General features: G+C 32.9%; 1 protein-coding gene and 1 pseudogene across 1 annotated transcript; both read left to right on the top strand.

Moving 5' to 3' along the window:
* The first annotated feature begins 36,489 nt into the window (after nucleotides 1-36,489).
* LOC149579664 (uncharacterized protein At1g66480-like) lies at nucleotides 36,490-36,953 on the top strand (annotated as a pseudogene).
* A 24,231-nt stretch (nucleotides 36,954-61,184) lies between these two features.
* LOC149579663 (putative 2' cyclic ADP-D-ribose synthase BdTIR) lies at nucleotides 61,185-62,336 on the top strand. The gene is made up of 4 exons (XM_089802379.1): nucleotides 61,185-61,705; nucleotides 61,795-61,865; nucleotides 62,097-62,190; nucleotides 62,324-62,336. Exons 1-4 carry the CDS (start codon nucleotides 61,185-61,187, stop codon nucleotides 62,334-62,336), a joined length of 699 nt encoding a protein of 232 aa, XP_089658505.1.
* Nucleotides 62,337-72,089: the final 9,753 nt, after the last annotated feature.

The raw sequence follows: 72,089 nt of genomic DNA, 5'->3' as shown, positions 1-72,089 counted from the left end.
TTAGCTGACCATTTATTAATGTTTCAATTTAGTACATATAGGATGCCGAGACGATCGTTACAAAGGAATTTAAATCAATTCATCTCTTTAGAAATGGAAAATGTAAAGGAGCCAATTTGTCCATTGCAATCATTACATCAAAAAAATCTCCTTCTTTCCCTTTTCTAGCTTTGCCTTATAGACCTTGGTGGCAACAATGATTGGAATCAATTCCTCATGCCTATGAACATGTACATTAGTATACCTTAAGATCCATTTAGAATGCTACCTAGCTAAACCTTTAACAACATTTAACCGATCTTGTATCTCCTCCATGGCCATGTGTGTACACCAACCAAGTTTTTGGAGCTCAGAAACTCTATTCTGGTGACTAGAAGATATTCCTGTCAAACTATCTATGTAATTGGAGAAGTTTTCTTGTATGAAAACTACTCCAATGATTCCCTTTCCTTATCAAATAGTCTAGGAATCTATATGTAGGCCTCTTAGAAGTTTATGGTCTTTGTCTTGATGATTTTTCACTTAGCTTCTATTTCCTTGAGTCCCTCCTCTACCACCATGATCATCTTAGACTTGAATTGCATGCTCTAAACCACTCAACTAAAGGCTCATCTCCTTTAGGCAAGATCTTTGCTTCCACAACCTCCTTAACTTTCATATGGATAATCATTTTTTAGTAAAGAGACAAAATCTTCACTCTTAACTTTCTCAGCTTCTAGGATAGCTCTATTTGCCAAAATGTTATCCTTCTCTATTTCAAGCCTTAGTATTGCATTACCAATATGTTCTATAATGACAAGTCTCTCTAACTTGATTTTCCTGATTCACTCTCTACTGATTTGCCTAAAATTGTTATCTTCTTCGAGCTAAGAGATGAGTGCTTGGACATTGGTAGTAGTAGGATCACTATTGATTGACATTCCAGAGGTGCTTGCCAATGGGATAACTAGCTACTTGCTGAAACTATTAAGTTTGTGGATTTCTACCTTCATTCTAACTTTTGATAACTATCATCCTTATCATTCTTATCCTTCTTATCATTCTGATGAATGCGCTCTCCTCTCTTTCAAATCTTCTATCTCTGTCAATCCATTCAATGTCTTCTTCCATTGGTCTCCCAACTAGACCTTCTGTAACTAGACTGGCATCACCTACTCTTCTCACCGAAAGTGCGTGGTTTCCTTTAATCTCACAAATATGGGTCTATATGGAACTATTTCTCCCATTATCAGAAACCTTTCCTTCCTCAAGAGTACTTGATATCAAATGTAATAGCTTTCAAGGCCATATCCCATATCAGCTTGGAAGGCTCTTCTGCTTGAGAAGCCTTTACTTGCCTACTAACAATATAAGTGGAAGTATTCCACCAGAATTGAGTCTTCTTCCAAATTTAGAAGTCATGGCATTCGAACAAAACCAATTGACTGGCATTATCCCACCTCTTTTAGAAAACATGTTTTCTTTGATAATCCTTGGTTTGTTCGATAATATACTCCAAGGTGGTATTCCTGCTGAGTTGGGTATGCTTGCTCAGCTATGGTGGCTCAGTCTTGGCATGAACAACTTAAGAATAGGGTTGATCCCCCTTTTCCTTTTGAATTTCACTCATCTCCGTGCATTGGAGCTCAATATGTGTAACTTAAAGGGTCCAATTCCATTAAAGTTTGGAAGGTTGTTAGAGTTGCAACGATTTCTTTTGTGGCAAAATGAATTGAGTGGAGAAATACCCTGCTCATTGGGGAATTGGACTCAGCTAGAATTGCTGGAGCTAGAGATTAATCGAGTGGCACAATGCCACTGGAAATTGGTAGTTTGCAGAAGCTGAGACTATTAAATTTGTGGGGAAATCAATTAGTAAGTGGAAGCAATGGTCTATCCATTATAATAGCGTTAACTAATTGCTCCATATTGGAACAACTTCAGTTATCATATAACCATTTCATTGGTGTCTTGCCTACTTCAGTTGGCCGCCTTTAAATTTTGCTCTCATTTTTAGATTTGGAAGTAAATGAAATTGTGGGAATCATACCAGAAGAAATCGGTAACCTCACAAACTTGGTGACATTCAGTTTGGAAGTAAACCAATTGAATGGGAGCATTCCATCTACACTCTGTAAACTTCCAAATCTGGAAAGATTATCTCTGGCTACAAATAATTTGCAGGGAAGAATTCCAGAAAGTTTTGGCCTATCAAAAATACTTGGAATTTTGGCACTCGGTAAGAATATGCTTTCAGGCCAAGTTCCAAATAGTCTTGGGGAGCTTCCACAATTGAGAAGACTTTATCTTGGTCACAATCAACTATCAGATAGAATACCTTCCAGTTCGGGGAGATGCCAGGCATTGGAGGTGGTGGACTTTGCCCACAACAAACTAACGGGAAATCTACCTCCTGAAGTTGCAGGCCTTCAAAATCTCCAAATTTATTTCAACATTTCCAACAATTTCTTACAAGATTCTATTTTTGAAATGAGCAAATTGGTTATGGTTCTAGCTATAGATGTTTCTCAAAACAATTTCTCAGGTGTCATTCCCTCAAGACTAGCAAACTGTAAGGACTTGGAATATTTAAATCTTTCTGGGAATGCATTTGACGGACCGGTCCCTGCATCACTAGCAGACCTACAAAATTTGCAGTACATGGATCTTTCATGCAATAATTTGTCATGTATGATACTGATAACTTTCACAAAGATGAAAATGCTCCAGCATCCCAATCTTTCTTCAAATGGTTTAACTAGAGAGGTCCCAAAGGGAGGAGCTTTTACAACACTTGATGCCTCAGAAATTATGGGAAATATTGGCCTATGTGGTAGATGGATAAACTTGCCACCATGCTCTCACTCTAGTCACAAAAAACCATCAATCTCCAAAAAGGTGATTATTCCTACTGTAGTAGGCATTGGAATTTTAATTATGTCTATTCTATTGGTAGCATTCTCCTATATATCATACAAACATTTTATTACCCCTGCTCTCAAAGTATGGCCTCCAAAATTTTCATATGAAGAACTTTTAGATGCAACTGCTGGAATTAGTGATGAAAATTTTCTAGGAATTGGTAGTTTTGGGTCAATTTATATAGGGATTCTAAAGAGTGGTACAAACATTGCTGTTAGAGTTCTCAATTTGCAAGATGGACATTCTCACCAAAGTTTTGACAAAGAATGTAATGCATTAAAGAGAGTTCGACACTGCAATGTAATTAAAATCATTTCAGCATGCTCCAATCTTGATTTTAAAGCCTTAATTATTCCATTCATGTCAAATGGAAGTTTAGAGAGATGACTATATAATTCAGAAGGTGTTAGATGTACATTAAAGTTGAGTGATCAATTAAGGATAGCAATAGAGATAGCAAAGGGATTGGCATATCTGCATCACTATTGCTTTGTTCAAGTGATTCACTGTGACCTCAAGCCTAGCAATGTTCTATTAGGAGATGACATGACTGCATACATAGTAGATTTTGGCATTTCCAATATTTTTTTTGGAAATTCAATAGAATCTTTGAGTTATACATCTGCAGTTAAAGGATCTATTTGCTATATTGCTCTAGGTATACATTTCTCATTACGGTATGTGTAGGATCATGGTGTGTCAAAAAGTGTCAATGTGAAAAAAATAGAGTTTGAACACATCGAAAATCGCTTCGAAATCCCCTCTAACTTTTTTCCACCTATCCAACTACCAAGCCTGGAAGGAAAAGCCGAGCCTTATTGGATATCCGATAATCATATGACATTATTATTATAATATTATAATAATATAAAAACATTATATTATAATAGTCTAATATATTATTTAATATTATATAATATAATATGTATATATAATATAATATAATAATATTATTATATTATAATAATATAATTTAATATAATATAATATTTTATATTATAATATATATTAATATAATATAATATATATAAAATATAATATAAAAATATATAAAATATAATATAATATAATATATCAAAGCTATATGTTATATGTTATATATGTTATATCTTATATATAAAATATAAGATATGTGGGTGATTAGATATTCGATATCTATAACATTACATATTAAAAAAAGACTAGACCTGTGGGCCCTTATTTCTCACATTTTGGGCGTCAGTATTAGCACGCGACCGGATATCAGATATAGGATCATATATCAAATATTAAGGTATGTTTATTTTATTTTTTAGACTAATTTTTAATCTAAATTCGATAGATTTTAGCATGATTTTGTTTGTTTTAGTTGAATCTAGGGTTTTTTTGAAAAAAAAAAAGAAGGTTAAAATAAAGGTTTTTTAAAAATATATATTACATTTTGCATCTCAATAGGAATGGCTGATCAGAATGATGACACTAAGGTAGGGAATAATATTCCTCGTAACCCCCCACCAAATGATCCAGTACCCCCACAAAACTATCCACCAAATGATCCTCTACCCCCTCAAAACCCTCCTCGAATCGAGGATTTGATAAATGAAAATCTCACCAAGTTGAGAGGTTTGCATAAAACATATAAAAATATACCCGCAGTGGCTCCTATGTTATCCATGTTAAACACCATAGTGGATAACATTGAAACCCTTACAAACCAACAAAATGTCGCTCTTCATTAATGTGATCAAATGCACGAGATGCTTGATGATGGTTTGGATTATAATGAGGTTGCGGCCCTCAACATAAGCAAAGATAATTTGGTCAGCCTTTTTCCGAACCCAAAAATGGGTTTACCAGTTGACCCAAAAAAGTCCAAACTATCAATTAAATGGTGCACAAATTACACCATACGTCCAAACTTTTGGGATCGTTGGTGGATAGTCTTTGATATCCCTCCACATGGCAATTTAGACATACCATTCTATTTCCTTAGAAAATTATATGCTAAAATTGTGTTGAAACTTAAGGTGAACTATTGGAGCATGAAGCCCAAGATGGGCTTAGGACTAGGAGCTCCTCAGGATAGACCCTCTTCCCAGTAGAAGAAAGATGGCACTTTTGTCCCCCCCACTGATATCTCCCCTCCTCCTCGAGTGCAGCATCCAGATATTATGATAGAGGCTAGCTCTTAGACTATCAGACCCATTCATAGGCTGAGTAGCCTAATGATATCTCAGGCTAGGTCAATCTTGCCTCCTCATTTTGATGATGTTGGTGCCAGTTCATCATCAGCTAGCTCATCACACGTTTGTGTGCCTCACACTTTCATTACGTGCAAGAACATTTGCCTGGGTCCCATAGGTGATCTTCCTGAGTATCATTTTGTATTAGACGAGGATACACTAGACACACATATAGAGGCTACAGACCCTGATGCGAGAGAGGAGGGGAATGCAGAGGCATGGACTCCTTCGGTGTTAGTACGTGTATATTTTTTTTGTTATGACATATGTGATTTAAAGTTAATTTTTATAATAGAGTAATTTTAAATTTTAAGCCATATTGACTTTTATATGTATGTGATCTTCATTCATGTTTAGTTGATGACCAAAGAGGAGCTTAGATAGATTGATGATGCCATGCTCTCGGCCATTTCATTTGGCCTTGAGACATCTACGGTACATTATGTTGTGTTCGCATTTTTTTTTTCTATTTGATATTGTAGCATATATGATTGCTAATCTTTTTTTTATCTTGCAGGTAGCACCTGTCCCGGAGGGACAAAGTGCGGAGGGTGAGCCAGCACACATTGACAAAGGAAAGGTAATTAGGCACTTTCTATTTGATTAAATATCGATGCATTCTTGTAAAATTTTTGTGGTAATCCCATTTAATTACATTCTTTATTGTATATAGGGCGTCGCTACTAGTGATGAGCATGTACAGATTTCGCATTGTAGACCATTAGGGATTTCTATTTACACTGAGAGCCCCATTGTATGTATAAGTATCATTTATTTTTTATTATCCTTATCTTCATAAATAAATTCAAAACTGATTTCCGTGATATTAACAACTACTATTTTGTATCTCATAGGAGACTCCTAGTGCACATGAGGTCCGACAGGAGAGTTATGTAGATTTGATGATGCAACTACTCACTCCTAAGGAGGAACCTAAAATAGTAAGTTATAGTTTGAATTAATGATTAAATATGTTATAAATTTAGCATGCTATGAATTGTAATGTTATAGTTTAAATTGTAGATTCATCTGACAAAGTATTTGAACATATACAGCCCACAATTAGAGAGGTACTAGCATTGCCGAGGGCATACGAGAGGACTCTTGACTGGCACAAGAGGTCAACGAGAGAGGTATTTATTGTGAAATTTTGATAGTATTAATCTCCATTACAAAAAATATCATTATGCATTTGAGTAATTCAATGTTAGATAAGTAGAATCATATAAATTTAGTAGTCTAACTTTGGGTTTTCCTCTTTTGTTTATGTAGGAGGCATCTGATCCACCTAGTGCAGTGAAGAGGCTACATTTTGATCATCCACTAGCACCCTAGGATAGTATAGCTTTCATAGGATGCATCATGAGACATTTTGAGATGGCATATACCACATTGTATACAGAAACATAGATATTATACACATTTTCATGGCATGATCAGCCACATTTTGTATATGGATCTATGTATTTTGATATATATTTGAGTACTTTGTCTATGGATACATGATCTTTGATATATATATTTGTGTAAAAAAAATTGTACGGACACATGCATTTTGATATATATTTTTGTCATTTATGTGCACAATGATATACATATTAATTTAGTATCTAGTATTGTTCAATTTATCGTGGATCATGTGTATTGTTCATGTTTATGGAATAACATTAATTTTGATTATGTTTGTTATATTTGATTCAAATGCAATAATTTTTTAATAACATTTTAACAACCTTTATTATCAAATTTGGATGCAATGTATAATTTGAAGTGCTATCATGACATAAACACACTTGTTAATCTCCTACACAAGGTTCAGATAACCCCAAATTTGATTTTAAACTCCACCTTCAACCTTGAAACTAACTGTTGGCTTCAAATCTAATCTCAACACAGTTAAGGACTCCACTCCTCAACCATGGATTTTATCCCCAACCACCAAGTCATTCATAGATTCATAATCTTTGATAACTAGCACTTCACTTTGTTACTATCCTCATACTGTACAACTTTTCAATTTCAACATAACTTCAAAATATCTGAACTTAAGAGACTTGATTGGATAGTTCATTGATAGCCCTCATGAGCTTTGATTTATTTTAGGCCTCACCATCACCATCCTGTACCATTCAATGGTTCATTGATAGCCCTCACGAGCTCTGAGTTATGACCCTCAAAATATTGACCTCAAAATGCACTTAGAGCACCTTGGAAACTCCTCGATATGGGGTGGTTGCAGATGATGGATGGTCTCCGTGGCTTGAACAAGCATGTCACTAAGGTTCACCCGCCCACCCAGAGCTAATGGCACTAACAATTCAATGCCAAGATCAACGGTTTCAAAGTTACGTTGTGGTGCACCTATGAACTAAGGCACACTGTGAGTTTTGGCATCGAGCAAGATCACTATGCCGAATCCAAATAGAATGTGATCTCTCAAAAATGAGATAGATTATTTTAGGTCTTAGCATCACCGTCTTGTATCATTTGATAGTTCATTGATAGCCCTCATGAGGTCCAAGTTATGACCCTCGAAAGATCAACCTTGAAATGCACTTAGAGCACCTTGGAGACTCCTCGGTATGGGGTAGTCACAAATGATGGATGGTCTCCATGGTCAGAACAAGGTTGTGACTAGGGTTCACCCTCCCATCCGGAGCTAATGGCACTAACAATTCGATGCCAAGATCAACGGTTTCAAAGTTACGATGTGGTGCACCTATGAACTGAGGCACACTACGAGTTTTGGCATCGAGTGAGATCGCTATGCCGAATCCAAATGGAATGTGATCTCTCAAAAATGAGATAGGTTATTTTAGGCCTTAGTATCACTATCTTGTAGCATTTGACATTTCATCAATAGCCCTCAGGAGCTTTGAGTTATGACTCTCAAAAGATTGACCTCGAAATGCACTTAGAGCACCTTGGGGACTCCTTAGTATGGGGTGGCTACAAATGATGGATGGTCTCCATGTACAAAACAAGGGTGTGACTAGGGTTCACTTGCCCATCCAGAGCTAAAGGTACTAATGATTCGATGCCAAGATCAGTGGTTTCAAAGTTACTCTATGGTGCACCTATGAACTAAGGCACACTGCGAGTTTTGGCATCGAGCGAGATCCCTGTGCCGAATACAAATGGAATGTGATCTCTCAAAAATGAGATAGTTTATTTTAGACCTCAGTATCGCCATCTAGTAGCATTTGACAATTCATCAATAGCCCTCACGAGCTTCGAGTTATAACCCTCGAAAGGTCAACCTTGAAATGCACTTAGAGCACCTTGGAGACTCCTCCGTATGGGGTGGCCGCAAATGATGGATGGTCTCCATGGTCATAAAAAGGGTGTGACTAGGGTTCACCTGCCCATCCAAAGCTAATGGCATTGACAATTCGATGCCAAGATCAACAGTTTCAAAGTTACACTCTGGTGCACCTATGAACTAAGGCACACTGCGAGTTGTGGCATCGAGCAAGATCAATGTGCCGAATCCAAACAGAATGTGATTTCTCAAAAATGAGATAGGTTATTTTAGGCATCAATATCAATGTCCTGTAGCATTTGATAGTTCATCGATAGCCCTCATGAGCTTCGAGTTATGACCCTCGAAAGATTGGCCTCCAAATGCACTTAGAGCACCTTGGAGACTCCTCGGTATGAGGTGGCCACAAATGATGGATGGTCTCTATGGCCAAAACAAGGGTGTGACTAGGGTTAACTCGCCCATCTAGAGTTAATCGCACTGACGATTCGATGCCAAGATCAGCAGTTTCTAAGTTACATTGTGGTGCACCTATGAATTGAGGCACACTGCGAGTTTTGGCATCGAGCGAGATCACTATACCGAATCCAAATAGAATGTGATCTCTCAAAAATGAGATACATTATTTTAGGCCTTAGTATCACTATCCTGTAGTATTTGACAGTTCATCGATAGCCCTCACAAGCTTCGAGTTATGACCCTCGAAAGATTGACCTCGAAATGCACTTAAAGCATCTTGGAGACTCTTCGGTATGGGGTGGTCGCAAATGATGGATGGTCTCCATGGTTGGAACAAGGGTGTGACTAAGGTTCACCTGCCCATCTAGAGCTAATGCCATTGAAGATTCGATGCCACGATCAGTGGTTTCAAAGTTATGTTGTGGTGCACCTATGAATTGAGGCACACTGCGAGTTTTGGCATCAAGCGAGATAGAATGAAAGGAAAAACCATACTGGTCATTAATCCTAAATATATGAAGAATTATAAGGATCGAAGTAACTACAAAAATAAGAAAGAATATGGTAATGAGGATTAAATAACCCTCTAGGGCCTTTCTTAAATAGGAAATTTTATGCCACTTGGGAAGGTTCTAGATGCTCAAACTTAATACCTAGGGCCAATAGAGCCTAACAATACATATAGAGTTGGCATTTAAGGAATAAATTACATTATAAGGAGTTTGGAGTAAACACAAAAGGGGAAAAAAAAACGTGGATCCAATGGAGGAGGGAAATTTGACGAAAAGAAATCAAAGTGAAAGAATGGAAAGATTTTTTTGGTGAGGCTGACACATTTTCCCGATGAGGCTGACAATTTGCCGGTAGAAAATTGCAAAAATTGAGAGCTTTCATATAAGCCTATTGACTCAATGTACTTGTTAAATTGACAAGAATGTGACATTACTTTATTCCAAATTTTTACTATGATAATCTTGAATTTGTTAATATTTAATGATTAGATGCTTCCTCATTCTCCAACCATTTGTCTCTATTCATTCACAATTCAATTTTCCATAAGATATATTTAAGGAGAGAAAGAGGAGAGCAAGATGAAAAAAAGAAGAAAGGGGTTATCACTGAACTATTTCTCAGTCAACACAATGGCACGATGTGAAGAAGCGAATGGAGATCAATATGAGCAGTCCTTACTTGACCATTATAATCATCTCAGGCATTATTTTTGTAGCATATATGATCATGCTTGGAAATGGAGAAAAGAAATGACTAGACAAATCATTAACTTGGAAGAAGATGTCGCTAACTTTCCATATGAATGCCACATCAATTCCCTATAGTAGGATTATCACTATTACAGGGACAGAGTTAACAGCTATCTTTGTGACGTTCCCATGAGAGCTGAAAGTGGAAGACATTTATGTGATCCTTTTGTAAGGATTAATTGTATTATTGGTGAGCTCTTCGATTTTACGAAGGAAATTCACTTCATGAGACTGAGAAAAATGGCAGAGCAATGAATAGAAAGAGATATTTCACGAATCATTGAAATTCTACCAAGCATACATACTTTAGATAATGAGTGGAATGAAAATATTAATTGTGCAATTTTTTTGGCTCAGTTTGAAGCAACAGACGAGGCGTGCCACTTGCTTTGCAATGAATGCCACATATTTCGTAGGCATTGCATTAAACAATGGTTCAAAAGTAATAATTACTGCCCCCTTTGTAGGATGCCATCATATTCGCCTAGTGACATTTCATTTAACGCTCTTGAAGACTTCGAAGAAACAAGTTGGCCTAGAATATATAATTTTGGTAGTTTTTGAGATGACACATATTTTACTATATGCTACGTATATGTAGTAATTAAAATAATATTTCTATAATGATTCAAGAGGTAATATCATTGTTTTATATAGAAGAAATATGAATTAGCATAAAATGATTCAAGACGTACTATAATTGTTAGTCCCTACCTTGCATAAGGCAGGGTAATAATGTTTTTGGTAGTGGTCATAATTAGTTTTTATCACCAAACCTAAAATGAATTTCTAAAGTTCAAAAGATAGTTTATTTTTTAATTAATTTTGTGTTAGGAATTTCTATTTTTTGATTGATTGCGACCACAGGGCAAGGAAGCTGAGTGGTGCCTCCACCCACAATCACCACCATTGGGAGAGTAGTGGTGGGAAGTTTGGGTGTGCGAGTGGCAACTTGAGGAAGGGCACTGTAAATGGCGGCCTCAAGGTGTCATGGTATCAACTAAGGAATCTAGAGGAACTTTGGCAATAGTGAAAGGGGCATTGCCCCAGTGGTTCAAAAGCTCTTGCAGGTAAGCCACCTTCAAGGCCACTTTGTTGGCTTGCACTAGAATCTGCATAATTACATTGTTACGTATGCATGCCTTAGTGTACATAGAAATATTAGTATCTAGAAAACTATGAGTAAAGAGAACAATATTCCTATCTCTCCACATAGTGAAAAAAATCTCCATCCTGAAGGTATGTCAAATTTAGGTGAACTTTTGAGGAATCCTAGGGGAATCACCCAATATAACCATGTGCCAAGAAAAGGTTCAAGCCTAAACGGCTTGAAGAAATCATGAATCCAATGCCAAAATTTTGGGAATGCCTACAAACCTAAAAGATATGCAAAAAAGTTTCTAGTTGCCCACAAAAAGGGCATCTCGGATCAGGAACCCCAATATGCTTGAGCCTAGGCCCCAAGGGGAAGACCTTGGAAGGCCAAACACCAAGAAAAATGGGTAATCTTGGGTTCTCTGATAGCACTCCATATAGTCTCAAAGTGTTTTCTCCATTCAAAAAGAGAAGATTGCAAATGCCATCTTTGATTGTATCCACCATAGGTAGGTGGGGTGAAAGCCATGTATACCCTAGACTTGGCTTATAATTGGAAAATGAAGTGGTAGGATACCACTTCCAATCATGCCACCAAGGTCTAACAGACTAAATAGCCACTTTATGAATTAAGTGAAATGGAATTGGAGTGTGCAATAAGTCAATAGTTTTCCAATTTGGACGAGTCACACGATATTGGATTTGCATATCTTCCTAAGATCTGAAACTCATGGAAGCCCTAGAGAAAATATTGTTGGGAGTTTTGACGCCTTGTTTGAAAAGATGCAGAGCACTAGCACCTTGAGTCTTGGCAAGGGGAGTACCTTGAATGGCAAATAGGGGAGACCACCAAATATTCTACTAAACCAAGGAGAGGCCATTATGGAACTCATCACCAAACCAACAAAGCCAAGGCTTGATAGCTTCCCAAGCCTTCCATATGCTCTTGATAAAAAATGAGCCTTGTATGATTACTGTCTCACACATAATGAGAAGGGTGTAGAAACCAATCCATTTCCAAGTAGGCCTATTGATAGGAAAGCTAGAAGAGATGCAATGCCAAATCAAAATCTTCTAGGCTTCATCTCCAGTGATGGCATGAATAATCCATTTGGCACAAAGAGCAAGACCCTATTTCTAAGTGGAAAATAGGCCAAGGACACCAGATTCTTTTGGGAGACAACATAAATCTCAAGTAACTCTATGAAAGCAATGATGATTGGAACTAGAAGCCCATAGAAAATCCCTAATCAATCTTTCCAATTTCTAGTAGGAGGCTTTAGAGGGAGTCCAACAAGAAGAATAATAGACATGAGTGGCTACAAGAACTTTCGAGAAAATTTAGAATTTTCCTGCAAGGGAGAGTGGTTTCATAAGCCAATAGTCAAGCTTCTTGGTGATCTTGGCAAGCACAATGTTTGATAGTTCAAAGGGAAAAGCCTAAAAAGAAAAGGGAGTGCCAAAAAAGCAAAAAATCTCACTATGAGTAACCCATTTCCATTCAAACTAGCTAAGCCATGGTGGAGCTGGTAAGAATGACTTTCGATAGCAAAGCATTTCATGCCATTGAATAACTAAACCAGAGGCTTGAAAAAAGTGTCTAGGCAAATCAAGGCATTTTTGATGTTTTCTTCATCCTCCAAATGAGTGAGGAAGGAATCATTAGCAAAATGACCATTGACTAGCTAGGAAGTGGATTCAAGAAAGAAAATGCCATGAACTAGTCCAACAGAGATAAAGTGAGCTAGCAAATAGCCAAATTTTTTAGTAGCAAGAACATAAAGCGTTGGTGCCAGAGGGCAACCTAGCCTGATGGAATGAAAAAGGCCAAAAGCCTCAGATTGTGAATTATTGATGTTAATGCAAAGCATTAGCATTGCCAAAGAGCATCTATACGGATTAAAAAAAAATTGAGACCAAATCCTAGAGCCTAGAGCATAGCCAAGAAAAAAAGCCATTCAGTGCGATCATAAGCTTTAGCAAAATCGATCTTCAAAAAAATTGTTGGCTGATTGGACTTATAAGCCCACTTCATTCCTTCCTAGACAACAATAATGTTGTCAAGAATATATTTGGACTTAATATATCTAGTTTTCTAAGGATGCACAATTAATGGCAATAGGTGTCAAATTTTAAGATAAATTGCCTTGGCAATAATCTTATAAGACACATTTAGAAGGGTAATGGGCCTCCAATTGCAGATATCCTCTAGATCTCCAACTTTAGGTATTACTTTAATATTTCCTTTAATTATAATGGCTCATAAGCTTTTAGTATGATAGGCTTTAAGATAAACTTTATGCAGATCAGGATCTAGATGCTCCGAGAGGTGTTTGAAAAATTTATAGCCAAACCCATCACATCCAAGGGATTTTTCATCAACCATGGAGAAAACTACCTTCTTAAGATCTCAGAGGGTAAAAGGTTACTCATAGACAGTTACGTTGCTCAATTGCTACGCAGTTTGAAGTAACAGAGATACACTTTTTGAGAGCTTCCTCCTAAGCAACCAAATTTCCCTGTGAAGCAAAAATGTTCTCATAGTGATGAACAAATGCTTGTAGGATGTCATGGAGACCGGAGAGAATAATAGTTCCTTGTTTTATTTTTATAATCCCAACATTGCTATGACAGGCTCAAAGAGCCTAAAAGAACTCCTTCGAAGCCTTATTGCCAACCTCTAACTAGTGGAGAAGAGCTTTGATTTGGGCTCCTAGAGCATCATAATTATCAGCAACCTATTTGTCATGGTGAAGTTTGGAAAGATAGACTTGCAAATTTACATCAAAAAGATTAAGGGTGAGAGCCTAAGAGGCTTTTTTGAGCACAAAAGTGGTGGCTTCATAAGACTGCTTTTTGAAAACTACTAGATGTCACCCATAGATGCACAAAAAGTGAGCAATTCTAGTAATAGCATCATTCCACCATTGAATCCATCCTATTTGAGAATGCAGACATGATCCAAATTCCAAACGCATAGGGTATGTGTGATGTGGAAGCATGCAACAACACAGACATGTTGAGGAGGAATTACAACTTGAAAACTTTTTGGATAGTTGTTTGCAATAAAACGATAAAATAAATGGGATAGTGGTCAGATAACATCACATTTGGCTACCTAGGAATGATAGGTAAATCATAATCCTTAGAAAAGGCAGAAAAAAGATTACACAGTAATCATGGCACGATCAAGATATTTTAAAATGTTGTTAGATCTAGCTTGAAAGTTCGACCAAGTGTGTCAAACCCCACTATGCTAGTAGTAGTTAATATTCAGATCAAAAAGGCCCAATTTATATTGCATGTAGTACTAGGCTTTCCTTTCCCTGGCTATCCAGTGAAAGGGCAAAATGTCATCTTTGTTAGAGGCCACTTCAACCATATTGAAGTCATGACACATAACCCAAGTAGTTGGACACAAGTTGTCAACAAGCTAGGCCCACATCTATGATCTTTCCACAACACCATTGGAAGCATAAACATTAACAACCCCAAAAGAATGATTGTTAATGGAAAGCAATAGCCAAATAATTCTATGCATGAGGTCAGAATCGTGCAAAATAATAGTAGAATGAAGATGAGGTGACAAGAGAGTAACTACACCACCTTCGCCGGTTTTGTGTTGAGAGGAAAACATAATGTCATCGTGCCAAATGATGCGGCATGCAAAGGAAAGCATAAAACCAAAAATCTTAACTTCTTGTGGATAGAGAAAATATAAATTACCAAGTCTATGGCAGGCATCTCTGACATAGTACTTTTTGGAGAGGTCTATAAGACCTCATACATTCATGATAAAAAAATTCATGAAAATTCTCCCATATCTTCCTTATCCTTAAGAGAGGAGTAGCTATTCTGCAAGAACGTAGAAACCAAGTTGAAGTCGAAAGGAAAATCTTCTGGAGTTACAACCTATCATTTCACCTTTGGTTTCTTTGCACATCTAGGAGGACTATGAGAACGTTAGGCCACCTATGGCACTATGGAAGAAGTAGCAAGAGGTGCACGAATTACAGCCATGGTTGAAGCACTGGCAGCCACTTTGATCCCCTATGAACCAATAGGGTTTGAAACCTATGAAATACCTAGAATAGGATCTATAGAGACTGCAAGCATCCCTACACTAGCTGGATTTGCACTCCTACTAGGATAGGAGGAACTGTAGTGACCACCACATATGACAATTTAGGAGCCAAAGGAGTCAAGGCAACCTTGCCTTTGTGCCCAACAGTAACCCACTCTTCTCTTTTCCCCTTGGTTGGCTTGGTAGGAGCTTCTTTAGGTGGAGGATTAATCCTAGGCATAGCCAAAGGGAAATCCTTGATCTTGTGTACTACGAATTGGCACCTATAACAAGTGTTGGGGAGGTTCAAATAGAGCACCTTCGGAGAGAAGGTTTGAGCCCCAATCTGAATTTCCATAAAATCCTTAAGATCCTTGGAAAGATCAACCTTGATGCAAACGCATCTCTGTGGGTGAGCGTTGAAAAATTTCTCATGCTCCTTTGTGAAAACTTTGCCAAGGGTATTGGCAATGGACTCAATAAAGGGCCAACATGGCAAGGGTAAACCTAGTAACTTGACCCACATAGGAACCCTAACCTTTTTATCATCAGAGACTATGAAGTTTCACAACCATTTTTGAAAAACCAGAAAAGATGAATGCATAGACCAAGTGTCATGAAAAATTGCTTCTTCTTGCAATGGGTTAGCAAAACTTTGGTAAAGTTTTGCATAGTGTCAAGGTGGACTACATGAGGAGTCCAACTCTTGTTAACTCATTTACGGAGCATAGCTTCAAGAGGAGTCCTACCCACAAAATACCCTATCAAGGTATGTTGTTCTAACCACTCACATGTAGCATCAAATTCTTGTAAAGGAAGGATAATATCAGGATTACCTCGTGAAAAACCTTCGAGAAAAACTTGCAAGGATATTTGTTCTAAGGAGGCGCCATGACAAACCAAAGTACACCAGTAACAATTGGATCACCAATGGCTGGTGCCATTATAACCTAGCCTAAAAGCTCCCACAGTAAATGTGGTATGACAAGTGGAAACCACAGAAGGAGAGCTCAGATAGAGAGCCATACACAAGAAAACTAAAAGTTCACATGAAACCCTAGTAGAGTGACTCTCGACTGATTCCACCCTACCAATTCAAAAAGTAAAAAGTCAATCACCTACATATTCTTGATTAACCTACTCTCGATATATTTGATGGCGTGAAGTCAATGATATTTAAATTGGGTGTATCATATTTAGTCGTCCTGCATGAAAAGGCTTAATTGAAAACTAAAGTTATAAATCAAGTATTTTTTAATTCATTTATGATATACATGAATTTGTGGATATTGAAAATAAGTGAAAAAAGGGTAGTCATAATAATCTAATAAATGTGTGCTCTGTGCAATAAACGTATGCTCTGTGTTTGCAAGAAATGATGTCGGTGGGATCAACGAGCAAATTTACTGCGCATCCCATCAATTTTATCACTAAATATTTCAAATTTTAGTTTTGAAAAATGATGTCATTAATAGTCATTGTAAAGTATAAACACTAGCAATAACTTGCTTCTTATAATATAAGGAGTAATTTACAATATTGTAAATAATTTTTTACTTTAAAGATAGTTTAAAACAATTTTAAAAAAAAAAAAAGATCTAATTTTTTAAAATATAATTAATACTCATTATTAAATGATTGAATTTGGATGTTTATAAAAATATATAATTGGTATTAATTTATTTGTTCTACTATATTAAAAAGAAAAATAATATGAATTATCATATATACTTTCATATAATATTGACATAATTTTAAAAATTAAATCCTTTTTTTTTAATTTTTGAATTCAAATCTTCTTTAGATTCTAAAGTTCTCAAATCTCTTCGAATAAAACATACTAATTCAAATAAACAATCTTCTCTAAAGAAAATCTAAACATCCTAATAAAAACCTAAAATTCAATAAATAAATATCTAAAATTTACGGAATTGAATAATATTTTAACAAAATATTTATCAGTAATTTAAGAAGTTTTAAAATAAGTTGAAATATTCATAGTTGAAGAAAAAATGAATGTATACACATTGCATTAAGTTCTATAATTTTTAATGATAGGTACTCAAAACACTATTTTGTAAAACTAAATCTTAAGCTATTAATTAAAGGTCTTTTCATACAATAGACATGAGAAACATTGTAGATCACTAGACTTCCACTTAAACATTTCGAGATGTTCCCAAAAGGCAAGGACTTTAGGAATCGACATATTTGTCAATGTCTTATTTTTATTTTCTAGTGATTGAACAATGAGAAGTTAGAGAGACCAATTGATCTAGATTGTATGATATAGTGTAGTTGTTGATGCAATAAAAATTATTGTAAACATTAGAAATTAAGTATTTAAGAAAAATTATTTGTATAATTTTATAAATATGTTTGATACATAAACTTATAAGATAAATAAATATAAATTATTTTGATGGAAAAAAAATATTGGTTCCATCAAACATGCTATTAATGTGCATAGGAAAAATAAAGTTAAGATCAACAAAAACTTAAAATAAAAATTTCAAGGTGGCCTTAAATCCTTTCCCAACATCAGAGGCAATGAACATCGCACATTTCATAGGCATTGCATTAAACAATGGTTCAAAAGTAACAATTACTAGCCCCTGTGTACGTGCCATCATATTCACCTAGTGACATTTCATTTAATGCTCTTGGAGACTTTAAAGAAACAAATTTTCCTAGAATATATAATGTCGATAGTTTTAAGATGACATTTATTTTACTATATACTATGTATATGTAGTAACTAAAATAAAATTTCTATAATGATTCAAGAGGCAATATCATCATTCTATATAAAAGAAATAAGATTTAGCATATAATGATTCAAGACGTAACATCGTTGTTATATATGCAAGAAATAAGAATTGACATATTTGTCAATGTCTTATTTTTATTTTCTAACGATTGAACAAGGAGAAGTTGGAGAGACCAATTGATCTAGATTGTATGTTATAGTGTAGTTATTGATGCAATAAAAATGACTTTATTAAAAAAAAAATTAAACATTAGATCTTAAGTATTTAAGCAAATTTACTTTCATAATTTTTTAAATATGTTTGGTACATAATAAATTTATAAGATTAATAAATATAAATTATTTTGATGGAAAAAAATATTGGTTCCATCAAACATGCTATTAATGTGCATGGAAAGAGTAAAGTCAAGATCAACAAAAAAATAAAAATAAAAATAAAAATTTCAAGGCGGCCTTAAATCCTTTCCCAACATCAGAGGCAATGAACAACACGCATTTCACAGGCGTTACATTAAACAATGGTTCAAAAGTAACAATTACTGCCCCCTGTGTAGGATGCCATCATATTCGCCTAGTGATGTTTTGTTTAATGCTCTGGAGACTTTGAAGAAACAAGGGCCCCATAGAGCACCAATCCCTACCTTTGGTGGGCAGCGGGACAAGTTTATGTTTGTTAGGCAGGATGTGTAGGTGGAAAAGAGTAGACTGTAGGGGAGAACTGGTCATAAATGCCATTCGTCTGAGTAAGTGCGTGACTCATCAATGTAGTACCTGTACTAATCAATGTAGTAGTAACTCATTTAAGCCTGGTAAGAATGTTAAACCATTGAAATGATTAGAAAACAGAATTTTAGTTCACTATTGTAGAATCTATAAATGTGACTGCTAGTGGCTTTAAGTATAACAAAGTTAGCAACTTGAACTCATAACTAGCAGCATGTACAAGATTTGGGCGATTGTAAATTGTGTTTGCATATAATAAATGGTGAATATTTTGTTTCTTTGATTTGTAACACTCTATTATGGAACTTTTTTGTTTCTTTGACTTGTAATATTCTATTAGGGTCCATTTGGCTATGGGAATAGGAATAGGGCAATTGGAATAGCCATTCTGGAATAGAAAATGGGGCTACAGATTCCTGTTTTCTATTTGGTTCAGCCAATATTTGATAAGGAATTCACAAACCTCAAAATTTATGTTTTCTAAAATAAACAAAAGTGGAATAGGAATACATATTCCAATAACACCTATTTGGATGGAATTGCGAAACCTCATTTTTGGGCCAAAATTGGAATATGTATTCCTATTTTACTTTGTATTCCAATTCTGATTTGGTGCATCCAAATGAAGAATTCAAAATTTTAAGAATTTACATATGCCTATTCCACTTGTATTCCCGTTGCCAAACGGACCCTTATGGAACTTTTCACTTTTCTCAAAAGTTCAGAACAATGAAATTTAAATAACCTTTCCTCCTTTACCCTTCAAAACTTATGTCAGACTGGTTAGTACATTTGTGTTGGTAATGTTGTATTGGAAGCATAACAGATGTAGTGGAAATGCTTAGAAGTTAGATGGATTTAATGAACCAGATAGTGTACATTATTTAAATTTTAAAACAAAAATACTTTAATTTTGAGGATTGTGATGACTGCATATTATTGTTGAAGGGTTCAATTCTTACTACGTATATTTTGAGGTGTGAATAGAATCATAGAAGAGATTGCAAGAACTGAAAGAAAGAGTGAGGAATCACTTTAGAGATGAGATATCAGGCTGTTGGATTAAGAATGACCATCTTCGAGGGTTTTATGTAGCTACAGGGTCCTATGCTGGTGAAAACTATTACGTTCTCGGTTGGAGCTTTAGTACAGAAGGCAATTTTTTAATATCAATGTACACAGAATTCAATTCAATTCGATGTAGAAATGAAGTCTGTGAATATGTATGAGTCTAGAGAGTTCAGTTTTAAAATTTAAAATCTTTCTTTCTATTTCAGAAGATCAAGAAATTTTCCCATTTATTGTTGAAGAAGTGAAAGCATTTGTGGTTTGGGTGGGGTTGGAGTATTGTGCAATATTGTGGTGAGGATTGGGCAGAACATTTCTGCAATCTCTATTGCTCTCTAATTCTGTTTCTTCTAAGAGATTTATCTCTAACCATATGTTAATAACTATAGCATTTAGAGAACCTAGTTATTTAATTGCATTCCAAACCTCAGAAACTTTCTCTGATAATTGGAATATTCAAAATCACAAATAATTATTTGTTATCTGAGTTTTGGATATGATTTTGGAAATTTTAAATCATAAACACTACGTGAAACTGTAGACATTAAATTTGAATAGGCAATGATATTACTATGAGATGTTTTTGAAATTCAGTGATGAAGAAAATAGGGAGTTAAATTTAGAAACATCTCATTTTGACATTTTAATGGAGTTTGACAGTTGGTCTCAACGTATGATTCTCAAGATACACATAAACTTCTAGTAGTTCATGTGAACAGAGTAGACGAAACTTTCATATAAGTCTGAACTTGTGACAGAAAATTAAAGGAATGGCTTACAATTTTAGGGCTAATTAGTTGTTGTTTACGTGAGAATTTGTGCTGTGAAGAAAATTAAATTTTTGAAAAGGTTTGAAATTATCATCACTTCGCTAAGAATATGCAGGATCCTATGGTTCATCTAGTAGGGCCACGCTTATATATAGAGAAGGTTTTTTTAATGTAGAAGACTTGACTAGGGTGACACGGACTGCACTAGGGAATAGTGCAGATTTTTCTAATTTCATAGTCATGGTACTCATAGCCTAGAACTCATATTTTAAAATTGACAACATGAAGCCCAAAAATTTACACTCAAGCACATACAACAAGCTAGACTTCAGACCCATAAAACATTACATGGCTAAATAGAGCTTGTAGGTAGTGGAATATGAGGATTAAATGGTGTCACCAAAATTGTAGGGTTCTTTTGGCAATGAAAAATAAATAGTGGCTTGGACATAACAATAACAACCAAAATCCTCACAACAATGTTGTGGCTAGTCGTATATAGCAAACAATATAGAGTGACAGTCAAGGAAAGAAATGGTCTTGAAAATAAAGAGAAGCCTTTTTATCTTAAAAACTTTTCTAAATGATGGAAAACTCTAGTTATCACAAAAAATTTAGAAACAGATTGTGAAGCCGTCATCTGAAGACAGAAACTGGCAACCCTATTCTTAGTTTGTAAGAGCAGAAACAAAAGGAGATTCCATGAGTTTGCAAGGATGAAATGATACTATGAAAAAAAGTATGGAAATTGCTACTCATTGCCAATGATCCAACCCATAATAATTCTAGAATGAAAACATATGGGTATATTGAAAAATTTACAAATTGTATATGTTTTATAGCAGGAGAAATGAAAAACCCAGCAAGACAAAGCTTGTCTAGTCTCCACCCTCAAAAAGAAGCTTTGGCTTTGTGGATCAGCTACTGCACTTTTGTCATCTTACGATAGTCTACCAAAGTTCCAAAGCTCCCATTGATGAGGAGGGTTGTAGGGTTGGCTTTCCTTTGACAAATTACAGTCAAGCGAGGGTTTATATGTTTTTATTTTTCTGAATTGCCAAAAAAATAACAAGATAAATAGGAAATGGTGGGTCACGGAATCATTATCTATAAACTTTGATAATACAACAAAAAAAAGGAGGACTGAAAATGAAATACCCACTTTACCAACATGGAAAATGCAGAACCTGGAGCAGAGGTTCAACTCCTGGTACCGAAATCTAACACATTGATGTAGATTTAGAATAAATAGAAGAAGATAAAATGACTGCCAAATAAGCTAGAAAGACATACCTAAGAGTAATAGGCAAAAAGAAAAGGAATTTTGTGCAATGGTAAATAATTTTTTTGATAATAAAAGGACCTCCATTAGCAACGTGGATCAAGAAAGTAATGAGACATGGGTCTATGGAGTCATGCCAGCAAAAACCATACAAGAGGTGCATGTTGTAGTCTACAATGAGCAACTAGAATGCAGGCTGGTAAAAAACATTGATTTTTTTGCCAGTAAAACTAAAAGACAGTTGGGAAAATCATCGTGGGCCAATGGGAAAATTATTGTGGGCCAATAGAAATACAAGGAAAATCAGGAGGACAAAAATGACAAATTGAAATGCAATAAGAAGCTGATTTTTGCGGCATTATTTTAGTATCTTGCATGGTTCTTGACCAGGAAGTAATAGAGAAATGCAGTAAAAACATTAGTCCTTGCCTATGGGTGGCAAGGACAAACAAGTTGGCCTAGAATATATAATCTCGGTATTTTTAAAGATGACATTTATTTTACTATAAGCTATGTATATGTCATAACTAAAATAAAATTTCTATAATGATTCATGAGGGTAAATCATTGTTCTATATGGAAGAGATCTTGAGACGCAATATCATTGTTCTATATGCAAGAAATAAGAATCAGTATATTTGTCAATGTCTTATTTTTATATTCTAGTGTTTGAACAATGATGAGACCAATGAATCTAGATTTTATGATATAGTGTAGTTGTTGATGCAATAAAAATGGTTTTATAATAAAAAATTATTGTGAACATTAGAAATTGAGTATTCAAGCAAAATTACTTGTAAACTTTACAAATATGTTTGATACATATATTTATAAGACAAATAAATATAAATTATTTTGATGGAAAAAAAATATTGTGTCAATCAAACATGTTATTAATGTGCATAGGAAGAGTAAAGTCAAGATCAACAAAAAATAAAAATAAAATTGTCAAGGTGGTCTTAAATCCCTTCCCAACATTAGTAACAATTTTGTAAATTTCCTAAGTTGTAAATATTCTTTTAAAACATACATTAACTAATTGGATTTAAGTCAGGCTGATTTCCTTCCCACATCTAGTTGAAGCCTAGCCATGCTAGTGTTGTAGACCTTTTCACATATGAGCATAGATCCTTTTTACATTTATTCGTTGGTTTCTTCCTATTAGAGTTCTTTCAGCTTCATTTGCTATGTGGAATGATAGTTTTTGTTGTGTTCATATGATTTTGTTAGCAATGGTTGTTTGATTTCTTAAAAAGTTGAAATAATATAACAATGCACCAACCAAAAGTTTACTATTTTGCAAAATTTTCCAAAATTACATTTTGGATATTATTTTCAAGGGGTGTTACTCATCTAGATTGAAATAAGTTGATTGAAATGCTTATTAGATGGAATAATATATCTCATATATTAGGATGTGAAAAGATATTTTTCTTATGACAAACCATATTTATAAAGTTAGTAATTTGGTGCCCTTTGAAACCAATGGTTTTTGAAAGAAAAATAATATTGTAACCTTATTTTTATTTTTATATCTCCTTTTGGCTTACATTGAAAATTGAGATGTTCTCATTTCATTATCTTTATTAGCAAATTTTAGCCTCTTATTAATCTCCACGAGCTTCCAACAACTTCCCCTTAGTAGCTAGTTCATCAGGGCTTGTGATTAAGCTATGGAGCTAGTCTATTATTTAGCTATTAAGTTTTTAGACAACAATAAGTAATTATAGATAGAAATGATTTTTTCTAGTATTTTTATGAACAATGGATGCATGAGAAAACAAAAACATTTTTGTTATTTTTAATTTTATATATGAAGTAGAAAAATGGAATGTCATGTAGTCTATTTCAAGATAGTATTTGTAATAGTAAGATGCTTTATTATATTACAGTGTTGAGCATTGATTTCCCTAGCTTAGCACTTTGTATGCAAGCCCTGATGTGATGAGAATTTTGTTGTAAATAAAGGTCATAATTTTTAGTTTGACAAAGTCCACTTTTAGATTTCTTATTGCAGAAGTGTATTTTAGAGTTCAATATCTTCTTAAAAATCTGTAACTCTTTAATTTTATTTTCTCCATTGAATTTGTTTTAGTTATGTGGTCGAACAAAAATGGTTAGAATTTCTTTGTCTTTACACATTTTCGTTTTATTGAAAAATATATATTTCTTATTTTAGGCACATAAATTTAAGGTTTTATATTGTTATTATGTTTCTAAAATCTCCACATAGTAGGATAGCTATTTTCCCCTCAATTATTCTAAGCTTGGGCATATATGTCTGCTAAGTATTGTAATTTTTGTATATGAGATGTGGTCCAAGATGAGGGAAAAGTTTGGCATAAATTGTCATCCTTTAATAGACAAAATAATGATCTCTAAATAAGAAAAGTGAAGGCTATTATGAATGCAAATGATGTGCAGGATCTTGTAATAAATTATATCATAAATAATATTGACCCATTTCATTTTTTTGTCCTAAAAAAAATCAAAAGACTAAATTGAGAGAGTTAAAAAGGAAAATCTAAAGATATTGCATATGATTATAGGGGCAATGATAGTAGCTCTATTTCCAAGAGTAACAATGGCTAATTGTTCTTTTAATGCTCCACTTATCCAAATAGGAAACTTTGTAGAAACTAGTTGTCCTGTATTTTTTCTGATTATATTTCTTTTATTTTTAGTTAACCATTGAAATAATATTTAAGAATAATTTCATTGACTAATTTTAACAATTTGTATTATAAGCTATGTATATTTAGTAACTAAAATAAATGTATATAATGATTCAAGAGATAATATCATTTACCTATATGTAGTATATAAGCATATTGGTCACTATGTTCTTTTTATTCTCTAGTGATCGAAAGAGAAGATATTCGAGAAACCAATTGACCTAGACTTTATGATATAGTGTAGTTGTTTATGGGATAAAAATATATTTATAATAAATTTATTGTAAACATTGGAAATTGACTATTTAAGGAGTATTGTTTTCATAACTTTAGAAATATGTCTAATATGTATATTTATAAGATAAATAAATAAAAGTTATTTCGATGGAAAACAAATATTTTTTGGATGAAACCTTGTGTACGAAGAATAAATTGAATATTGAATCCATATTTAATTGAACAAAAAGTAAAATAAAAAATATTCAAGGTGGCCTAAAACCACTTCCCAACATTAGTAATAGTTTTATAAATTTTCTAACTCATAAATCTCGTTCTAAAATACATTAACTAATTCAATTTAAGTTGAAGGTTGATTGATTTCTCGTATGAAGTTGAAGTCTCAACATACTATTTTTGCAGACTTTCTAGCACATGAGCATAGATCCTGTTTACATTGACTTGTTGGTTTCCCCCCACAAAAGTTCTTCCATCTTCATTTTCTATGTCAAATGATACTTTTGTTTGGTTTATATGATTTTTTCATCAATTGTTTCTTAAAAGTTGGAATTATAAACTAATGTACTGGAAAAAAGATTACTATTTTGCAAAAGTTTCCAAAATTAATGAAGATGTAAGAATAGCCACGAAAATCTAAGGATTTTACCTCAAAGATTTGATATACTTATGAATATCACTGCTGAGGCAAAAAAATCTATCTAAATTGATAGCGAATTGATTATTTTCATATTCATGAGAAATACCTTAACAATTTTGCAAGAGGTAAAGAGAGGAATAAATAAATTTGGATGTGGTTCTAGAGGAAGAAGTGGTAGGTGTTCTCAAAAATGAAATGCATAGATGAAAGATTTGTATCCATCCATAAGGGACATCATAGTTTTATAATAATGAACATCATAAATTTTCATAAATAAGAAAAAAAAAAGAGAAAATATTGAATAAAAGTCATCATTCCATGTTAAAATTTGATACTTAAATTTTCACAATCTTTATTTATACAAAGAATACTTCTATTGGGGATATTTATAAAATGTTTAATTCAAAATTTTAAGAATATCAATGAACATATACTTTCCAAATTCTTTCTAAAGACATCAAATGTTCTCATTTATTTGATATTCATTATTTTACCAAAATTTAATGAAATTTATAAAAAATTGTAATGTATCATAATAATTTATAATATAATTGATATTATGTTATTCATTTTTATTGAAATTAGATTGTATTGTATTCTAAAATTATATTGTGTTTATTATTTTATAAAAATATTAGAATAAATGCTATTAATTATTATTATTCTATAATATCTATTAATTAAATTTCTCTCTATGTTATTTTAGCTATCTACTATAGCAAAGTGTGAAATGAGAGATAATGTTGTTTTACAAGAACCCTCACCATATGAAATGACAAAAAAAAATTTCTTAAAAAATAATTTTTTTTGCAAATATAGATCCATATTTACCACACTAATTTTAATCTTAGTTAAAAAAATATAAAAATATTAATGATTGTATACTTAACCCTAAATCTTATCATAGTCTTAAAAAATTAAAATTCTGTATTGATTGTGGTATCATTTTGTAGTAATTTTAATTTATTTTTAATTAGATTTGATATTTCTAAAATTATAGGATACTTTAAATTATAATTTTTATAAAATAAAGAATAACACATATTTGAAAATAATAATTAAAAAAATATAAAAACAGAGAACCATTCTACTTCGTTGCATATGAGCCATGATAAATTCTTATAAAATTGATGGTTTAATAAATTATAAACTAGCAATCACACCTTAGTGTGTAATAGGTACGTCGTAGATGTATGAAAGATCATTTTAGTATTTTTTCTGTTGCATGTATCTTCCTCTCATCCTTTTTATATCTTATTATCTCTTTATCTATGTATCTTACCATCTTTTAGCTCTTAATCTACCTCTATATCTCTATATGAACATCTATCACTCTATATTCATCTCTATCTCTATCTTTATCTTCTTCTACCTCCTCCATATCTAGACACATCTCTCTCTCTCTCTCTCTCTCTCTCTCTCTCTCTCTCTCTCTCTCACACACACACACACACACACACACACACACACACACACACACACACACACACACACACACACACAGTCTCTTCTTCACATCGCTCTTCTTTTTAATCCCATCTTCATACACCCCCCCACCCCCCTCGCCTCTCTCAGTCACACTCGCATAGACACACACAATATATCCATCTTTATTTCTCCCTATAACTCCCCCTCTTTAAATATCATTTACTATCTAGATCTTCATCTTTCTCTCTCTACCACATTTAGATGTAACCCTTACCCCTCTTTTTCACTTTTTTCTTGTCTTTATTCCTCTTTTTTATATTTATTCATTTTCTTACCTATCAAACATATGCATTTGTTATATATGTCACTACTACACCATAATATACTAAAAAAGTAGTAAAAATAAGCACATATGAAATCACGTGTATCTCCTCTGTCTCTATATCCATTTGAATAACATATCACAAAATCATATAAATTATGAAAATTATATAAATTAAGAAATTTTATATGTAAAAGTGAATCGTTCATTCTTTATTTAAATAATACTCATCCTCGAGGTCCATGGTTGCACCCCTTTCTACAACATCGACAATGACTGGGACAAGGCACTTCTCCATAATTTCATAGATTGTATTCACCATGAATTGACATAAAGACAATGTGTTGAAGTGCAAGTTGGCAATTTTCCTCTAAAGGTGCGAGGAAATTGAAAGTTGTGGTGTTTAGGATAATTGGGGAAATTGGGGAAATTCGTCTTGAGGGTAGGTTTGATCTTGAGGCTGTGAAAGTCATGTTGTTTAGGATATTGGGGAAATTGTTCTTGAGGGCATATATGATACTCTTAAGGTCACATGCCATCACACTTTGCATCATACTAAACCATGGCACCTTGAAGATCCAAGTCCCTCCGTTGGCCTTGAGAGTTTATTACCAAGTCATACACTTGGTCCAAATTCACGACAAGTAATGACAATAGTGGATCAACTCAAACATATTTTTTGTTCCTCTGTAGCCAAAACTGTTAGGATAAACCACGGACAGAAATAAAAACTACATGCAAATATAACCAATAAGAAAAAATAATAGAACACACAGAAATGAACACAAGGCACCAAGATTTAACGTGGTTCACCCAATCCCTGGGCTACGTCCACCAAACAGCAAGTCCGATCTTATTAAAATCCAGTGATTACAACCTGATTACAATCCGTAATCCCTTACAGCTCAATACCGCCGCAAGAACCAATTTCGTATCACAACATATCAAAAAATACCCAACCCTAAGCCCTTTTTATACAAGTATTAAACCGCTTTAGGGTTATAACATGTCGGCCATATGTCGGCCATAATATGTCGGCTACCATGTCGATGTCGGCTACTTCCAAAAAAATTTTTTTTCGGGGCGATGCCCCGAACCCCACTATTTATGAAGTATGTACAGTACTTTCCTGATCAGTCACCACAATCTAACAATCTCCCACTTGGGGACTGATCAGGCTCCACACTAAACAACAATCTCCCACTTGGAGACTGATCCTGTAGCAATACAACTACCGCATGGGGCTCCCACTGGATCAAACCACCCTGGACTCTGCTGTTCTTTTATTCACATTTAGTCTAAAAGACCAACTGAAGCTAAAGAGGAGTTCAGCTTCTCCCTTGTGACAACCTTTGTCAACATATCTGCTGGATTTTCATTGGTATGTATCTTCTCCAGCTTTAACTGTCCATCCTCCAAAACTGATCGAATGAAATAGTACCGCAACTGTATGTGTTTGGTCTTAGAATGCAGAGCTGAATTCTTAGCAAGATGAATGGCACTCTGACTATCTGTGAACAAAAAATAATCCTTCTGAGGATGTCCCAATTCTTCCAAGAAGAACTGAAGCCATATCATCTCTTTGGCGGCCTCTGTAGCAGCAACATACTCTGCCTCTGTAGTGGAGAGAGCATTAATCTTCTGTAGCCGAGAAACCCAGCTCACGGCTGCCCCACCAACAGTAAAGACATAACCTGTAGTACTCCGCCTGGTATCAATATCCCCAGCCAAATCTGAGACAACATAGCCCTGTAAATCAGTAGTAGAGCCCCCAAAGTGTAAACACTTATTGGATGTTCCTCTCAAATATCTGAGAATCCACTTGACAGCATTCCAATGCTCAAAACCTGGATGACTCATATACCTGCTAACGACTCCCACTGCATGTGCAATATCTGGCCTAGTGCATACCATAGCATACATCAAACTTCCTACAGCTGAAGCATAGGGTACCTTGGACATCTTATCCTCCTCTTCCTGTGTCTTGGGACACATCTCCTTAGTCAATTTCAAATGACTAGGTAAAGGTGTGCTGACAGCTTTAGCATTCTCCATAGAGAAACGTTGCAACACCTTCTCAACATAATCAGCTTGAGATAGCGTCAATGTTCTGTTCTTCCTATCTCTACAAATCTTCATACCAAGGATTTGTTTTGCTGCCCCCAAATCCTTCATAGCAAATGCATGTGCTAATTGGCGTTTCAGCCCCTTAGACCCAGCTATAAGCATATCATCAACATATAAACATAAAATAATGTAGCTATCATCATCCAACCTCTTAAAATAAACACAGTAATCTGAATGACACCTATTATATCCATGCTCATGCATAAAACTGTCAAATTTCAGATACCATTGCCGAGGTGCTTGCTTCAGGCCATATAAACTTTTCTTCAATTTGCACACTAAGTTCTCCTTACCTTTGACCTCAAAACCCTGTGGCTGAGCCATATATATTTCTTCATCCAAATCACCATGAAGAAAGGCTGTTTTAACATCCATCTGCTCTAAATGCAAATCTTCAGTAGCCACAAGACTTAAAACAGTACGAATAGAAGTCATTTTAACAACAGGAGAAAATATTTCATCAAAATCAATTCCTTTTTTCTGTGCAAATCCTTTTACAACTAACCTGGCCTTAAATCTTTTCTTACCTCCTTCCTCTTCTTTCAACCTGTAAACCCATTTATTCTGTAAAACCTTTTTACCTGCAGGCAACTTGCACAAATCCCATGTCTTATTTTTCAGCAAAGAGTCCATTTCATCTTTCATTGCAGACTCCCACTGAATCTTAGTATCCACCTGCACAGCTTCATCATAACTTTTAGGTTCACCAGCATCAGTAAGTAAAATAGAATACAAAGAGGGAGAAAACCTTTGTGGAGGTCTAATTGGCCTTGTTGACCGTCTAACATTCACTAGTGTATGTGGTATTTGTTGTTGCGGTTGTTGCACATCATGAGGAATGGCTGGAACATCAGCTTTTGGAGTATCATCCAGCACTACATAATCATCTTCTTTCTTCTCATGTTGCTGCAACAGATCTTTGTACAACACTTTTTCATTGAATATGACATCCCGGCTTCTTATAATTTTATGATTTTCAAAATCCCAAAGCCTATAACCAAATTCATTAATGCCATATCCAACAAAGACACATTTCTTTGATTTAGCTTCTAGCTTGGTTCTATTTTCAGAGTCTATATGAGCAAAAGCTTCACAACCGAAGGTCTTGAGAAAAGAATAACTCACCTTCTTACCAGTCCATGCTTCCTCTGGAATACCACAGCCCAAAGGAGTAGAGGGACCTCTATTAATCAAATATACTACAGTATTGACAGCCTCCGCCCACATGTGTAAGGGCAACCCAGCATGCAACCTCATGCTCCTTGCGTGCTCCATTATAGTCCTGTTCATGCGTTCAGCCACTCCATTTTCCTGTGGAGTCCCTGGAACAGTTTTTTGTCTATGAATACCATTAGTGGAGCAATAATCTTCAAATTCATGACTGCAATACTCACCACCATTATCAGATCTGAGACATTTTAATTTCTTACCAGTCTCATTTTCAACCAAGCATTTCCATTTCTTAAAAGTTTGAAATACATCAGATTTCTGTTTAAGGAAATAAACCCATACTTTTCTAGTTGCATCATCAATAAATGTAACATAATAATGAGAGCCACCAAGGGAAGATACCTGAGCCGGTCCCCATACATCTGTATGCACAAGTTCTAATTTCTCCTTTTTGTTTTCCTTCCCTGTCTTTACAAAACTCACTCTCTTTTGTTTTCCATACACACAACTTTCACAGAAATCCATATTCACACATTTTAGACCTGGTAAAACTTTCCTTGAATGAAGTACTTTCATACCTTTCTCACTCATGTGCCCAAGTCTATTGTGCCACAGCGCTGTATCAGAATCCACAGCAGCTATTTGTTCTCCCTGCTCATCTGCAGTAATTGTTCCTGAATATTCATTTTTCTCTGAAACAATCAAAGTAGAAGGAACAATATGACCTGTACAAAGATATAAGGTGCCTACTTTCACACCTTTTGCTACTACAAGGGAACCTTTTGAAACCTTCCAATTTTTATCATTAAAAGTAACTACACAACCCTCATCACCGAGTTGCCCTACTGAAATTAAATTTCTACTTAGTTTTGGAACATGTCTTGCCTCATGTAGTAGCCAATGATTCCCATTCTACAACTTAATCTTAATTTTTCCCTTTCCAACAATCTGACAGGGTTCATTATCCCCCAAATAAACAAGCCCAAAATCCCCTTGGACATAATCAATGAAATAACCTCTATGAGGTGTAGCATGAAAAGAAGCACCAGAATCTAAAACCCATGAATCATCAACACTCTCTAAAGACAGAAGCAAAGCATCCTCTTCGGATTTGTTACTTACCACATTTGCCTCTTTGTCTCCATCTGATTTATCTCCTTCATTTTTCTTTCGAGTCCAGCAATCTTTCTTTTTGTGCCCTGGTTTCCCACAGTACCAGCAATCATTTGGTCCTCTCGATTGAGACCTCCTCCCCTTTGACTTTCCTCTTGATTTCCCACGATTTTCAGAGTTACTTCCTCTTTCAGTCGTTCTGCCCCTGCTTTGTGCATTTAAAGCACTTCCTGATGTAGATCCACCTGAGGATTTTCTACGAGTTTCCTCACTTAAAATAACACCGATCACATCATCATATTTTAGGGTACTAGATCCAGGAACAGAATTACTCACCACCATTACCAAGCCATTCCAGCTTTCAGGCAAAGAACACAAAATCAAGAGAGCCCTAATTTCTTCATCAAAATTGATACCCACAGAAGATAATTGACTAGTAATAGTATTAAACTCATTTAAATGATCTGCAACAGATCCACCTTCTGCCATTTTCATATTAAATAAACGCTTCATGAGAAATACCTTATTTGAAGCGGAGGGCTTTTCATACAGTGTCGCTAGGGTTTTCATCAAATCTTCTGTCGTCTTTGCTTTTGTAATATTAAATGCCACCGATGGTGCCAAGCATAACCGAATGCTTCCAAGTGCCTTTCTGTCCAAAAGATCCCATTCAGCCTCTGACATAGTTCCCTGATTCTTGGCTTTTCCTTCCAACGGCTTCCACAAATCCTTCTGATATAAATAGTCTTCTATTTGCATCTTCCATAGCTGGAAGTTCTGCCCATTAAACCTATCAACCCTTAGCTTACCATCATCTGCCATTGCTCCCACTCAACCGTGAGACTCCCACTTAACCGTGAGACTTTCTTGCAGAGGATAACTAAGAAACAACTAGGCTCTGATACCACTTGTTAGGATAAACCATGGACAGAAATAAAAACTACATGCAAATATAACCAATAACAGAAAATAATAGAACAAACAGAAATGAACACAAGGCACCAAGATTTAACGTGGTTCACCCAATCCCTGGGCTACGTCCACCAAACAGCAAGTCCGATCTTATTAAAATCCAGTGATTACAACCTGATTACAATCCGTAATCCCTTATAGCTCAATACCGCTGCAAGAACCAATTTCGTATCACAACATATCAAAAAATACCCAACCCTAAGCCCTTTTTATACAAGTATTAAACCGCTTTAGGGTTATAACATGTCGGCCATATGTCGGCCATAATATGTCGGCTACCATGTCGATGTCGGCTACTTCCAAACAAAAATTTTTTCGGGGCGATGCCCCGAACCCCAATATTTATGAAGTATGTACAGTACTTTCCTGATCAGTCACCACAATCTAACAAAAACTAGATCAGTTTCTAATCTGTGGTTGTATTTCTTGTATTTCTTCATTCACACTTCTCCTTCAGAATGAATATTTAATCATGTTATTTTGACAACTGCAAATCCATGTTTCACTTAAAACAAAGTTAGTATCATGAACAATAATAATTTCAATGGAGTAGATGAGCCCATATTCAAGCACAAGCATTGTGGCCCTTGTAAGTTCATTTTATTTTTTCTTCATAAAGTCTTTGTTATCTCTTCATTTTTCATTTTATGAATAGCCCGAGTTCTATTTTTTATATTTGCAATGAAAAGTGGGGAGATCAAATGACAACATAAACTTATTTTGGATTTTGGATCCTATTTGAAGGAGATGTATTCCTTTCTACAAAATTGCTCTCCATGTTTGGATCTAATTTTGCTTTCATGTAGTCATCTTTCGAAAGAAGACACTCACTTGCATCTCTGAAACCTTTTTCTATTATTTTGCATTATATATGAATGGTAGGTAGTTCACAAAGTATACTTGCTAATAACTATTTGATTGGAGTGTCCTGGATCCATTCCAAATTTCTTTCAGTTGGCGAACGCCACCGCTTAGATTTTGCATAGCTTTGTATCTATAAAATCTAACTAAAATTCACCTAAAACTAATGCAACCGAGTCTAGATAGATGAAGATCGATCCAAGAGACCTTCAAAAAAATTGCACAGTGGAGATCTTCACAGCCAACATAATCAATTTCTTCAAATGCCTAAAAAAAAGGAACTTTATGCTCTCATTAGTTCTTTGTTTGAGAGTTGTTCAAAGCTAATAAACATGAAATCTAGGCTTCCTAATCTCTCACCTAATATACTTGTGCGGATGGTTGCTAACAAGAGAATCTTGGGAGGACCTCATAATTCAAAGGACTTACAAGAAGGGAATGGTAGAAGAAACATTTTACTTGTATTCATGATGTAATTGCAGTCGCTGATTACATGTCATTTCTCAAGTGGCTCTATGTGCTCTGACCATCGAATGGGCACCTGCGGTAAAGTTGTTGTAGCATTGATCAAATTATCTTTAATATATACATACTAATTGAGCATTATTTCACTTTCATCACATTATTACAATGCAGTTTTATTTTTATAGGTGACCTCTCTTTTGTAATCCACAATTACTCTTTCAACTTTTCTTTTAGCCTTACAAAAACTTGAGTTCAAAACCTCTATGTTAATAGATTTATCCCATTTCATATTAATATAAAAATGACGCAAACAATAAAATGACATACAGATAGGATCTTGTGTACTTTTAGTTTGATGCAACATTATAGTATTTATTATGTTGACATGTATTTGGTTATTTTCTAAAGCTTTCCACACTCCTTGTTAATCAAATATAGAATAATTTGTTTTGTACTTCTTTTTGGACATAACTTCTCAAGAGCTAACATGCTTGTGATTTTGCACTATGGAAACTACAGTTTCGAATCCCAAGATGCTCCAGATCCATGTCCAAGGATCTGTTGTTGTGCTGTAGCACTCCGTATGAGAGATGCTCACCATATTAAGCATCAATGACTGCTATATAAATGTTGTGGGTGTGGGAAAAGATAAAGGTCGTGAGATCTAGTTGTTGATATGCGGTTTAGGGTGATCTCAGGAGTGAATCACCCCTTATCAACATTAGCTTCTCGCTCCTATTTAACTTTTTCTTCATTCCTTGTAGATGAAATCAATATAGTAGATTTTTGAAGGAATAGCACACAACTTTTGCACCAATATAAACAAGTGCCATTGCTAGCTTTTCATTCAGATTCCTAGATCTAGTATTAAATATTTAATACCTACAACTAACAAAAACCATATGTATTATTACTAGTAATAAAAGGAAGTACAAAGCTCCTAAACATAAGCGGAGCAACATTTTGTGAGCTTTACAATTCAAAAGTTCAAAGACTTTTTAAAATACAATATCGATTTGAAATCCCCTACCCGAAGAATGAATGCTCAAGATTCTAACTGATTGACAACACACTCTCGATGCATGAACTCATGACATTAATCATGTTAAAAGTAAATCTTGAGAGTTGTTGTGGAATAGTTGAGATAACCAGACCATATCTTTGGACATTATCATAGAGGTCAAACAATGGAACGACAAGAAGTTTCAAGTTTTTGGGAATTGCAAAGTATTCCCTATTGTATAGATGAATTGCAAAGAGTTTCTTACATTCCTTTGGTTTTGTTATATGTGATGGGCAATAGGAATACATCATTGTCTCTAAATTAGGTCTCCACCACACGACAACACACTCTCCAATCTACCAGTCTGGCTAAAGAGCACTATAATTTTCAGTAACTTGGTAGTTTCCACTTCAACCCTTCAATTTTATTTCTTCCTTTTGGGGTCATTTGTGCCAAATATGTAGCTTGATAGAGGACACACATTTACCACTAGTCAAGACAACATCCTTGTTTCTTTCTCATTTGATAAAAAATAGTGGAGCAAAAGGAGCAGGACATATTATCTACTGTGCAAAATCCTGGTCTTTAAACAATAGCCCAAATAATACTATAAATGCTAGCTAATGCATTTAGTAGCGATTTGAAGACACTCAAAAAGGTCAAAAAAGTCTGGAGACTAGGAGGCTTGGTGCTCCACTGCTTCTCTATCATTTTCTTTTTTTTATGATTAATTAAATGATTCAGACCAGTAGTAAATACTATATTAATTTATTTTTTAAATAAGTCAATCATAACAATTCTGAAGAGGCATTGGTTGAATTTAAAAATATTAATCACTAGTTAATAACAGTGATTACAATAACATTTAACCTACTATAAATGCTTTAAAAAAACATGTTTTATATTTTATGTTCTATAAATTATTATAATTAAATATTAACTTTAAGTAGTTTTAACATAATTTTTTAGGAAATATGAATCTAATTTTTAGATAGATATCTCATTACCGAAGAAGAGGAGAAAGGCACTACGAAAAAAACTTCATTGTTTAATTTTCTATGTTGTGCCATAGATCCTTATCGGCTACACTACTAGGATACTTACAGGCTGCAACCATACATATTGCCTGTTGTTTGTCAGCTAATAAGTCATTATAATCCGCTCTATTTTCAAATACAAACAAGTACGTGGCACGTGGGGAATGGTTTCCCAATTGGCAAGACGATAGAGTGGCCTGAGAGTATTATTTTTAAATGATTGGTGTGGTTCCCAGTGATGGAATTTTTATCGGTGGTCTGAGTTAAAAGGCATGTCACATGCTGATTGGCAGAATGCCACGCTAGACGCATGTGTATGGTCCCCGCTGTCCTGCCGCATGGATTTTCACAAACAATGTAAAGCTGAACAAAATTTCTATGTCAAGGCGAACGGATTTGTTGTACTGAGAACTAAACTGATAAATATTATCCAATCTCGAACCATTTCAATTATGGTATTCTCCTTAAATTTTACACTGCCTCCTATAATCACGAATCTATATCCTCATAGTGTCCGTACTATTTTTTGAGATTCCAGTGTTCTGTTTTGAAGATTTTTTTAGAAATGGGCAATGCAATATTGGTTGGGTGAATATCACGAAGCTAGACGAACAAGCAATGAAGGTGAAGACGCCTCCGTAGATCGAATCCTGAAGGATTATCCAGGCCATGTAGTCTTGCTTTCGGACTCTGTTCGTCTTGTGGGAGTTAAAGGAAATCCTTTAGATGGATCTGTGAGTTTTAAGGCTAAGAAACACTATTTTCTTGTAGAATTACGCGTCACGTAGGGTTCGTTCTGGCATAAAGTTGGATGCAAAGTCTAGGGTGGAACATTTGCTTTTAGCTTGCAGGTCTATTTCCGATATCTCTGTGATGAAATATCAGTCGTCTGACGTTGCTGCTCCTGTTGAGAACAGAGGCTTACGGCTTAAAATGTGTCTCACTAGAGTTTAGCTCGATAAAAATGATGGCTGAGAGTCAGAATAGGATAGTTCGGAGACAGCAGAGAAAATATTAGACTTATTTTGAGCATGCTCATCGATGGAAAAGGAAGAGACCTATGTAATATTCTTTGCTTTCAGAGATGCTAGTATGATAAAGCAGCGGTTAAAACTGCAAGATTAAATAGTGACGTCAATAGAAAAGATTCCAAAAATAATGAACGATGAGCATTTAATTTCGTTATATAGCTTAGCAAACTTATATGGAAATGTACGGAGAATGGATGTACTACTGCATGAATGTCTAATCACACAATGTATGCAACTAACTTGTCAGGAAGAAAATGAATGCCAACATGTATGCACTCATGGAAGTCAAGAGGACCCATGAGAAAGGCGTCGTACGGTGAAAAATTGCTGTGGAAAGTCAACGGATGAAACAGTTTTTGTGGTCGTCCTTGGCCTTTAGCAGAATTTTGACCTCTGATTCTAAAACTTGGCACTGGCTACCCAGGCGGAGGATCGACTGCCTGGCTCGCCCAGATTTTCAAATGCCGTGCCACGCCCTGCCACGCTCTGCCATGCCTGTCCCTTCCACTGACAGTGTCAAAGAGTCAATGGTGCACCCATTCTATGGGCACCGGCTACGGTGCAACATATTTGCACCTAGCCGATATGCCCTGGCCTGCCCGTCTCCCTCACTGTACTTCCTTCTTTGACAGCACTGTCAGGGAACTACATTTATGTTGTCGTGTAAAATGATTTTGAGACTCAATTAAAACTCACGTTTTTCCAAATGTTTTATAATTTTAATTTCTTACTTCAAATTTTTGTTTTGTAAACTAAACTTTTTAAATATATTATTACTGCCAATATTCTTAAATTTAAAAATTCAAATCTTTTATAATTTAATTTCTTAATTTTTTTTAAACTAAACTTTTTAAATATGTTATATGGTTTAGTAGGATGCATAGTGAGAATTAAATTATAAGTTAATAATTTTAATTTGAATATATAAAATGATAAATTAAAATAAGTTTTTAATATGTTTTAAAAATTATAGATTTAGCTTTTATTTGAATATTTAAAATTATAAATAAAAATAAATTTTATTTAGTTTTAAATAATTTATTTAATAATAAGTTTTAAATCTTATATTTATTATTATATAATATTAAAATAATAATAATTTTTAAAAATTAAATTTATATATGTTATATTTTAAATATAATCATGCATATCTGATATAACATTTTATTAATAGATTGAACACATTTCTTAAAAAAATCATTTTCACTAAAAATTAATATATTGTAATTTCAATCATCTAATTATTTCAATATATACAAACATAATACATTTTAAATCATTAATGCAAATACTAGTATAAAAAATTTAGAATTATCTATTATGATATTATTCAAATATTAATTATAAATTATTCATTTCCATTAACTAAATAATTATGAAATAATAACTATTTTATATCAATAGAAAAATAATTATTTTTAAATAGATAATCATAATTTTAATATTGTTTTAATGTTTTTAATTTCAAAATTATCTAAAATTAGAACCAAATATTTTTTTACTTGTCACTCTAAATATTTTTTAAAAAATCATCTATAGTTATATGAAAAGTTTGATTAAAAAAACAAGGAAAAGTTTGATTAAAAAAAAAGGGCTTTGTAGAGCTTTAGTCCCTCCCTTAAATTGGGAAAGAAAAGTAAAATGATCAAAAGAGGATATTGTAAAAACTTACATTCTTGTGTGATTTATAAATAATATGATCTTTAGAAGCTCTTTAAAAGGAAAATATATATTATTTTGAAAAACTAAAAATAAAGAATCTTAACAATAGAATGTCTACAAACATTTTGATTTAAACAATAAACAATAAATTTTGACTTCAAATAATTTATCTTAAAAAAATAAACATACCTACAAAAATTACCATTTAGAATGTATTATATAACTCACTCATCTACCAATGAAAATCAAATGCATACAAGCTAATATTATCTTCAGCACCATTATATTTTGATTAAAAGTGATATACTAAGGTCACTTCCATTAAGTGTTGTAGGTTTATCTATTTAATGTTTTTTTGGACATTGTTTGACACACCCAATAATGAAATACTATGGTCGATTTCCTATCCAATTCTAGACTTCTTCAATCACAAACTTCTATATGCTTAATACAATTCAATAATTAATAAAATATGATTTCATTCACATCTAAATTTAAAAATAAATCCACATGATTTGAGACATCAAATAAAATTAGATTTCAAATCTTATTGCACTTGCACTTCAAAACCAGTGCCATGCTTATTTGTTTTCTATACATTAATAACTTATTATTTCAAACAAAATTAAAGTTACAGTATAGACCATTTAATTAATTAATTAAAATATGACTACAAGAATATTTCACCAACACCTTAGCTATCAGAAATGTTTTTATATATTCTTAATATAATTGACATAATAAACCAAATGTTACAATCATATAAACAAAACAAATCTAATGCATTAAATAAAAAATAAAAAACAATACATCATACATCGCCATTTACATCATACATCGCCCCAACTTCCATCACACTTTGTCCATACTAACCAATGATCATCTTCATTATGATGTGGCCTTATATGTCACGTTATCACATCTCATTCCACTCTATTGGTATACAATATAAGATAGAGGATTATAGTCTACAATAGCTTTGATTACAGTTTGTAGCTATGCTCTTAAAAATATTCACTTGTAACTTCATGTCTACTTCTATGTATTTTTAAGTTTAATTTAATATATTTTAATATATTTATATATAGGCCTTGTTATCTTTTGTTTTAAAAAAAATGTCTTTTATATATAAATTGATATTTTTCTTAAAGGTTAAATATATTTTTATTAGTGCCCTTATTAAAAAATTTAAATAAAATATATAATTATATTTTTGTAGTTGATAACTAAATATATTAACAAAATTAAAATATTCTAAAATTGAATCATTCAACTTATTATTTATAATGTTGAACAATCTAAAGTGAGCCTTATCATTAAATTCTTGTTTTTATGTTCTAGCTACTACAAGAATAATAAATAAATAAAATATTTGTAGTAATGAACTATAAGTTTTAATTAATTGCGAAAAGTATTTTGCACGGAAACATGAACTTACTTCCCTACAATGTTGTCAACGAAGGATAGGTCACCAGACGGGCAAGCCAGAGCATGTACATGGGCATTGGCTGGGTGCAAATATGGTGCAAATCATAATTATTTAGTTAATTGAAATGGATAATTTATAATTAATATTTGAATAATGCATCATAATGGATAATTCTAAATTTTCTATACTAGTATTTACATTAATGATTTAAATTGTATTATGTTTGTATATATATATATTGAAATAATTAGATGATTGAAATTACAATATATTAATTTTTAGTGAATTTTCTTTTTTTAAAGAAATGTGTTCAATCGATTAATAAAATTTTATATCTAATATGCATAATTATATTTAAAATAGACTTATAACATATATAAATTTAATTTTTAAAAAATATTATTACTATTTTAATATTATATAATAATAAATATAAGTAAGATTTAAAACTTATTATTAAATAAATTATTTAAAACTAAATAAAATGTATTTTTATCTATAATTTTAAATATTCAAATAAAAATTAAATCTATAATTTTTACTTAAAATATTTTCTTAAACATATTTTAAACATATTTTAATTTATCATTCCATATATTCAAATACAAATTATTAACTTATAATTTGACTCCCACTATGCATCCTAAACCATATAATATATTTTAAAAAATTAGTTTAAAAAAAAAATTAAGTAAGAAATTAAATTATTAAAGATTTGATTTTTTTAATTTAAGACTATTAGTAGTAATATATTTAAAAAAATTAGTTTACAAAATAAAAATTTGAAGTAAGAAATTAAAATTATAAAAGGTTTGAAAAAAACGTGAGTTTTAATTGAGCCCCAAAATGATTTTACATGACAACATAAATGTAGTTCCCTGACAGTGCTGTCAGCGAAGGAAGTATAGTGAGGGTGACGGGCATGCCAAGGCATACCGGCTAGGTGCAAATATGTTGCACCGTAGCCGGTGCCCATTCTATGGAGATGATTTTTCTTTTTTTAATAAAGTATTAACATACTTCACATTACAATAGTTTTATGATTGTTAATATAAAATTAAGTTTTTATAATTGTTTATAAAATATTTTTATAATTAAATAAATTTCTATAGACTTAATTTTATGTTTTATTAGTTTTTTAAATTATAAGGTATATTCATTTTATTTTATAACTTAATTTATTTTGTATTTATAAAAATATTTGTGAATAGTTTCAAAATAACAATATATAAATAACGTTTGTATTTATTAAAATAACATTTGTATTTATTGCAATAATAAATTTATTGTATAATTTTACAAATATTTAATAAAAATAAAGATTATTATTTTTTAATTAAAATGAATTGTCAACAACTTATTACTTTTTATATTTAATATCATTTAATAAAACATTACATTCAAATTTAATTTAATTTTTATCTTATTAAAAAGAAATCGTTTATAATACTTTATTATAAATTTTACTAGCTAAATAAATAAATAATTTTGTTTAATACTAGCAAAATTTATAATAAAGTATTAAAAACGATTTCTTAATACTAGCAAAATTTATCTAATCATTTTTCAATTACACTAAAAGATTTTTTTTTTTTCATTTTCTAAATTTGTAGTGCTTTATTTTTTAGAAGAAATATTTTAGTAAAATTTTACAAAAAATATTTGAATTTAATTAAATTCTAAATCATAATAAAGCTAATTAAAATTAATATCTTTTATTTGATATAACAAATTTATAAATTTTTGAAAAAATGAACTCAAATCTATTAATATTCAAGTTGGTTGAAGTTACAACATTTTTTTGGAAGATTTTTTTAAAAATAAAGACTATATTAAGTTATATAAATTTTATTTAAATCGTGACTATATTATTTACATAACTTAATATATTCACCATCTCATAAAGAACAAGAACAATGGAAATGTCAAGTTCAAGATGGTGAAAATTAGAACAACGAAGCACCTTTAATGATTATAGAATTTACATATTTTCTAATTTTTCGATGAGTATTTGATATAAGTTGCATTTTAGTTAAAATTGTGTGCTTGTCTCAATGAATTCCAAATAAAAGTATCAAGAATCAATCTCCCCTCTCTTCGAGGACTCCTAAATAGCTTCATTAATGCACATTACTCATCATCGACTCCTTGGAGTGTGCTTTCAGTTTTCTATTGTCTCAATGCAAAAGATCTTATTTTGTAAAGATGTTAGCTTGGGGTATTTACTATACTATATCATCCATTGCTAAATTGACTAGACCCTTTTACCTCCAATTTTTCCTCTTGGGTTTAATAAATGGGGTTGTAGTCTTTTATCAATGTTTTGTTTTGCCACAATTTTTACTAGTCCTTGGGTGCTACAAAACTCCTCAAGGATTTGGATTTTCTTTATGTTTTTCTAGATAAACCTTATGCAGTTTTATGTGTTTTTTTAAACCTTGGAGACATTTCTTTCAAATTGACTGGAGAGTCTATGTTTGCCTTGGCGAAGTTGTTGCTTTATGATAAGTTTGCAACTGCAACAATGAATAATGAATAGTAATTGCATCGATTTTGATCAGGTTTTCCTATGTTTCACCTTTTTTATTTTTGGCTTGAACTATCTCTATTTACTGCAGGAGAAAAGTCTAACAGAAATGCAATTGCATTCATTTATAGTAAGATTGATTAAAAAAATGAAAGCTCTTGAAATTTGTTGAAAACTTAAATAGAACAACCACAAATTCGTACCTAGAAAATTCTAGATTTTGCATCATTGGCAACAAATAGGCATGATTTTGACTAGAATTGCAAAGATACAAAATTTGATCTTGAGAATAGTATTCAAAGAGATCATTGAGTTTGTGAATATTCAAGCAAGGAAAATAACTAATATAGTTGAAATTATTTTATGTTATTCAATAACAATGATTGAATAAATGAAAGAATTTATCATCTAAATAAATCCAAAACATCTCCCCTCCACAAATAAAAATATAACAGAGCTTGGCAAATTTGGATTTGTAAACTTAAAATATACTCTGCCTTATGAAAAATAATTGAATTTGTATTGTTAACTATCTAATGCTTCTCAACAAAAATAAAGTTCAAATTTCAAAAATCATGGAAAGTGGCTTCTTAACTACACTCCATAGAGAAAATTTCTCCAAAGATCATTCTTTAACTCAGTTTTTAATCAAAACTTATTTTCTATTCATATTGGTCAAAATGAGACTAAATAGATTATGAAAATGTGAAAAACCATTTCTCTATATAGTTCAAGTCACATATTAAATTAAATTTTTTATTGATCAAGTTGGTCAAAATGAGACTAAATAGATTATGAAAATGTGAAAAATCATTTCTCTAAATAGTTCAAGTCACATATTAAATTAATTTTTTTATTGATCAAGTTGGAGTTCCCAAATGTATAGCACGATGCATTTTGTAGATCCATTTTTGTATTCCACAATATGCACTATTGATACTGTCAAACATAAATTAAAAAAATCATTTTAAGAAATCATTTTTAATACTTTATTATAAATTTTGCTAGTATTAAACAAAATTATTTACTTATTTAGCTAGCAAAATTTATAATAAAGTATTACAAACGATTTCTTTTTAATAAGATAAAAATTAAATTAAATTTGAATGTAATGTTTTATTAAATGATATTAAATATAAAAAGTAATAAGTTGTAGACAATTCATTTTATTCAAAAAATAATAATCTTTATTTTTATTAAATATTTGAAAAATTATACAATAAATTTATTATTGCAATAAATACAAATGTTATTTCAATAAATACAAACGTTATTTATAAATTTTTATTTTGAAACTATTTACACAATTAATACGAATATTTTAATAAATAAAAAATAAATTAAGTTATAAAATAAAATGAATATACCTTATAATTTAAAAAAGTAATAAAACATAAAATTATGTCTATAGAAATTAATTTAATTATAAAAATATTTTATAAGCAATTATAAAAACTTAATTTTATATTAACAATCATAAAACTATTGCAATGTGAAGTATGTTAATATTTTATTAAAAAAAAGAAAAAGCATTTCCATAGAATGGGTGCACGATTGACTTTCTGACACTGTCAGTGGAAGGGACAGGCATGGCAGAGCATGGCAGGGCGTGGCACGGCATTTGAAAATCTCAGCGACCAAGGTAGTCGATCCTCCTGCTTGGGTAGCCAGTGCCCTAAAACTTAGCTCGTGAAGTTCATATAGGGAACACCTTCAGCGTAATAATGATCAACGGATGGTACCACATGGGGTTAATGGGATGACAGGGACATAAAAGGACAATGGATGTCAGCGATGACATGATGGGCATACTCTAGGCTGGCCATAGCCACTACCACCAGAAGTACCATGCAGGCATCCGGGCAGTCTATCCATCTGCCTGGATAGCTGTTGCTTAATTAAGATAAACTATTTCAGCACTAGGACATATTGGGGGCTTGTTGAGGAGGTCGGTTTCGCCCATCCATCAAGGTAAGTATGAGTGTGCATTATTTTAGCCTCTTTTTATATTATTTCAAGTTCCTTGCATCACTAATATGATTAGAGATACATAATAGGTATTTAAATATGAAAATTATATATATATATATATATATATATATATATATATATATATATATATATATATATATATATATATAGTTTATGACTAATTCACAATAAAAATATATATAGGAATAAAAGATTGAATTGATATTTTTTTTTTTGTTTCAAGTATAACTTGGAGGAGGGCATTCATTGTGAATGTCATGGATGCAAGTGTAAATTGGTGGAGGGCATTTTAAATGAATGTCGTAATATGATCCAAGTATAGCTTGATGGAGAACATTTGTTACAAATGTTAAACTCAAAAACTTAGAGAGAGATTTAATGATGTCTTAAGATCCATATAATTAAGGATAAAATAGTTTTTCTTTATCATGGTTTTACCAATTATTTTAATAGTTATTACTTTTCCTTGTCTAACCCTAAGAGTGGAGACATTATAGTGGAATGATACTTAGGACGTGTGTGCATTGCCTACGCTTTCTGTCTTCATGCATTTTTGTGTCCTTTTAATGCATACTTCGTGATGGCAACCAATTAGGTATTTACTTTTCGCACACTTCATGCTTTCAAATATATTACAATATAAACTCCATCCATGCCTTGTGGATTCTTGCATTCTATTGTATAACATGTATGCTTCCTTTATAAGAAAGGTTAAATGAAAGAAGTCATTACTTAAGGACAAGCAATCTGAGGAAGGGTGGATTGTCATGTCTCCTAATTTTGATAACATAGATAAATAAACTATTTATAATAATAATTTTAATTGATATAAAATTATTATTCTATAAGAAAGTATTATTGGAGTAAATGGCTATGTATAAATCATATAATAATTTCATCATGAATATATATAATTATACTAATATATTTGATCTAGTATAATATATTATTAATAAATAAATAATTATATATTATTGATATGGTACTTAATAATATCGTAATATGATACTAAGATATGATAAATAATAGTAAAATATTATCACTATTATATATTAATAATAACACAATAACATAATAAATTATTTGATTTGAAAGATAAATGTTTTTTCATTACAAATAATATAGGGGAGAAATATGAAGAATAATGGGGGTCAACAACAAACAAAATTAGAAACTTTAATAAATAATAATATTTAGGTCAAGATCATTACATCTACCTCCCCATAAAGAAAAGAATAAAAAGGATCTCTCATATAACTAGGATGATATAATGGTTGTTTTAGAGGATTCAAATAAAGACTTCGCTCCACTAAAATGATTGTACCTAGGAGAACTCATCCCAAATTTTTACTCTCCTTTTTGTGGGTTCCACAATGTAGCCACTTCCCCCATATGGATTTAATCTATCTAGATGGTCCCCAAGTGTCTAGGGAGCCCTTAACTAGCCGTATACTAAAAGAAGATGATGGTTTGATTGGTTCTGACACTCTAACCCTACATGTTGTGGATATGGCTTCTTGTTATAACAAGTTCAAAGAAGTGGCTAGGTGGCATTCTTTTCAAATGCATATAGACCATAGAAAGATTAATAGGTTGGAGGGAATTTTTGATGCAAAGAGAAACTCTATTAACTAGATGGTGTATCACAATAATGATATTTGGTGGGAAATGGGTCAAGAGCTATGAGACATGCTCACTATTTAGAAGAAACTAAAGAAAAAAGTGTGACATGTCAAGTACAATGTTTCTCTTGATGAAGAGTAGAATGGAATGCTAAAGGATTTTATAGCCATTAAGAAGGTGTAGGCCCAACTAAAGGAGAGAGTGGAAAAGAAGAAACACAAGGAGGAGACTCTAAGAAAGGAAGAATGTAACTAGGAGGCCTCCCATGGCTTTAGTAAGTTCAGGTTTTCTCACCCCCGATGTTCTCCTTCTTGGACTAGCTCAATGAGCTTCAGTAGTAAGGGGTTTGTCCATCCTCTCATGCCTCATGATGGTTTTGGATCCCATTGGGTTACTGTTTTGGTTCTTGATATTATGGGTTTTGTTGTTGGGTGATAGTTATTGGTCAATATTGTATAGCAGATAAATGCAATTGCTAAATTGGTCAAGCATGGTGTTACTAATTTGCAAGTTTTTTTTTTTAATGCTTTATGGTGGTGGCAGCTTGGTTGATTTGAATCATTTTTATATTTGGGGTAAGTGCAAGAAGTTGGTTATCACTTTTGGGTTAAAAGTGGAGGTTTTTTTCCTATTTTAGAATTTTTTTGTCAATTGATGTCAAAATTTGATGCATTTAGATCTTGAATATAAAAAACTTTAGAACTAAAAATTGTAGTGTTCAGAATCTACTTTTTGAATATGTAATTTATTTGTGTATGCATATGATAGAATTTTTTTTGGTATGAATCTTCGAAAACCACTTTTTCAAAATGTTTGTTTTAGGACCATACAACACGTGAGTATAAACACCATAATTTGACACAAATAAATGAATCCTTTTAAAAGAAGTTAGCTAATACACTAAAGATTGATAATAATATTTTTTCTTAATTTTTCATTGAATATATATTTTTTAAATTAAATTTTAATCAACTATAAAGGTAAACTTTAAGACCTATTGTTTACATTTACCATAATTTGATCAAAATTTCACTTTTTTCTTTCTTTTCTTTAAACTTCAAAAAAATTGTATGTAGATTGATGACATATAAATTAATTCTAAGAAAAATTATAAAATTAAAAAGTTAATAAAGTTTTATTGAACCTCACTTTTTTACATTTAGGTACCACCTTTGATGACAAATAATGAAAAAATAGTAAATAAAATCATAATACTATAAAATTTATATTTCTGAAATTGGGATAATGAGAGCTCTAATGGGTTATTGTTTCATAGAAAAATTTCATGAAGAAGACCCTCTAAAATGTATGGAAAGGCGTGAATTTGTTAGTTCAATACCTTAGCTAAACCTTGAGAAGTCAAGACATAGGCTTGGTTTGACCAAGCCTATCCCAAACCAGAATCTGAGGCAAACGGAAAAAAATATCTTGCCCCATATTGTAAGAAATGAGCACCCATAATTCAAAATTAAAAAAATGGGTGCCTGCTTTAAAAATAATTAAAAATTGGCATTAAAAATTTGAGAAGTTTTTTAAAAGTAAAAAATGGGTACCTATTTTTTACTTGTAAAAAACAGATGCCCATTTCTAAAAAATTCAATATTTTTTTTTTTGCCAAAAACAGGTACCTATTCTTTGAAAATAAAAAATGGGCACCCAAGTTTTAAAAAATGGGTGCCATTTTTTATATTTAGGATCGGGCAGCCAAGCATAATATGGTTGCCTATTTTTAAAAAAATGAGTACTCATTTCTAAAAGAGCATTATCTCAATCTGCAGACTTCTATGGATTTAAGACCCAACTTCTTACTTCTACTTGTTGCCCAATTTTTATTTATTTCCTAGTATGGTTCAATTAAAAGCTTTTGTTTTAGTTTAGTTGGAATTTATCATTCTAGTTTTTTTCTATTTTTGGTACGATCACTTCTCGAAATCCTTGGGGTGCATTCTTATGGGTTCAAGCCCTTCTCACTTTAACCAATCAGAATATTGAGAAAACCTCCAAGTGTGAGAATTATGATTGTGAGGACAAATCTTCTTAGAGAGTTAGCTTTCATAATGTTAGCTATTGCACACCTAAACTAACACTTAATGAGAAGGGAATAAGGAATATAGAAAAGAAAATAAAAATCAAGGAAAAAATTGTCAACGCTTAGTTCTTGCCCATGGATGCACATAACACTAATGAAAACCTCAAATCTACACATGCATTACTCTTATTGGTCCTAATATATTCATATGTAGATGATATTCTATGACATGTTGAAAGAAAAAAAAAATCATAATAAGAAATTCAATGAAAAAATTAATACAATATACAAATTTAGAAGACAAAGAAGAAACAACTCATACAACATAAGGTAATTTGCATATATACTAGACTATGAGAAGAGGAGGGAAATAATGTATTTAGTGATAAGATGAAAAAATAAATTTAGAATGTAGGGTGCCTATTAGGATTAAACCACGAACAGAAATAACAATTACATGCAAATATAACTAATAACAGAAAATAATAGATCACACAAAAAAGAACACAAGGCACCAAGATTTAACATGGTTCACCCAATCCCTGGGCTACGTCTACAAAACAACAAGTCCAATATTTTATGATCCAGTATATAATCCGTAATCCCTTACAGGTCAATACCGCCACAAGAACCAACTTCGCATCATAACTATGAAATAACCCTAACCCTAAGCCCTTTTTATAAAAGTATTAAACCACTTTAGGGCTAGTTACATGTCAGCCCAAAATCTCGATAAAATAGGGCCCAACAAAATAGGGCCTAAAAAAATAGGACCCAAAAAAAAATTGGGGCCTCGGGCCCCAAAGAATTTATGAAGTATGTACAGTACTTTCCTAATCAGTCACCACAAACTAACAATCTCCCACTTGGAGACCAATCAGGCTCCACACTAAACAACAATCTCCCACTTGGAGACTGATCCTGTAGCTATGTCGTCGCTCCATGAGGCTCCCACTAGATCAAACCACCCTAGAATCCACTGTTCTTTTATTCATGTTTAGTCTAGAAGACCAACTGAAGCTGAAGAGGAGTTCAGATTCTCCCTTGGTACTACCTTTGTCAACATATCTATTGGATTGTCATTTGTATGTATCTTCTCTAGCTTTAATCGTCCATCCTGAAAAACTAACTGAGTGAAATGGTACTACAACTATATGTGTTTGTTCTTTGAACACAGAGTTGAATTCTTTGCAAGATGAATGACACTCTAACTATCTATGAACAAATAATTATCCTTTTGAGGATGTCCCAATTCTTCTAAGAAGAACTGAAGCCATATCATCTCCTTGGCTGCTCCTATAGCAGCAACATACTTTGCCTCTGTAGTAGATAGAGCATTAATCTTTTATAACCTAGAAACCAAGCTCATAGCTACCCCACCAATAGAAAAGACATAACCTATAGTACTCCACCTGGTATCAATATCTCCTACCAAATCTGAGTCAACATAGCCCTATAAATCAGTAGTGGAGCCCACAAACTGTAGACACTTATTGGATGTTCCATTTGATTGCAGCCCAGTGCTCAATTCTTGGATGACTCATATACCTGCTAATGACTCCCACTGTATGTGCAATATCTGGCCTAGTACATACCATAGCATACATCAAGCTTCCTACAGCTGAAGCATAGAGTACCTTGGACATCTTATCCTCTTTTCTTGTGTCTTAGGACACATCTCCTTAGTCAACTTCAAATGACTAGGTAAAGGTGTTCTGACATCTTCAGTATTCTCCATAGAGAAACATTGCAACATATTTTCTACATAATCAGCCTGAGATAGTGTCAATGTTCTGTTCTTCTTATGTCTAGAAATCTTCATACCAAAGATTTGTTTTGCGGCCCCCAAATCCTTCATAGCAAATGCATGTGCTAATTGGCATTTAAGCCACTTAATATGATCCATGTTATACCCAGCTATAAGCATATCATCAACATATAAACATAAAATAATGTAGCTATCATCATCTTTTGGAGTATCATCCAACACTACATAATCATCTTCTTTCTTCTCATGTTGTTGCAACAAAAACAACAACAAATACCACACACACTAGTGTATGTTAGATGGTCAACAAGGCAAATTAGACCTCCAAAAAGATTTTCTCGCTCTTTGTATTCAATTTTACTTACTGATGCTGGTGAAATTAAGTATTATGATGAAGCTATGTAGGTGGATACTAAGATTCAGTGGGAGTCTGCAATGAAAGATGAAATGGACTCTTTGCTAAAGAATAAAACATGGGATTTGTGCAAGTTGCCTATAGGTAAAAAGGCTTTACAGAATAAGTGGGTTTACATGTTAAAAGAAGAGGAAGGAGGTAAGAAAAGATTTATAGCAAGGTTAGTTGTGAGAGGATTTGCACAGAAAAAAAGGAATTAATTTTGATGAGATATTTTCTCCTGTTGTTAACATGACTTCTATCTGTACTATTTTAAGTCTTGTGGCTATTGAAGATTTACATTTAGAGTAGCTTGATGTTAAAACAACCTTCCTTCATGGTGATTTGGATGAAGAAATATATATGGCTCAACCACAAGGATTTGAGGTCAAAGATAAGGAGAACGTAGTGTGCAAATTGAAGAAAAGCTTATATGGCTTGAAGCAAGCACCCCAGCAAGGGTATCTAAAATTTGATAGGTTTATGCATGAGAATGGCTATAACAGGTGTCATTTTTATTATTGTGTTTATTTTAAGAGGTTGGATGATGAAACAACATTATTTTATGTTTATATGTTGATGATATGCTTGTAGCTTGGTCTAACATGGATCATATTAAGGGGCTTAAATGCCAATTAGCACATGCATTTGCTATGATGGATTCAAAACAAATCCTTGGTAGGAAGATTTCTAGAGATAGGAAGAATAGAACATTGACGCTATCTTAGGCTGATTATGTAGAAAAGGTGTTGCAATGTTTCTCTATGGAGAATGCTAAAGCTGTCAACACATCTTTACTTGGTCATTTGAAGTTGACTCAGATTTGGTAGGAGATATTGATACCAGGAAGAGTACTACAGGTTATGTCTTTATTATTGGTGGGCCAGCCGTGAGCTGGGTTTCTAGGTTACAAAAGATTAATGCTCTATCCACTATAGAGGCATAGTATGTTGCTACTACAGATGCAACCAAGGAGATGATATGGCTTCAGTTCTTCTTAGAAGAATTGGGACATCTTCAGAAGGATAATTATTTGTTCACAGATAGTCAGAGTGCCATTTATCTTGCAAAGAATTCAGCTCTGCATTCAAAGACAAAACACATATAGTTTTGGTACCATTTTATTTGGTTAGTTTTGGAGGATGGATGATTAAAGTTGGATAAGATACATACAAATGACAATCTAGCAGATATGTTGACAAAGGTAGTACCAAGGAAGAAGTTGACCTCCTCTTCATCTTTGGTTGGTCTTCTAGACTAAACATGAATAAAAGAACAGTAGAGTCCAGGGTGGTTTGATCTAGTGGGAGCCTCATGGAGTGGTGGCATAGCTACAAGATCAGTCTCCAAGTGGGAGATTGTTGTTTAGTGTGGAACCTAATCAGTCCCCAAGTGGGAGATTATTATTTTGTGGTGACTGATCAGGAAATTACTATACATACTTCATAAATTTTAAAAAAAATTGGGTCCTATTTTTTTAAGCCCTATTTTGTATGAAGATTTTGGGCCAACATTTAACTAACCCTAAAGCAGTTTAATACTTGAATAAAAAGGACTTAGGGTTAGGGTTTTTTATAGTTGTGATGTGAAGTTGGTTCTTGCGGTGGTATTACGCTGTAAGGGATTACAAATTATATACTAGATCATAAAATATTGGACTTGCTATTTGGTGGACATAGCCTAGTAGCAGCAACATACTCTGCCTCTATAGTGGATAGAGCATTAATCTTGTCTAACCTAGAAACCTAGCTCACGGCTGCCCCACTAACAGTAAGGACATAACCTGTAGTACTCCACCTAGTATCAATATCTATTGCCAAATTTGAGTCAACATAGCCCTGTAAATCAGTAGTAGAGCTCCCAAAGTGTAGACACTTATTGGATGTTCCTCTCAAATATTTGAGAATCCATTTGATTGCAGTCCAATGCTCAATTCTTGGTTGACTCATATACCTGCTAACAACTTCCAGTGCATGTGCAATATCTGGCCTAGTACATACCATAGCATACATCAAGCTTCCTATAGCTAAAGCATAGGATACCTTGGACATCTTATCATCCTCTTCTTGTGTCTTAGGACACATCTCCTTAGTCAACTTCAAATGAGCAGGTAAAGGTGTGCTGATAGCTTTAGCATTCTCCATAGAGAAACATTGCAACACCTTTTCTAGATAATCAACCTGAGATAGCATCAATGTTCTATTCTTCCTATCTCTAGAAATCTTCATACCAAGGATTTGTTTTGTGGCCCCCAAATCCTTCATAGCAAATGCATGTGCTAATTGTCATTTAAGCCCCTTAATATGATTCATGTTAGACCCAGCTACAAGCATATCATCAACATATAAACTTAAAATAATTTAGTTGTCATCATCCAACCTCTTAAAATAAACACAATAATTTGAATGACACCTCTTATAGCCATGCTCATGCATAAACCTATCAAATTTTAGATACCATTGTCGAGGTGCTTGCTTCAAGCCATATAAACTTTTCTTCAATTTGCACACTTAGTTCTCCTTACCTTTGACCTCAAATCCCCATAGTTGAGCCATATATATATTTCTTCATCCAAATCACCATGAAGGAAGGTTTTTTTAACATCAAGCTACTCTAAATGCAAATCTTCAGTAGCCACAAGACTTAAAACAGTATGGATAGAAGTCATTTTAACAATAGGAGAAAATATCTCATCAAAATCGATTCCTTTTTTCTATGCAAATCCTTTCAAAACTAACCTAGCTTTAAATATTTTCTTACCTTCTTCCTCTTCTTTCAACCTATAAACCCACTTATTTTGGAAAGCCTTTTTACCTATAGGCAACTTGCCCAAATCACATATCTTATTCTTCAGAAAAGAGTCCATTTCATCTTTCATTGTAGACTCCCACTAAATCTTAGTATCCACCTACACAGCTTCATCATAACACTTAGGTTCCCCAGAATTAGTAAGTAAAATTGAATACAAAGAGGGAGAAAATCTTTCTGGAGATCTGATTTTCCTTGTTGACCGTCTAACATTCACTGGTGTGTGTTGTATTTGTTGTTTCTATTGTTGCACATCATGAGGAATGGCTAGAACATCATCTTTTAGAGTATCATCCAACACTACATAATCATCTTCTTTCTTCTCATGTTGCTGCAACAAATCTTTGTACAACACTTTCTCATTGAATATGGCATCCTTGCTTCTTATAATTTTATGATTTTCAAAATCTCAAAGCCTATAACCAAATTCATTAATGCCATATCCAAAAAATACACATTTCTTTGACTTAGCTTTCAGCTTAGTTCTACTTTCAGAATCTATGTGAGCAAAAGCTTCATAACCGAAGATCTTGAGAAAAGAATAACTCACCTTCTTACTAGTCCATGCTTCCTTTGGAATACCACAACCCAAAGGAGTAGAGGGACCTCTATTAATCAAATATACATCGGTATTGATAGCCTCCACCCACATGTGTAAGGGCAACCCAACATGCAACCTAATGCTTCTTGCACACTCCATTATAGTCATGTTCATGTGTTCAGCCACTCCATTTTCTTGTCGAGTCCTTGGAACAATTTTCTATCTATGAACACCATTAGTGGAAAAATAATATTCAAATTCATGACTCCAATACTCACCATCATTACTAGGTCTAAGACATTTTAATTTCTTAATAGTGTCATTTTCAACCAAGCATTTCTAGTTCTTAAAAGTTTGAAATACATCAAATTTATGTGTAAGGAAATAAACCCATACTTTTCTAGTTGCATCATCAATAAATGTAACATAATAATGAGAGCCTCCGAGGGAAGATACCTGATCTAGTCCCCATACATCGGTATGCACAAGCACTAATTTCTCCTTTTTGTTTTCCTTCCCAGTCTTGACAAAACTCACTCTCTTTTGTTTTCCATACACGCAACTTTCACAAAAATCCATATTGACACATTTTAGACTTGGTAAAACTTTCTTTGAATGAAGTACTTTCATACCTTTCTCACTCATGTGCCCAAGTCTCTTGTGCCACAACACTGTATCAGAATCTACAATAGCTATTTGTTATCCCTGATCAAATACAACAATTGTTCCCGAACATTCATTTTCCTCTGAAACAATTAAAGTAAAAGGAACAATATGACCTATACAAAGATATAATGTGCCTACTTTCACACCTTTTGATACTATAAGGGAACCTTTTGAAACCTTCCAATTTTTATCATTAAAAGTAATTACACAACCCTCATCACCGAGTTGCCCTACTGAAATTAAATTCCTACTCAGCTTTGTAACATGTCTTATCTCATGTAATAGCCAATGATTCCCATTCTGAAACTTAATCTTAATTTTTCCCTTTCCAACGATCTGATAGGGTTTAGTATCCCCCAAATAAACAAGTCCAAAATCCCCTTGGACATAATCAATGAAATAACCTCTATGAGGTGTAGCATGAAATGAAGCACCAGAATCTAAAACCTATGAATCATCAACACTTTCTAAAGATAGAAGCAAAGCATCCTCATCGGATTTTTTACTTACCAAATTTTCCTCCTTGTCTCCATCTAGTTTATCTCCTTTATTTTTCTTACGATTCCAATAATCTTTCTTTTTGTGCCCTAGTTTCCCATAGTACTAGCAGTCATTCGATCCTCTTGATTGAGACCACCTCTCTTTTGACTTTCCTCTTGATTTCCCATGATTTTCAAAATTACTTCCTCTCTTAGTCGTTCTACCCCTACTTTGTACATTCAAAGCACTTCCTGATGTAGATCCACCTGAGGATTTTCTACGAGTTTCCTCACTCAAAATAACATCGATCACATCATCATATTTTAGGGTACTAGATCTAGGACTAGAATTACTCACAACCATTACCATGCCATTCCAGCTTTCAGACAATAGTATTATACTCATTTAAATGATTTGTAACAGATCCACCTTCTGCCATTTTCATATTAAAGTGGAGGGCTTTTCATACAGTGTCGCTAGGGTTTTCATCAAATCCTTTGTTTTCTTCACTTTTGTAATATTATATGCCACCGATGGTGCTAGGCATAATTGAATGCTTCCAAGTGCCTTTTTGTCCAATAGATCTCATTCATCATTTGATATAGATCCTTGATTCTTGGTTTTTCCTTCTAATAACTTCCATAAATCCTTCTAATAAAGATAGTCTTCCATTTGCATCTTCCATAACTGGAAGTTCTACCTATTAAACCTATCAACCCTCAGCTTACCCTCATCTAACATTAGTCCCACTTGACTATGAGACTCCCACTCAACTATGAGACTTTCCTGTAGAGAATAACTGAAAAAAAACCTCGCTTTGATGCCACTTGTTAGGATTAAACCATGAACAGAAATAACAATTACATGCAAATATAACCAATAAAAAAAAAATAGATCACATAGAAAAGAACACAAGGCACCAAGCTTTAATGTGGTTCACCCAATCCTTGGGCTACATCCACCAAATAGCAAGTCCAATATTTTATGATTCAGTATACAATCCGTAATCCCTTATAGCTCAATACCGTTGCAAGAACCAACTTTGCATCACAACTATGAAATAACTCTAACCCTAAGCCCTTTTTATACAAGAATTAAACTACTTTAGGGTTAGTTACATGTTGGCCAAAAATCTCAATAAAATAGGGCCCAAAAAAATAGGACCAAAAAAATATTTATGAAGTATGTACAATACTTTCCTGATCAGTCACCACAAACTAACAATCTCCCACCACGGGACTAATCAGTCTCCACACTAAACAATAATCTCCTGGACCCAAAGAATTTATGAAGTATGTGCAGTACTTTCCTAATTAGTCACCACAAACTAACAATCTTCCACTTGGGGACTGATCAAGCTCCATACTAAACAATAGTGTCGACCCTATAGGAGAGCTAGAGGAGAAGGCCCTTGTTCAAACTCCAACTAGAGTATTTAATTTAGTTACAAGAAAAGTGAGATACATTGAAAACACGAATAGTATCTCTATTCACAACTTGACTCATGAAAGTGATAAAAACAAGTAAAATGATTAATCTAGTAGATGGAAAAGAGAAATCATACCCTTGCAAGCAATAATTAAGCATGGGATGCACGAGTATCGTGCTACAAAGCCAAAAGAAATTGGACATTGATATTTAAGTCTAGGTACATTTTCATGACCTTCAAAAGTCAAATCATGTTGCTAACAAAACAATGCCAAATTTGAAAACATGGCATATGAACCCATATAGTCAATTTTTTCTACTACTCAACATTGAAGAAAATCCCAAGTACAAGATATAGTGATAGTTTCAAAAATCCCCATCTTACTAATAGTACATTATGTAGAAAAAGTTAGGGAGGTGGAAAACAATTAAACATCATTTGAAGAAATGAGCTATGGAGCTTCAACTAATTCACAAATGAACACTAGGGAAAGAATAAAACAACACATTAGCCTTAGAAAACATTATGTATTATATCGGTTTCTCTAGCCTATTGAACTAAGAGATCAACCCTCCTTTTTTGGCTACTATCTAGTATGTCAAAAACAATATGTATTATCCCATTGTAGAAGATTTCAACCCATGGTAATGTATCTTAAATTTGTTAAGTATTACGGGCTACTAGTGGTAAAAATAGCTAATACTAATTATTGTTAAGATTTACAATTTTATTATTATTAAAGGTGGAGTATTGATTATATAAGAAATATATAAATATAGTTGTGCAACAAAATACACTCAATATTCTCACATCAATATGTATATATTTATCAACATAAATTTACAAATAAAATAAATAAATAAATAATTTTATTCCTATTTCAATTACTACTTTCTCTTACTTATGCTAAAGTTTGCTATAAAACCAAAAAATTTAAAGAACACATAATTAAAAGAAAGGAACTATTCATCAAAAAAGAACACATACTTATTGCTACTCCATTTTGAAAATTCTACAAGCATCTTTTTTATTCAATTTAGTGTAAAAATGCCTTACTTTAAACTTAGAAATTCACATATCGTTGCTATTTAGATCTCATTTTAGAATCAAATTGAATTGTGTGTGTGTGCGCGTGCACGAGCACAGTTGTGTGCTCACATGAGTGCATGTGTGTGTGTGTGTGTGTGTGTGTGTGTGTGTGTGTGTGTGTGTGTGTGTGTGTGCATGTGCATGTGTGTGTGTGTGTGTGCATGTGTGTGTGCGTGTGTGTGTTTGTGCATGTATGTGCATGTGTGCATATGTGCACGTGTGTGTGTGTGTGTGGGCGCACGCATGCACGCGCATGCGTGTGCATGTACGTGCATGTGTGCATATGTGCGCATGTGTGTGTGTGTGTGTGTGTGTGTGTGTGTGTGTGTGTGTGTGTGTGTGTGTGTGTGAGAGAGAGAGAGAGAGAGAGAGAGAGAGAGAGAGAGAGAGAGAGAGAGAGAGAGAGAGAGAGAGAGATGGGAAATAATATTGAGAGAGAGGGCACTTAGGGATTATTTGGTGAGAGATGACACTCAAGAGTAACAAGCTAGAGAGAGAGAGAGAGGTTAGGAGTTAGCTAAAGAATGTGAGAGGTTAAGAGCTATTGAGAGAGATATATTCAGGGTTATTTAGTTATTGAGTGAGCATGTGGTTTTTTTTTTTGAGAGAGAATTAAAGATATGTTAGCATTCATGTTTACCTACTGACTATGTCTTTGGAAAATAATGACTAACTATTTCAAACTATGCTTAATTAAAATTAATGAAAAATAACATAGTTATTATATAGGATTGATTTATCTATGTCATGTTTTAGAGCTCCTAAATATCTTTCCAATGCATTTTGAATGGAGTTAGTTGGACTTTGGATGTGAAAGTTATGGCTATAACCAAGCTTGACTACTTTCTAAAATTTTAAACAACTTGATTGGGTTATTCATAACCTAATCGGGTTATTAACATTTTTGGTTTTTTTTTTTGTGTGGTGTCAACTAAATTGTACACCATCTTGGTGCACACATCTAATAGCTTTCTCGATCAACTTAGATGTTCAAACCACTTACGTAGCTAAAATAGCCATTTACCATGGGATCTTACTGTTGAATAGGAAAATGTGAAAATGTTGCTCATAAAAAGGGATGCTCTAAACATCATTAACCTTTTAAAAGATGTGAAAAAGACAAGTTGGAATGTAATTTAAATGATAAAACACCTATTATGCAACTTGGAGGAGGTATCATTTTTCCATGCTAATTGGGCATGCAATCATGCCATGGATAGGTTTGAAAGTGTGGGAAGATATATGAAGGGGTTTAAAATTTGGGACAACCCTCTTTTTGTCCCAGTGGAGGCATAGGAAAAAATATATCTTGATCACATATAAATCTTGTATTGATGATCTTTCTATTATTACAATTTATGGGGTTGGTTTGCTAAATATTTTTTATGAGTTGGATTGTTATTTCAGTTTTACAATTTAACATGACAGAGAAGAAGATCATGAGTTTTGCTTTCTTGTATTTTATGGTTTTGTTAGCTTTTGAGGCTATGTGTTACATAAGAATAGTGGGAAGGGGGGAGACCCTTATTAGATTGATCCTAATGAATGATGAGATCCTTGAGAAGAGAGGGACAAAAAATTAGATTATGGGCATGAAGAGCTATAATCCAAAACTTTCTCATAAAATCATCGAGTCATTGGATAGTGGCAAGTTTGCAATGATTTGCGTTGTATTTATCATCATGCTTGAGTCTATCTCTATCATTACTAGGTTGAGTATGGAGGGTGTCAAGGTTCAGAGGAACCAAAATATCTTTCAAAGTTACCCTGGATCATTTTTGGGAGCAGAGTCAAAAAGCCCCCAAGTTGCATCATGGATTTGATTGAGAGGCAATGGAAGGGCTTTGATAGGCCCTAGTGAGGGTGCTCATTCAATTTTGCACCTACAAAGGAAGGTACAAAAGGTTTCATTCCCAAATATTCACTATTTGGAATCATTTCACAAGAATTATTTATTATATTTTCCTTATTGGAGGTAATCCTCCATTTCCCTATCTTGAGGATCATACAGTAAAATGCTCCCTCCCTACCAAATGATCAAGGTCTTTTATTTAGACTCTATGAATTTTAAAAGAGTTTGACCCTTCAATCCTCCCCTTTTGCCTTTAGTTGCCCCCTTTCCTTGTCCCTAAGCTCAATAAGAAAATCATCAAGAACATTTCCTCCTTAGTGAGACACTTTTATACTCTTGCCACTCCCAAGAATTTCTTTGATTATGTGGTTAGGACTCTACTATCATGTACCCTAATTATGATAATGTAGATAAATAAAATATTTATAATAATTATTTTAACGTATATATAAGTATTATTATATATACTAAATTGTTGTTGGACTAAATCAGTATATATAAATATTATTATAATTTATCATGAATAAGTATAATTATACTAATATATTTGATTATATAATATATTAATAATAAATAACTAATAATATATTTTTGATATAGTAATAATATGCTACTATGAAATGATAAATAATAATAAAAGATTATCATTATTAGATATTAATAATAATACAATAATATAATAAATTATTCGATTGAAGAATACATCTTTTCTCATTATAAATCATATAGGGGAGAAATATGAAGAATAATACTAGACTAGGAGAAAAGGCTAGAAATAATAAATTTAGTGCTAAGATGAAAAATTAATTTAGGAAGGTGCAGACACTACAAGAGAACTAGAGGAGAAGCCCCTAGTTATGCATACAAATTTCATTTGTGGATTAGGCATAACTCAAATTGTCATAGTTGAGTTCAAACTCCAACTAGAGTATCTCATGCAGTTGCTAGACAAGTGAGATACATTGAAAAAAAAAATAGTATCTTTGTTCACAAGTGAGATACATTGAAAAAAAAATAGTATCTTTGTTCACAACTTGATTCGATGAAGTCAAGTTAAATGATGTATCTAGTAGATGGAAGTGAGAAATCATACCCATGCAAGCGATAATTGAGGATGGGATGCAAGAGCATCGTGCTACAAAGTCAAAAGAAATTGGACGTTCATTTTTAACTCTAAGTCATGGCCTCTAAAAGTCAAAGCATGTTGCTGACAAAACAACGCCAAAATTGGAAACATGGCATATAAACCCAATACACTAACATAGAAAAATGTTCTTACAGCTCAAAATTAAGCATAGTTGGGTTGTTGAGGAAAAGCCCAAGAAAATAAGTATTAAGCAAGCTAAAATTATATGGGGCTCGGCGTAGCATATTGTTTACGAATAGAACGCGCTTTCTTGCTAGTGGTCGATGCATAGAGATAGTCATGAAACACTCGACCATTCTATGGGCATGCATCTAGCTCGACGGTTCAGAGGGTGGGAAACGGCTATGCAGCCGCCAAAGAAACCTTGTACCATAATTATTAATTCATTCTAGAAGAGAACTGCTTTTTATTTTTTATTGAATTTTACCATATGATTAATTCAATCTAGAAGATACTGCAATTCAATCTAGAAGATACTGCTTTTATTTCTTATTGAATTAATATGAATAATTATGATAACAGGTCAATTTAGTCGGCTGTATAGCCGGCTCCCACTGGGGGAAACTCCAATTGGCGCACTTCCATTTATCATCTAATTGGATTAGAAATGACGTACCCACATTTGTTAAGGAAACACGGCGCATTTTTTTAACTCGACTGTCTAAAGCTAACGATTATGCAATTATTATCAAGTTCTGTTCGTACGGCGTGTGGTCCAAAAATCGCTAAAGTAGCATTCTATTTATAGGGGGTCCAGTAAACATAACTACGTTTCTTAAGTAGCATTTCTGCAATGGGCAATAGCATTTCTTCTCATTCTTCCCCCCCGCTATCTGATCACAATCCCTCCTTCCATCATCTTCTTCCAACTCCACCATATCAGGTTTTCATCAATCACCGGGGAAAAGATACCAAGCAAACTATTGCAAGCTTAGTCTTTCACAGTCTTGAGAATAGAGGATTCAAAGTGTTTCTAGATAAAATGTCTATACGAGTGGGGGAATACATTCCACAATCTCTAATTTGTGCAATACGAAGTGCATTAGTTCATGTTGTGATCTTATCTCCCAACTATGCTCAGTCTGAGTGGTGTTTGGACGAGCTACTTTTGATCGTTCAAACTGGGGCTCCAATTGTCCCCGTCTTTTGGCAGATTCGACCCTCTGACGTCCGAATGAAGAACAAAGATGGAGTTTATGCAAAAGCTTTCCGAAATCATAACCAGTCTGGAAAATTCGATAGTAGAACGCTTGAGAAGTGGAAGAATGCTCTGCGCTGGGTTTCACTTGTACAAGGCTTTGTTATTAGTGCAGGGTAAGATGCAATTTAAGTTTTGCTTTAAAAAAAATAAAAATTGAGCTGGAGATAGATCCTTATAACGATTTATTATTTTACTGTTTCAGTGAGAGAGAGGAGATGGTGGAGAAAATCACGACGTCTGTGGCTCAATATATTAAGTTAATAAAATGCCAACGCAAATAATTTGCACTGGCAGCTTAAAATTACAAGGGTTTTAGACTTGATAGCTTCTAAGAGAAGTTGTCTAGTGCTTAAAAATCACACATATTAAGTGTTGATTCATAGGTAAAAAGATTTGACTATTTAGAGTTTGTCGATACTCCCTTGGCTTTATATATAATGTTTTACAGTGATAATATTGGCAAGTTTTTTTGGTTGGCCTTGGCAATTTCTCCTCTGTGGCTAGACAAGAAGGATGCGGAGACTGCGACTACTCCAGATCCTGCAGACGTTGCTGACGGCTGGACTGTTCCCAGTCCGCCTCATAATCCCACTGATGCGTGGGGATTTCCTGATAAAAATGATCCTCCTCCCTCTGCTGGTACTGCCTTGGCAGCTTGAGGTTGTTTAAAATGTTCTTTTTTTTGATGAATAGTTTATAGTTTCTGGCTGCGGCCATGTTGTTTATTCTAGCTTTGGCGTTTGAACTCATTCGCAGGGTGATCCTGTATCCCCCGGCCCCTTTTTTGTGAATTGTAATCTTAGTAAATTTTATTAATTGAAAAGGACTATTCATCAAAAATAATATTGTCGACAGAGTCTAGATTTTGGGGCTATTGCTTTTAATGTCATATGAAAATTTTACTATAATTTTGCTCTGTTTTCTTTTTTACGTGTCTTTAGTTTGATGTTATAACAAAATACATTTTCATATCACAAAATACATTTTTCTCAGAATGAATAATGAACTTTATAATGCACATTATTATTTATCAAGGAGTTCTTCAACGAAAACATGTTAGTATATAGAAGTCATCATTTCTACATAAATTGCAAGTCGTTTGTATCTTAGTACGCACCTTCATTCTTGTGTTTGAAGAATGATGGATAAGATTTTCTAATTCATATCATTCTCCTTACCAATTATATTGAACTAATTGAAGTATAGTCTTTCATTCTCCTTACCAATTATACTTAATTAATTGAAGTACAATATCCAGAGACTATTTAAATTCAATTTTTTTTTTTTTTGAATATTTATAGAAGTTTCTAATGTGATTTTGACACTATTTAAAAAAAAAAAAACTCTATTAAAAGTATATAATAATATATATATTTAGAATGAATTTGAAGGATGTATGGGAATGAGTATAATGAGATCTATAAAGAAATGCATCTTCCTATTCATTTCAAAATAAATAAAGTAAAATAATTGATCATCTCCTATTTTAATAATAACATATTTCTATGATTTTGTAAATCAATTTTTGGATTAGATTGTGTGACGATTTTTACCATCAACATTTCGAATCACACTACGTGATCCATCATCAGGATGAGAGAGCAAGAGATGTCAAAACAAAATAAGTCATCTCTTTTTCTTTGACATCTCTTGCTCTCTCATCCTGATGATGGATCACGTAGTGTGATTCGAAACGTTGATGGTAAAAATTGTCACACAATCTAATCCAGAAACTGATTTACAAAACTATGATGGATTGTGGAAATTTGATCACATTAATATTTCTATGAATTATAATGATTTGAAATATAAGACTATATGTTTTAATTATTTTAAGAATGCTCATTCAAATACTATATTTTTAATTATATTAACACAATAGGATGTTCACAACTGGACTAAAGATCTTAAGTACCTGGTTGAGGGAGAACATCAAATAGACCCAATCCTTCTGGATCTTTGCTTTCCCTTTTGTTTATGATTTTGTGCAGAATAATTACTAGCTTTTGGTTTGATATGCTCACTATTGTCTTGCCTATAAATTTGGGACACAAATTTGAAATAGCAAGGTATAAACTAGATTTATTTTATTGTTGAAAATCTAAAGTTCAGTTATTTCCTATGTTTGAGCTAACAAGTTAGGCTTTGCTACTCATATTACTTTACAATGTTTTTTTATCAAGTTTTGTTTTATGGTGGGTCTTTAATCGTTTGGGTTAGAGATGGTCTTTTCTGATGCTTGGCTATAATGGTTATGATTTTTTCATACAATATTTTGATCAAAATAAAACAAAAATAATATTATAGTTATGTGAAATAATAAAAATAATATATTACATATAGTTTATAGTTACTAACTTTTCTTTATTTTATTGATTATAAATTAATATAAGTAATATTATGGATGAATTTGTCCAAGTAATTTTCTTAAATTTTTTAAGTAATAATTGAAATTTGAGAAGCAGAAATAGACAAATATTTTAAAAGTTAACCTAAACTAGTGCTTGCACCATTGAAGGGTGCAAAGGTTAAGTTGATAGTCTTGCATACTTTTGATAATATTTAGTCCCTACCTTAGGAAGGAAACTACAACATTCAATACACTTCAACTTTTTAATTTGTTTGTCCAATCAGGACAATCTATTATTCAAGTACATTTTGAGATATAAAGTTTTCATATTTATTGTATTTAAAATAATTCAACACAATATATTTACTTGCAATTTGATTGGTTGTTTTGTGCTATAGTAGGGACTGAAACTATTTCATTTTTTTGTCTAATCACTAGTTTATTATTCAATTACTTTTTGCAGCTATAAAGTTTTAATATATATTATATTTGAAATAATTCATAAAAATATTAACAATTTGATTGGTTGTTTTGTGCTATAGTAGGGCTTTTTATTTTTGTACACAAATTTCAACAAATTATCTTAGAGATTTTATAAATTTTACTCATATATTCAATTTTCTTCTGTAGCTATAAAGTTTTAATATATATTTATTGAAATTTGACTGGTTGTTTTGTGCTAGAGTGGGACTTAACATTTTTTGTACACAAAATGCTACAAATTTTGATAGACTTTGTACATTTAACTCATTTTTTTTCTTCTATTGGTAGGAACTAGATGCTATGCATCCTTGTTTGGATAGTTATAATGATGTTATTTGTTATAATAAAGTTTTTTAGTTCCACTAAAATATTTGATAGAACAATTCCATAACTATTATATTTTATTTATGAATTAGTTTGCATTTTGAGGTATCTCTCAAAACTTAAAGTGGGTCAAGTATGGATGTCATCTAGATATTTGTGATCTTCAAAGTTGCATGGTTACCCATTATGTTTCTCAAAATGATCTATAACACACACACACACACACACACACACACACACACACACACACACACACACACACACACACACACACACACACACACACACACACACACACATTAATACAAGTTAAAGGTAATGAGAGGGATAGGATTAAACATGGATAGGTTTATTTGCTAACTATCACTCTTTGTATGAAATAGATACCCCAGATATGTGAGAGACACTTCAAAATTGGATCTCTCTATATTTATCCAAATAAAACCATGTATATGTCTATTTCCTTAATGAATATAATTAACCTAAAACAAAAACGAAATTAAAGCATTTTTTTTCCAAGAAGAAATTAGTGGGATGAATTCTTTTCATTCAAAATAGAATGAATATTTTACTAATTTTATAGATATTCATTCAAGAATGTGAAAACAAAGCCATAATATTTACATTAATCCATAAATTATTTATTAGTCTAGTAATGAATTTTCTAGAAATTCTTCCATATTTAATTCTATTGTGATCCATGTATTCTAAATTTATATGTGATTTAAGTGTTATGCATTATGTTCATTCATTTAAATGTTAGTTTTCTATGTTTGAGTCATTCTATACTCTAACCATATATAAGAATTGTGATTGAAGAACTGATATTTGATTTCTTTTATCAATTGGTATGGAAAAGCATACAAAGTGTTAACTTATAAGATTATTATTGAAATTTAATTTTACAACTATTGAAATAATTGTTCTGAATATTATAAATTTAGCCTACTACAAGCAGCAGAACAGTTAAACATACAAGTAAAGCACTCTTCAATTATTTCAACAACTAAAATATAACTTATTTTTACTCTTCATTTTATTCTTATCAAACTATTGACGATATATTAATATATAGGAAGATACTATTTATCAAAATGACATTACTAATATATAATATATTAGAAAGTATAAATAGGTATATTTGAAGTATTAAGAGCATAATTCCAAATTATTTATTTGTTATATGCCAAACTACTAAAATTTTATATTTTACCCAAAAAATATATATATTTTAAGAAAAAAAAATACAATTCTAAGAAAAATAGTTCTAATATACATTTCAAGCCCAATAACAAATATGCAACACCAATATAAGGGTCCGTTTGGTTCATGGAATTCAACCGCAATTGACTTTTGGAAAAACTTGATTTGAAAAAATGACATTACTAATATATAATATATCAGAAAGTATAAATAGATATATTTGAAGTATTAAGAGCAGATTTCCAAATTATTTATTTGTTATATGCCAAACTACTAAAATTTTAGATTTTACCCAAAATATATATATATATATTAAGAAAAAAAATACAATTCTAAGAAAAATAATTCTAATATACATTTCAAGCCCAATAAAAAATACACAGCACCAATATAAGGGTCCATTTGGTTCATGAAATTCAACCGCAATTGACTTTTGGAAAAACCTAATTTGAAAAATGGAGGCATTTGTGTTAAAATTAAAAAATAGAACTACAATTTTTGAATTCTAATTTTACATCAAAACCAAATTTCTACACTTTCTCAAAATACATATAATTAATCAAAACCTAATTACACATTTTTTAGGAGTGTAAAACGTTAATGTTTGAAAGGCAATTTGGACCATTTCACCATTGGGTGAATGAACTGAGGATCAAAACCATGTTTGAAATGTCATGCATGGATGAAAAGTTTGAAATTTAAAACATTATTTTGACTGCTCGAACTAGAATGATGCTCAGTGACTCCCATTTTGTGCATTAGGATTGCTTGAGTTGATTCCCTGCAAATGGAGGATTGTTTGAGTTTATATTCGTAGGCATGAGACTTGATTTTGTTGATTCTCTAGAAGCTAACTGAATAATTTGTGAGGTAGCTAATACATTCTTCCATATCCTACAAAAATGTGAAGAAAGGTAATATTTCTTAATCCACTCTCATACATGTCTGTTCATCGTGATACACTTGAGGTCTGGTTCTTTTGTTGCACATTTGAAAGTCACTCGGTCTCCAAATTATACTGTTTGGGAATGTGAAATCATAGATTACATTCTCCTCTATTTTCTGATTGTATTACATATTATGTTATGATTTTGAGTTAAGATGTATGGTTTCTATGTCTTATTCAACTTCCATGTCAATCATACATACCTATTAAAATTCTAAAACTCATTTTGGGGATTTGTATATTCTTGAATATTATAATTCAAGATTTGAAGAAATCTTGATTTCTACAATTCCACGAACCAAACAAACCCTAAGAAAAAATTACATAAATAGTACTCCCGTTTATTTCATTTTTTTTTTAAAACTACTATATATATTTGAAATTATAATTCATTTCAACTTACTTCAAAATTATTATATATTTCAAAACTACATTTCAAAATACTATAATATATTTCCAATTATTTAGCATTGTCATTCATTTCATGCTTATTTCAAAACTACTATAATTACTATATATATTTCTAATGTATTTCAAAAATATTTCAAAAACTCAAACTTATTATATAATTGTTTATGACAAAATTGTCATGTATAATATAAATGGGCTCTCGGCATTGCCTATGTTTTCTAGCGTAAGATAGAGTTGACGAATTCGAACATTTCCACGCATGTTTTTACTAGTGTATGATAACCTCACCATAAAATCTTAAATTTGACTATACGACATCTGACACCGCCAGAGTGACATAATATTCTAGTGGCAAGTCTCAGAGCAATAATTTACACAATGTTGAAATTTCTGGGCAAAGAGCTTAACAATGTTGTCATAACGTTAACTCAAAGTGATAACAATATGAAAACAACAATAGCGTAGTAATGGTGATTTTCATGATTGTGATAATTGTAAATTAACTAAGAATGCAAAAAGAAAATATAGAATCACAAGACGCATAAACACAGTAGTTTATTGTGGTTCACCAAAAATCATGGCTACATCCACACTGAGACTAGAGGAATTATATTAATGAGAAAAAGAATAAGTTTACAATACATGACATCAGCATTTATAGATCACAAATGATCAGCTGAAGAGACAAAATAAAAAAGAAAGGAAAACACATGTGTCTATTGGTCTTCAATATTCAACAATCTTCCACCTAAAGACAACATATACACTAGCTGATTATCCATTCCCCTACTTTACATGCTAACCTACTTCTTTTTAACAAGGCCAAGAAAAGTCCTTACACATTCAAACTTCTCTTGGCAACAACCTTCATCAACATGTCTGATCATGCTTGTCAATATGTTTGGAGCGTTGTTGAGAGGAATGACTATGAGCCATAAAAATTGCACTCTGACTATCTAAAAATTAAACATAATCATCTTGTTGCCAATGTAGATTGTTGAATAAGCGTTGCAAATAAATCATCTCTCTAGCCCCTTCGGAAAGAGCCAAGTATTCGACTTTAGAAGAAGAAAGTACAACACAATGTTGTAGTCTTCAGGCCCAACTAATGGCAGCCCCAAAAAAATATGAAAGCATAACCAGTAGTAGACCTACATTTTTCTCAATCTCTAGCAAGATTTGAATCACTGAATCCTTGCAGCTGAGCATGATTTCTACCAAAACATAATGCATAATCAAAAGTACCTTTGAGATACTGCAATATCAACTTCACTACTTCCCAATGAGGCTTCCGGGGATTGCTCATGAATCTACTAACTACTCCCACCACATGAGAAATTTTGGGACATATAGAAACCATAGTGTACATTATGCTACCAACCATTGATTTATAAGGAATGTTATGCATAAAATCCTTCTCTTCTTGTGTTTTGGGACACAAATCAAAACTTAGGTGGAAGTGAGGAGCAAGAGAAATAGGAGCATGTTTGACTTCAGCCATACCAAACTGCTCTACAACTTTGTCAATCTATGATTTTTGTGACAAAGTCAACACCTTTTTTTATTTATCTCTAGTGATAGTTATCCCAAGAATCTTTTTGGCCGCCCCTAAATATTTCATGGCAAATTGAGAAGGTGACTCTTTCTTTCGCTTGTTTATTATTTGGGGAGAAGTACTGGCAACTAACATGTCATCAACATAAAGTAGAAGAATAAGAAACTCACCACTAGGAAGTCTTTTATAGTAGATGCACAAATTTGATTCACATCAGGTGAAGTTGTGTTTAGCCATGAACTGATCAAACTTAATGCACCATTGTCTTGGAAAATGCTTGAGCCCATACAAACTTCACTTCAGCCAGCAATAAAGATGTTCTTTCCCCTTTTGAGCAAAAACTTCAGGTTGCTCCATGTACAATTCCTAATTGATGCCGTCATGATCTCAAGCTATTCAAGCTCAAGATCCCAAATGGCTACCAATCCCAAAACTGCTCCAATTGTAGTCATTTGTACAATAGGTGAGAAAATATTTTCAAAATCCAAGCCCTTTTTCTAAGCATACCCTTTGACAACTAGTCAAGCATGGTACCTCTTTTGTTTGCCATCTTCTTCTTTCTCCTTATATACTCAATGGTTTTTAAGAGCTTTCCGGTTGGGTGGAAGCATAACTAAGTCCCATGTTTTATTGGTTTTAAGATAATTCATCTCTTCTTCCATTGCAATCATCCACTAATTTTTATCAGTACTTCTACAAGTATCTCTGAAATTAGCTAGCTCAACTTGATCAAAGATTAAAATATCAGGCTCTACCTCTTTTGAATAAAGAAGCTCATAATCTAAATACTTTATAGGCATCTTCCTCTACCTAGTAAATCACCTTAAGTTTAGAAAATTTTCTTCTTGTTCCCCAGTTGTGTTAATACCATTCTTATTAAAAGTGTCATCAAGATGTATTTCATTAGACCCTGATTAAGTCTTGTTATACAACTCATGAGAACTTCCCTATGAAAAAATGCATCTATTTTTTCTGTGAATTAACTGTCTTTACATTCTGGTTTGTTCAGTTGGTATTTGACCCAATAGTATGGTATCTGTCTATCACAAGTTGTTGATTCCTTAATTTTCCTATGGAGTGATTGGAATCGAAATTTTTGATAACAGGGAGGCTAGATATGTCAACACCACTGCTTGGCCTAAAGGGTGTGAGGCTACCCTATTTTCCATGGGTTTGATCTTGAAAGTGCATTGAAAAATTCCGTATACCATGCTCTTGAGTGGCCCCCATACCTTTCTCGGTATCTAACATGGAATCATGATGGAAAGAGGGTGTTATGCTAGTGTTGTTTTTCTATCCAAATTGCTGAACTTGGCCATTGTGAGCAAAAAAATTTGGAGAAGAAGCCCACATTCTTTGCTCAGTATGTTGCTTGCCATAATCTACAGTGTCTAATCTATCAGCACCTTCTTCTTCATAAAAATCTTATTCCATCTATCGTGTGGATGAAGGAGCCCAAAATTCCCAAACACCCTACTCATCACAGTGACCTACATCAAGCTTGTGGAATCCAATATGCTTTGTCACTATTTGGTAAAGGCCAAAACCTGAAACTAGTGAAGCTAAAGGCTCTAATTGCAAATTGTTTTCACTGCGGGTAGAAGTAGAGGAAGCATTTCTAAGCTTGTGACTTGTCTCTAGCGTAGCATGTTGATGTTCTCCCTCATTATGAGCAGTAGAAGAATTGCCAAATAAATATCCTATTCTTTCACCATTGTGACTACTATCCAATGTTCCACATCGCTTGCAAATTGATTGATTTGAACTATTCTCAATTCTTTGACCATATCCCTATGGATTGTCTAGTTCATGGAATTGCTCTTCCTCAAAAGTATGCTCTATCTATTGTGGCAATGGCAGAGTATGAGAAGAAAGCTCTGAATAATTGTTGATACCAGGAAATGGAGCTAAAATAGAGGTAGGAGTGGAAATGATAGGTTGAGACTATGATTGTGAGTTTAATGAAGAATTATTCTCATTAAGTAAAGGCATAGGAATGAAATCTTCAATAACTATTTCATGTGGTGCTGATTGAAGAGCCAGAAACTTGGTCTCATTAAAGACCACATCTCTACTCCATACAATTTTTTTTGTGATAGGATCCCACAGTCAAAATCCATACTGATCTTCTCCATAACCCATGAAGATACACTGCTGAGATTTTGAGTCTAGTTTGCTCCTTTTTTCTTTAGGAACATGAACAAATTCTTGACACCCGTACACACAAAGATGTGAGTAGGAAATCCTTCTACTAAGCCATTCCTCCTCTAGAATTCTAAAGTCTAAACAAGATGAAGGACTTTGATTAATCAAGTACACTATTGTATTACAGGCCTCTGCCTAAAATTCTTTGCCTAAACTGGTATTAGATTGTATGATCAAACTTTCTCAAGTATAGTTTGATTTAGTCTTTCCACTACCTCATTTTCTTGACGAGTGAATGGCACAACTTTCACTTGTCGAATACCATGATCTACACAAAATTTATCAAACTCTAATGAACAAAATTCACCTCCATTATCTAATTTTAAAGATTTGATTTTATGCCCAATTTTATTTTCAACAAGAGCTTTACAAATTTTAAATTTTGAGAAAACTTCAGACTTTCTATACATCATATAAACCCAAACCTTTCTAGTACAATCATCAAGAAAGGGAACAAATAAATTTGTGCCTCCATGAGAGGTTACCTATGTCAGACCGAAGACATCCAAGTGCACTAACTCCAATGGTGTTTTCTTCTTGTCATGACCATGCTTCAAAAGACTGACACATTTTTGTTTCCCATGAAGACAATGCTCACATAATTCTAAATCTACTGATTGGAGACCCAAAAGTTGCTCTTGATTACTTATAGCCTCTAACCCCTTCTTACTCATGTGGCCTAATATTTGATGCCAAAGTGCAGCATCGCTATCTACAATGGTCATCATAGCTCCCACCTCATCATTAGTTTCTACAACATATAGATTGACAACTTTATCCCCTTTGGTAATAATCATGGAAGCCTTGGTAATTTTTCATGTGTCCATGAGGAGTGTAAGAAAACCTTGAGCATATAACTGACTGATAGAAATCAAATTTCTTTTTAATTTGGGAACATGCTTAACATCTTGAAGCAATAATTGAGCGTCTCCCTCTATTCATAAAAAAATATCACCCTTTCCTATGATTTTACAAGCATTGTTATCACCCAAATAAACATTTCCAAATTTACCTTCCTTG

Source organism: Cupressus sempervirens, chromosome 1 (assembly GCF_028749045.1).
Source record: "Cupressus sempervirens isolate cs-2001-9-10 chromosome 1, ASM2874904v1, whole genome shotgun sequence".
Classification (NCBI taxonomy): domain Eukaryota; kingdom Viridiplantae; phylum Streptophyta; class Pinopsida; order Cupressales; family Cupressaceae; genus Cupressus; species Cupressus sempervirens.
This window is presented reverse-complemented; position numbering and strand designations above follow the sequence as displayed.

Bases quoted from the DNA above. Each gene is read 5' to 3' on its own strand.
- LOC149579663 (XM_089802379.1), top strand. From the start codon at position 61,185: ATGGGCAATAGCATTTCTTCTCATTCTTCCCCCCCGCTATCTGATCAC. The intron at 61,706-61,794 runs GTAAGATGCAAT...TTACTGTTTCAG, and splicing joins GGCTTTGTTATTAGTGCAGG to TGAGAGAGAGGAGATGGTGG. The intron at 61,866-62,096 runs GCAAATAATTTG...CTCTGTGGCTAG, and splicing joins TAAGTTAATAAAATGCCAAC to ACAAGAAGGATGCGGAGACT.